At 34.5% G+C, this 60,948-nt stretch overlaps 3 protein-coding genes and 1 pseudogene across 4 annotated transcripts; 2 read left to right on the forward strand and 2 right to left on the reverse strand.

Annotated features, from left to right (window-relative positions):
* The first annotated feature begins 22,399 nt into the window (after nucleotides 1-22,399).
* On the forward strand, nucleotides 22,400-26,810 carry LOC143559150 (increased DNA methylation 3-like). The gene is made up of 3 exons (XM_077047821.1): nucleotides 22,400-22,471; nucleotides 25,075-25,248; nucleotides 26,483-26,810. The coding sequence occupies exons 2-3, from the start codon at nucleotides 25,080-25,082 to the stop codon at nucleotides 26,761-26,763; spliced, it is 450 nt and encodes a 149-aa protein (XP_076903936.1). The 5' UTR covers nucleotides 22,400-22,471; nucleotides 25,075-25,079; the 3' UTR covers nucleotides 26,764-26,810.
* Nucleotides 26,811-27,893: 1,083 nt separating this feature from the next.
* On the reverse strand, nucleotides 27,894-29,486 carry LOC143559151 (cysteine protease XCP1-like; annotated as a pseudogene). Its single transcript, XR_013139889.1, has 4 exons — nucleotides 29,027-29,486; nucleotides 28,642-28,863; nucleotides 28,410-28,550; nucleotides 27,894-28,153 (listed from the first exon to the last, which is right to left on the reverse strand). The product of XR_013139889.1 is annotated as a cysteine protease XCP1-like (transcript).
* An 11,685-nt stretch (nucleotides 29,487-41,171) lies between these two features.
* LOC143559153 (protein CUP-SHAPED COTYLEDON 2-like) lies at nucleotides 41,172-45,372 on the forward strand. Its single transcript, XM_077047822.1, has 3 exons — nucleotides 41,172-41,541; nucleotides 43,745-44,022; nucleotides 44,767-45,372. Exons 1-3 carry the CDS (start codon nucleotides 41,331-41,333, stop codon nucleotides 45,370-45,372), a joined length of 1,095 nt encoding a protein of 364 aa, XP_076903937.1. The 5' UTR covers nucleotides 41,172-41,330.
* Nucleotides 45,373-53,725: 8,353 nt separating this feature from the next.
* LOC143559154 (monosaccharide-sensing protein 2-like) lies at nucleotides 53,726-58,962 on the reverse strand. Its single transcript, XM_077047823.1, has 6 exons — nucleotides 58,888-58,962; nucleotides 58,196-58,296; nucleotides 57,039-57,599; nucleotides 55,476-56,311; nucleotides 54,462-54,649; nucleotides 53,726-54,152 (listed from the first exon to the last, which is right to left on the reverse strand). Exons 2-6 carry the CDS (start codon nucleotides 58,272-58,274, stop codon nucleotides 53,726-53,728), a joined length of 2,091 nt encoding a protein of 696 aa, XP_076903938.1. The 5' UTR covers nucleotides 58,275-58,296; nucleotides 58,888-58,962.
* Nucleotides 58,963-60,948: the final 1,986 nt, after the last annotated feature.

Genomic DNA, 60,948 nt, shown 5'->3' on the forward strand with positions numbered 1-60,948 from the left:
ACGTTGTATTGCAACTGATAACACGTGATATATCAATCACCGATTACACAAAAAACTGAACAACTCCTACATTAACCTAGCCGCAGCTATACGTATATATCATACGACAACTTCGTCTAACATGTTTAGGCGAAGTTGTCACTAACTTCGCTTGTTCAACAAGTTCGCCCATATCAGGCGAACTTGTGAGACAACTTCGCTTAATTCTAAATACAAAACATACTAACTCGATTACAGACACTAGATACTGAACTACTGACATCATGTACCAACAGATTTTTTTTTTTTTTAGCCGTAACCTCAACCTATATAACATTCGACAACTTCGTCTAACATGTTTAGGCGAAGTTGTCACTAACTTCGCTTGAGTTAAGCAAACTTGTGAGGTAGGCGAAGTTGTTAATAACTTCGCTTAACCTTATATCTTCGCCTAAACCCTACAAACAGTAGCGGCAACTTCGCCTGATGAACAATTGTTTTTGCAGGTTTGATTCTGACGTTTTGCGAGGTATGCGAAGGTGTAATGGGTTGTATTTGATGGTGGGAGGTGAGTAAGACACAAAAACTCGGTATATTAACGTAAACTCGTCCCGCGAATAGTCGAACGGAACGATTTCTACACCCGTGTGATAATCCCGAACCACACAATCACGAGAAAATGCTCTGATACCAATTGTAGGTTCCCAGCCGGATCTACACGGAATATCTCGTTCTACGTAGGTGCGGAATCCCTATGTAAGACGATACGAGCGTAGAAGACGAAACACGTTAAACACAATCAAACACACGTTACAATAAACAAAGAACACGTTGTATTGCAACTGATAACACGTGATATATCAATCACCGATTACACAAAAAACTGAACAACTCCTACATTAACCTAGCCGCAGCTATACGCATATATCATACGACAACTTCGCCTAACATGTTTAGGCGAAGTTGTCACTAACTTCGCTTGTTCAACAAGTTCGCCCATATCAGGCGAACTTGTGAGACAACTTCGCTTAATTCTAAATACAAAACATACTAACTCGATTACAGACACTAGATACTGAACTACTGACATCATGTACCAACAGATTTTTTTTTTTTAGCCGTAACCTCAACCTATATAACATTCGACAACTTCGTCTAACATGTTTAGGCGAAGTTGTCACTAACTTCGCTTGAGTTAAGCGAACTTGTGAGGTAGGCGAAGTTGTTAATAACTTCGCTTAACCTTATATCTTCGCCTAAACCCTACAAACAGTAGCGGCAACTTCGCCTGATGAACAATTGTTTTTGCAGGTTTGATTCTGACGTTTTGCGAGGTATGCGAAGGTGTAATGGGTTGTATTTGATGGTGGGAGGTGAGTAAGACACAAAAACTCGGTATATTAACGTAAACTCGTCCCGCGAATAGTCGAACGGAACGATTTCTACACCCGTGTGATAATCCCGAACCACACAATCACGAGCAAATGCTCTGATACCAATTGTAGGTTCCCAGCCGGATCTACACGGAATATCTCGTTCTACGTAGGTGCGGAATCCCTATGTAAGACGATACGAGCGTAGAAGACGAAACACGTTAAACACAATCAAACACACGTTACAATAAACAAAGAACACGTTGTATTGCAACTGATAACACGTGATATATCAATCACCGATTACACAAAAAACTGAACAACTCCTACATTAACATAGCCGCAGCTATACGCATATATCATACGACAACTTCGCCTAACATGTTTAGGCGAAGTTGTCACTAACTTCGCTTGTTCAACAAGTTCGCCCATATCAGGCGAACTTGTGAGACAACTTCGCTTAATTCTAAATACAAAACATACTAACTCGATTACAGACACTAGATACTGAACTACTGACATCATGTACCAACAGACTTTTCATACAATAATAGTTTTAAGCTACACCATGAAAATGATTTTTATAATTTTGAGGAGGCTTCTCGACTTTGCCATAATGACAACACATAAAAATAACACGTTAACCTGTTCAATCTTATGAATATTTTGTTTCACTTAAACATAATTTTGTATAACATGTTTCACACACTACATTTTAATCACCATTAAAGGAAAAGTCAATGCTGACGCAAATGTTCCAAATTTGATAAAGTCAGAAGCATTGATAGGTCTAGAGGTAGCATGTGTCGCAAGTGTTCGTCGTCTTTTCTTAAAGTTTAATAGTTGTGGGAAAAATAGTCAATTAGCCAAATCTCGAATCTTTTTTTATTTTGAAAAATGTCATTAAAAACAAATTCGAAACCTAAATCACATTTAAAAATTCTAACTTTCATTTTTTTGATATTTTCAAGTCAAAACTTTGAACCCGTAACAAAATTTGATGATAAATCTACGTGCATTCTCGACTTTTAAAAATACTCATATGACTCATTTTTGACCTGCAACAAATTTTGAGTTAAATGTAATTAACTTGTACCACACAATCTATTTACCAACTTTTGACCCGTAACAATCAAATTTAAGTCCCACAAAAAACCTGAACAATCATTGATAAAAAAGACCGATAAACTGACTATGATAAACTTTATTATATATGAAAGTGAATGGTATATATTATTACATTTTAACATATATATAGTTTAGTAAATTTAACTAAAAAATAAATAGATAGATTTAAAGCATATATTTATAAATTATAAGAATATTTATTTTTATAAAAATGTATGTTATATATAATAAAATAGAGTTAAAGGAAAGTAAATAATTTAATAATGTTATATATATATAATATAAATAGAGTGTAAAAGGAAAGTGAATAATTATTGATTTATGACATAATTATTAGTTTGGAGGAAAAAAATTATGAGGCTTAACCACAAACTGACACGTGTCCACAGTTATTTTACTTTATTAGAATAGGTAGATGATAAAAAAAGAATTGTAATTTATTCTAAACCATTGGAAAAAAGAATACACGATGAATACATACTTTTATGTTTTAGCTTAAATAAGAGTAGAAACTATAAGGAAAACAAAAATAACCATCTAAGACGACGACTACTGTTGCTGCTGCTGCTACTACTACTAGATAATAACTAACATTGTTAGTCATGCCGACCTGTTTAATGAAGAGGAAACAGAAATACAAAAGTATAGCAAGAAATACCAATACTATCCTTAGCTAATTAATGTGTACTGTAAATATTCTAGGCTTATTGGATTTTAATAATTCCAACTAAAGGCTATTTGCCGATAAGAATCCGAACTAAGTTTAACCCCACTAGTGGTCCCAGTTTAAAAAAAATCTACTCGCAATGGTCCTTCATTAAGAAAAAACTTAATGGCGAAACTGAATTTCAAACTGATTTTTTAGGACTTTTGATTAGAAGAAGGATACAAGTCGATTGATATAAAACTAGCTCGAAACGATGCACTAAATTGTTTGATTGGTGCTTCAATTTGGGTGTTTAAACTTCCAATTAACAAAAAATCAAGTTGTTTGGAGCACCACTTTGATCTAAATTTTACATCAATCGACTCGTATCCTCCTTCCGATAAAAGTCCTAAAAAACAGTTTGAAATTCGAAAAAATTAACGATGTTAAGTTTTTTTTAAAACGGAGGACCATTGAGAGTAGATTTTTTAAAATTTGGGACCACTAGTGGGGATAAACTTAGTTGAGATTATTATCGACCAATAAACCAATATTCTGTTTAATTACAAATGTGCCATTGTTAATTTTATACCATTGATTAAGATCATTTTTCACACTAAAAGATAATATATATATATATAAAAAAGAAACATATTTAAGAACTAGTTATAATAAATAACAGGCCCAATTTCCAAGAATCTATTTAAGACAAGTGGAAAATAAACGATGCATCTAGTGCAGACTGTAACGTGAAACGGTGCATCTGGTGTCGGCTGTAATGTAAAAAGTTAAAACAAATTTCATCGGTTACTCAAGTCGATCACTTGTTCGATCGGCAACACTAAAACGATTGGAAACAGAGTTTGTTCAGCACAATCATCGGTAAGTGATATACTTTACTACTTTAATTTATTACAGTTTATAGAAGTTGTTCCTTAATCGGTTATTATTTAATTTTTAATCGATTAGCTTCTAATATAAGATTCCGTGTGAGATCTATTAAAATTAAGTGTCGTGATTATAAACAACATCATTCGATGTAGTTCGAGAGTATTAACAAATGAATCGATTGTCATGAAAATGTGAAGCGAGTACTGATTAGGAATTTTTTGATGGTTTTGATTAGGCCACGTATTTGAGATCTTTTACCTATATGACTAACTTTTTTTTATGTAAAATATTAAATTTAAGAGTAAATTATGATTTTCATTCTTATTGGCAAGACTGACACTCTCATGGTTAAAAATTAACATTGGGGGTTTTAGTTTTTGTTATTTCATTTAGAAGTGTGCATTTGTGTCGGTTTTAAAATTGTAAACACAAACGAATTTTTGTTAACCTTACAATGATAACATATCGGTTTCGGTTAATTTGTTTTACATATTGGTTCAATTTGTTTATGGGTCTATTAACTATGAACTTCATTTGGTTATTTTTTAAACCCAAAAATCGGTTTTGTGAGTTCGCAGTTTTTGTGTTTTATCGATTCATACGTTGTTATTCCATTTTATACTTAAGTTTCCATGTTTACTATTCCAAAAATCGGTGTCTGTTTAAAAGGGGATTGCAGCGTAGCTTGTTGTCCGCTTACCTACTTCTCTATAGTAATTGGATCTTTTTTATCGGAAATGAAAGTGTTTTAAATTTTGGATTAATATATCTTGTTGATTTCATTTTGCTCATGGTTTGCTACCGCTTATCCACTCTAATGTAGCGGTCCATCTTAATATGACACTAAACACACTTGAAAAGAATTCTTCTATTTTCAGGAAAAAAAATAAGAATCAAGAAAAAAAGTGTTTTTAAACCTGATTACAATGTGTGTTCCGTATTGATCACATATAGATCCCTTTTATGTTATGTACGTATTCATAGTTGTGTGCATGCCATCATAATCATCTAACCAATTTTTTTCGTGTATGTTTATAGCAATGGATGCTGAGAGAGTGCACAAGATAGGACAGGAATTGGGATCGGAAGTGGAATATTTTGTTCGGTTACCAAAACCTTATGTAACACTTTCGGGAATAGAGGCAAATGGAGGAGGTCGTCCACTTGCAAACGTACTTGAACTAACTGCTAGCAAACATTACTACGAAGTTGTAGCCGAGTTGCCTCAAGTTCAGTTTTTTGAAGGTATGTCACATTTTTGTCTAAATTAAATAAAAAGGTTCACAGACATCATAGATCTCTAACAGGATCTGTGATAACATTTTATTAATTTACTCTTGGTCCTAATCCTTTATTACTACATATCCAATTAGTATGGCCAATTTATGTCTTATAATTTTGTAGCAATGACTGCTGAGATTGCATGGGAGATACAAAGATTGGGATTGGGATTGGAATTTATTGTGACACTGTCTGGAGCTGCAGAAAATGCACCAGGCCGTCTTGCAAGTGTAGTTGAGCTAGAGGCTAATAACCGTCACTACAAGGTTCTAGTTGAGTTGCCACAAGTTCGGTTTTGTGAAAGTAAGTCTCACTTTTTGCATATAATTACTATTATGATTAAATTACAAAGGGTATTTTGATAATAACCTACTTTTTATTTAATAAAATGATTTAGGCATTTTATGATTTGAAAGGATAACATATGTGTAGGTCAACTGAATATTGTAGAAGTTATGTTAAGAAAACTTGCTATGTAGTTTTTTGCAGTCAAGAAGCAACTCAAATCTTGTAAAAGATTTTGAGGTTACACAAATATCAGTTTGGTTTCTTTTATCGTTTCGATAAAGACTTGTCAAGAAACAATAAAATCACATAAGGACTCATAATGCCTCATTTTTAAGTAGTTTACAAGGACATCATTTTCATTTTACAACTCTAGATGTTACAAAGCCTTTAATGATAGGGTCATTTTTTGTGCTTTTATAAATTTCCAGCAAGTTCTTTTACATAATCGACATGAATGGAAGTAAACAAATATGCTGGTAGTTTTTGAAGTTGTTTTGATATTTGGACAGCTAATAAGTAACGTGTCGAAGTTGTTATATCCAAAAATGCAACTATCTTAATGAATTTTTTTTATAATTGCATCAGACGAAGTCAAGTGAACAGTAAGTTACGACGGTGAGGTGACAATTGAAGGGCAGGTAACTTCTGCTACAATATTTGATGATAAATGGTTAATTGGTAGCCGAAGAAACCGGATTCAGTTATGCCCAACTGAACCATGGGCCATTTCCGTAAACTTGCCCGCCCAGTGGACCACTGGATCTGTGAAACTTCCTTCATTACAAACAACTATATGGAAATCGTAGTGAGGAAAGCTATTCCGGAGACTGAAACTTCAGCCGATGGTTTAATGTCTTTTCGGCTGATATTGATTCGGGTCTAGATGATGATATCACGCTTGTCTCAGACATGGTCGGTGGATGGCTTGAGTAGTTTCATGGTTTTGGTGAAGTGTGTAATGATGAATAGTATTATAAGTTATCTAGGCATTATAATGTTGTAAGTTATCAGTAATTAGAAGTTTAGAACCCTTTTCGGTTGTGTTTTTTAGTCGAACATTGTTTATGTCTTTGAATTATCGTGTTTTAAGTATGTTATTGTACTAAAGAGATTGCAATCATTAGATTGCTACATGAGCTTATGTGTGTATGTATATGTATATGTATATGTATGTTCCTCTAGCTTAAACATTTTTATGGGTGTATGTATATGTAAACGGTACCCCTATTTTGGGCTCGGTCTTGAATAGCAAGCAGATGAAAGCCTAAACCATAAACGGTACTTTGTTATTTGGGTAGAGAATGTGTGGCTTACTCTAAGGGTGACAATTTTCAACAAAACACGAAAATAATCATGTGTCTAACCCTTTTGATAACCAGGTTGTGCTTGATACATTTAACTAGAAAGGTCGACCTGTTTAACCCACTTATTACAATATATTGGCCAAATTAGCGTGTTTACTATTTGATTACTATCGCTAAACCATTAACCCTTTGACTCGTTTATATAAATTGGTTAAACATGTTGGGGTCGGGATACACAATTTTAAGTCTGTAGGTTAAGGTTGATATTTTATACACAATAAATACTTTGATTATGTTCAAGTTCAACAATCCAACCTTCCACCTGAGACGCATACCATTACCAACCTTCCCTCGGACTTGGTAAAGCAAATCTGGAATGCTAATGTACACCATGATGACTACCTTTTGTTGTTATATTTTTATTTTAATTATGTTAGGTATAATATTGATTTAACTAGCTTTAGAACCCGTGTAATGCACGGGATGCTAAAAAAATACAATTAAATATACACATTAAATGAGTAATTGTTTTTTTAAACCTATATTTATCAAATTAAATGGTTTTATAAGTTGAAATTATATTTTCTAATGGTCAATTCATACGAATAAGTTGTGTATTCTTACACAATTTCTTCATAATCATGAAAACGAAAAAGATGCATCTGGTGATTTTATAAGTTGTAATATTTTTTATGAAATAGTGACTTCTTACAAAAGATGATAAAATGTTTCATTATAAATGACATAAAAAAATAGCATCATATATAAAATTAGGGTTCTCGGTTTTACCCGATACCTAACCCGAGAAAACCCGTAACCGACCCAAACTAATCCAACCCGAAAAACCCAAACCCGGGAAAAGACTAACCCCAACCAAAGTAATTCATGTTGGTTCTTGGGTTTGATTTATGGGTTTCGGTCAACCCGAATAAACTTTTAAGTTTTAAGCCAAATTTACTTTTAGGTATAATAGGCTAAACTTTAGCCACTAAAGTTATCAAAATCTGGCCCTAATCGACTATTGTCATTCCACCTATTATAGATCGAATGCTTATTATTAATTTATAGTTTATGTTTATGACTAATGGTAACCGTAATTGAACAACCAAAACACAATTGACGGAAGACGATTATGGTTGGAGTTTGTTTTACTCTTCTTTTGAATTTTTTTTATCAAGTTATATTACTTTATTATTTGGTCATTTACGCTACGAGCAAAGAAGAATATGTGTTTTCAATTTTAACATCTGTAACATCCCGAAATTTCTAAAGTAATATTTAATATATTATTTTGTCGGGTGAAATAAACGAGTTAGTGGAACGATAATAATAATAGCAAAATATGAAGACTTAGTAGGATAATTAGATGGGATTAGATATGGACCAAAAGGAAATATGGGCCTTCGGTCCATGGGCTTAAGGGAGTATAAATACCCCCTTAAACCCCAATCCTTTCCATTCCATCCATTTATCCATCCTAATCTCTACACACCCCAAAACACACAACCCGAACCAAGATCCAAAGGCAAGGACCCGAGCTCGTTGGTGCTAGATCGTCGTGACGAACCAAAGCAACAAAACCAGCTCGTGTTCGTAGTTCGACTCATTTACGGTACGTTTATATCGAGAACATGTTCGTTTAGGTTTGGATTAGTATAGAAATGATAGATCGGTGTTTGTATGGTAAAAACGAATCCTACAAAGCTAAACTTACTGAAAATGGTTAAGATTTGATGGGTTAATCGATTGATAAAAGAACCCGTAACCTATATGCCTAAATCGCACCCCTTAAACATCGATGTTAGGCCGATTTGATGGTTGGGGTTTGTAGGCGCTGGTCAGACGATTCCGTGGATACCTAAATCGAGTTATTTGGTTAAGAAACGAAGATGATTAAGGACGAACAGTAGCTGCAGCCGACAACTTCGCCTGCAAGCTAAGTTCGCCTGATGAACTTCGCCTGCAAAGCTAAGTTCGCCTGATGACAACTTCGCCTAAAAGCTAAGTTCGCCTGATGACAACTTCGCCTAAAAGCTAAGTTCGCCTGATGACAACTTCGCCTAAAGCTAAGTTCGCCTAAGGTTTAACTTCGCCTAGAGTCAAGTTCGATTAGAAAATAAATTAAAACGATAAGTAAAAGTAATCTAATACTAGGCCACCAGATTAAATCAGGCGAGTATTGATACGTGTAACTTATACAGTCAGCCGAGCTCAGTTAAAGAAGGGATTTACAACTATCGGAGGAAGAAGCAGAGTTCAGGTGAGTTTCTAGCCCCATTCCTTGTTATGTTTTCGGGGCTGTGTGCATACTCGATGTGTTGTTAATACATTTATCCTAAGTGATAAGTGTATGCCATATGTGATATATGTGATGGATATGAATGATTGCTTGTCGGTACGCGAACGATCTTCGGATATTGCGCGTACTGTCAGGTTAAAAAATAAAGGTACGAATATTATATATCGAAGATGTATGAACATTACAAATGAACACTTGTCGGGGCGTGAACGATCTTCGGATATTGCACGTATCGACAAGGGGTATGGTTGTTAAATGAATGATGTAAGGAACGCCTAGAGTGTTCTTATGCTATAATGTAATTATTGTATATGTGAAGTATGTGTATACAGGTACACGAATGGTATGTGAGTTCTACGTTCGACATAGTAAGTTAGGATGGCAAATCCCTCTAGCTTTTGTCGGACATAGACTCGGCTGGTGATGGCGTAGTTAAGGACTGCGGGCCTTATACGTAATGTAGATGATAGATGTAAACGTAGATAGGGACGGTGGGCCTTATACGTGTTACAGATAATAGACGACAACGTAGTTAAGGACTGCGGACCTTATACGTATTATAGATAGGCATCAGCATAGGAAATGACTGTGGACCTTATACGTGCTGTATTTGTGTTGTGGTAGCATAGGGGAGGACTGCGGACCTCGTACGTGCTATGAATTAGGTTGCAACATAGGGAAGGACTGTGGACCTTGTACGTGTTGTGGATGTAGGATGGCATAGGGGAGGACTGCGGACCTCGTACGTGCTATGAATTAGGTTGCAACATAGGGAAGGACTGTGGACCTTGTACGTGTTGTGGATGTAGGATGGTATAGGGAAGGACTGCGGACCTTGCACGTACCATGAATGGTGAACATAGGTAAGGACTGCGGACCTTTTACGTGTTCACGACCTTGAGTACAGGTATAGACGGCGGACTATGAACGCACTCTCGGTAGACTGAGGTTAGTGATTGTAGATATGTATGTATGTATGGTAGTAAGTATGTATGTAGAACAGAAGGGTAACTAGTTAGGTATGGATATGTATCTTCGGATATGTATGTATGTATATGTATTGTATGGCGTCCGATTAACTAGAACTCACTCAGCGTAGCTGACTTTTAGTATGCACGCAGGTGAGTAGAATGAGACAGCTAGCTTGAGCGGGCACATGGTGGGCGAATAGGAGACTGGCATCTGAAGACTCAAGGTGTTTTAATGTAATTGACGTTTATTTTGAAAGACAAGAATGTTTAATTAAGGCAAGTTTTGGATTGCTGTAACGTTTCATGAAAGTTTTTATATTCCGCGAAAGTTTTAATGAACTCTGATTTGTAAGAACTGTGTTTATGAGTAAATCCGACGCTAAAGTAGGGCTACCGGGTTCGGGGCCTTACAACATCGTAGTTTATAAAATAATTTTTGTTTTCTAGGATACTCGAAACCCGATTAACCTATCTCGAAAAACCCGAACTCGAATTACCTATGAGAAATTTAGGTTGAGTTTTGGCCAAGATTTTAAAACTTTGAAGCCCGAAAAACCAGACTCAAAAAACCTTAAACCCGAAAAACAAACCCAAAAACACCCCTATTAATAATATTAGCTAAATAAAACATTTTTTGTATTATAGTTTCAAAAGAGATTGATGACAACCCCATGGATCCATAAAAGTTAAATGAATATGTGAAAATAAATTTGGTATTCAGTCATAATTTATTCTTTTCTTTATCATCTTAGACTTATAAATATCATTTATTAAATTTTTACGACATTCATCTATTACACTCAAAAGTGTATTTAAATTGACTTAATAAAAAAATGTAGATATTACTTCATTAAAGATATAAATATTTTGACTATATTGAAATAACTATTTGCATATGTTTAATCCCTATAATTTAGATAATTAGTTATTTGATTAAAAAATTGTTTGATATGTTTTTATTCCACTGCCATAAATGTGTTCTCATTAAAAATAGAAAATAGTTTGAGCGGGAAATTTAGGCTCGGAATGAATAATGAAGTGATACATGTCCCATTTATTTTCTTTTATTAGAATAGCTAGATACTATTAATGTATTTATGTTTCTCTACTAGATGAATACTTAAAGTAGTTATCGTTTAAACTATTAATTTAGATAATAAAAAATGAAATGTATTAAAGTTAACATAATTAATTTTTACATTCACCGAGGTTCATTTCAGGACACCTAAATAATTCAAGAACTTTAAAACTCTTAATAGCAACCCTTTTTAACTTTTTTATATATTAATATTATTTGAAAGTAGTGTAGTTATTTTTTATATGTAAATTTATTATTACAACTATGAAAATTTGTTTTTGTACATGTCTAAACTGAAGATTAATATATGTAATCACATATTTATATATAATAATTGATAAAACTACTCTCAAATAATATTATATATGTAGAAAATAAATAAGTAAAATAATCGGTTATTAAGATTTTTTAGGTTCTTTAATCAACCAGCATGTAGCATATATATTTTTCTCATGATGTATGGTTTCGCTACGGCAGAGCGCGGGTGAAACCGCTAGTTTATATACATGATTTCGTATAAACGGAATATGTATAATTAAATTTCGTATTATACCTATAATAAATTTTATTATGTAAATTGTATAATTTGTTGTGATATATTGCATTGCTAAGATAGTGGCTCATATAACACATGGGTAGAAAATAATAAATTTGTAAGGTAGATTTAACATTTAAACTTATAATTTATAACCTTGAAATTAATAATTTTTAAACTTATAATGATAAAAAACATAAATTTTATAAATTAAAAACCTGTTAAATTGTAAGTAATGAATTTTTTAAATTATAAGCATTACAAAATAAATATTCATGAAACAGTTATTTTATCATTTGTCAATAACACTAAAAATCTAATGTTGATTACTTTAAACCATAAAATAATATTGAAAATACCATTTAGATGTGCATGTTTATTAAAAACCATTCAAATTAATAAAAAAAAAAAAATTTTTTGGAAAACACCATAGAAACCAAGTTTCAAGTTTGTTTCAATTAAGTCACTCATATTTTGTTTTGTCTCAATTAGGTCACTCAACTTTCAGTTTGTCTCAATTAGGTCACTTAACTTTCAATTTTTGTTTTAAAACGAGCGGGACAACTGCTATATTCTAAGTGATACTTTTACCGATAAAAAATAAAAAAAATGTTGGTTTTAATGAAGTTTTAGTTATCTATGAACATATAATATGAAGGTAAATAGATAGAACATTAATTGAAAGTTGAGTGACCTAATTTAGCTAAAATTGAAAGTTGAGTGATATAATTGAGACACATTGAAAGTTGAGTGACCTAATTAAGACAAAACTGAAAGTTTAGTGACCTAATTCAGACAAAATACAATATGAGTGACTTAATTGAACAAAATTGAAACCTGGTTACTATTCTACAAAGTTGTCCCCCTTTTTTTGTAATAAAATTACATCTCCAAATATCTATATTACTTAAAACATCATACAATGTTTGCAAAACTTAAAAACTAAATGAACCTTTGAAATCGAAAAACCCACTGCTCGAAAACGTTAGCTTGAATTCAATTCCTCTTTATATTAACAAAACTTAAAAATTAACTGGTGACAAACTTTATTTGAAATACAAACAAAAACTTAATACTTGATTTAAAAAACAAATTAACAAGATCATGAATAATATGTACAGAAAATAAAATAAAAAATCATCTAAAAATGTGGAATATTATATCTTTGTTTTAATAATTACCATACAGTATCAGAAATATATCTTGCTATAATGTAAAAGATTGACTTCGAAAATTGTTATATATTTGAAATGTTTTTTTTTGTTGTGTTGTTTTTTTAAATTAAAAAGTTAGTTAATTATCATAATTAAGAATATCAGCTACACATTTTAACTTTGAATTCTAGTAAAAAAAAGTTTAAAATTGTAAACAAAAGATACTATTTTAGGAAAATGAATAATAAAAGTCAATTAAGTGATTTATATAATTTAATTAATAATGAACTAGGTTAGATCCCGTGTTACACACAGACGGAAAATATATAAAACTTCATATATATGTGTGTGTGTGTGGGTGCGCGCGCGCGCGTGTGTGTTATGTGCATTTTAACCAATTGTAAACATCAGATAATCTAACATTCTTATTATTATTATAAGGTATCACGTTGTTACTTTAATTAAAAGAACCCAACATACAAAGACAAATAGAGAAAGATAATAATTTAAAACATAATTCTAAATTATACCACATATTTCTAACTTATACCATAAAACAAAAAAGACATATTAATTAAAACTCCATCATCTACTGAAATCATATGTTGTAAACTATGAAGCGTAAACATGCATATGTTGTAACAAAAGTTGTGTGTTATAAAAACTATTTTTATTGAAAGTATAAAACATTTAAGTACACAACATAAAAAATGCTAAAAATATGAATATAACAATGAGATATAATTATAATTTTTATTAAACCACGTGTTTAATAAAGCAACAATATAATCCAAACTTCGTGACTTAAACCACGTTTCAATCCAAACATCCAGTTCAAACGTTCACAAAAAAATTCCCAAAATCCAAAAAAAAATAAATAACTAAGTCTCAAAATTTAAAAAAAAGAATAACAATAAAAATAATTAATTGTCTTACTACTCAATGAATGATGATTATAACAATTTATTTTGAAACTTTCTTTCAACTTAGGAGTTAATGTTTAAAATTAATGTTCAAATTAACATATGAAAATTATATAAATGGAAAATTGATGAGTTGGAAGCCTGTGTTAACATGCTAATTGAATCACATGTGAAAACCTTGTATTGCTTTAATAGTATAGTAAGATTAGGTGAAAATATTATAAATAGTAATAGATTATGTGGTACCCTATATGGACAAGCTAGTATGGTGCCATGTGATCAATATGTTATAATATCCCACTCTTATCTTATTCTCGATCATCATAATTCATTTCAAATGTCTGTTTCAAGAAATCCATTTCAATCTCCGAAATTCATATCTTTGCCATAAAAGACGTTTTAGAAAGTACACGGTTTTAATTATCCAAGTCAAACATTTAAGATATTATATCATATTATATAATACAATTATTAGTAACTTATTACGTTATGTTATGATATGTTATGATATATGTTGTAGTATATTATATCATATTAATTTAATTATATGATATCATATTACAACACTCTATTATTTTATATTAAAAAATAACATGTTTGTTTATGCTCACAATAGCCGGTCTTGAGCTCATCTCGATTTGAGCTGTATCAAACCAATCTCGAGTTACTAACGGCTTGACTTATTTACACTTCAGCTTCTATATAAATTTATATAAAGTATATTCTATTTTGTGAAAAAAAAAATACCTCAAATTAAAATAAACCTATACTATCTATATAACATGTTATTGTTAGATATATTTTATAAAGTTATTATTTTCTTAAATCAATTTAAAAATAGGTGCAACACATTAATTATTTGCTAAATATAAGAAACCTGGTTCCAAACTTTTAATGCAAAGTTGAAAAACTGAACCTAAAAATGAGGGTATCTTTTTCACAAAAGCATATGTTGACGGTGCATGGTGGAACTCGTGCAATGCTCATCACCTGCTATAAATAACTTCAAACAAGTCTCATTGTTTACACAAATTCACTGCTTGCTTCATCTGCAACGCTAAATCAATCGGTTAACAGAGTCTGCGCGCCACAATCATCAGTAATTTAGCTGCTTTACATAATCGATTATTAAATTCGGTCGTTAATATCAACTTAATTTTATGTGAGATCTATCAAAATTAAGTGTTATGCAATAATTTTTCTGGAAATCAGATCGCGAATTTCGTGCAAATTTGTTCCAGTTGGAAAAAAAAAACAGGCCATCCCTAAGAACTCGAGGGTTTGTGCGAGTTATAAAAATGAGCCTAAAAAATAAACTTATATATATAAAGGAATCAGTAATACTTTGTAATTTATCCGCTTATAGATGTAAAAAAACATCACCCGATGTAATTTAGGGAAATTCGATGACTTATCGCTACAATTTGGAATAATCTGTAATGAATTGCTGTTTACTAACCGAATTTTGTGGTTATGTGTACTTCTGTGTAGGACTATTTTCTCTATGCAAAATATTAAATTTAGTTATGAAGTAATTAAAATAGCCTATGTTAGGTAGGTATAAGTGATATTACTAATTTGTGAACAAGAGATTCAATGTGTGCTCTACATAGATCACATATAAATCCGTTCCATATACGTATACTGATATACATCTGTTTCGTACACATATGATATATGCCGCAAGCAGTAGATCTTGAATCTTGATCTTGTTATGATAGCTTCTTCCATGAAAGTTATATAACAGATGACTTATTTTATGTTTATGTTGTATTGATCTCATATTACCTTATTCTAAAAGAACTTCAGATAAGAATGTGTGTCAAGATAATCACACTGTTAAATTTATAAACTTTCATGGTTCTATTTTATAAATATCGCTTGATACTATGCATTTGCGTGACGTATGCCCTTTAGTAATCGGCTATAATAATATGTAAACATACGCGTGTGAGGATCTTGTATTACCTTATTTTAGAAATATCTAATTCACTTGTAGCAGGATCGTGTGTCAAGATTGTTGTACCGTGAACTTTATAAACTTTCATGCTTTAATTTAAAAAAAAAATCTAGAAACTATGCATCTGCGTGACATATGCCCTTTAGTGTTCGGGTATGTAATAACTAAATGGTATGAAGTATCATGTGGATGTGACAGCAGGATCTGTGTATCCTATTAGTATCTGCCAACATAACCATATAACCAATTTATTTCTTCTAATTTTATAGCAATGGCTGACGAGATTGAGATCGTGCGCACATTGGGATTGGAACCTGAATTTACGGATGCTTTTGTTGCATTACCAAAACCTGATGTGACACTGTATGGAGCTGCAGCATATGCACCAGGTCGTCTTGCAAACGTAGCTGAGCTAGAGGCTAGTAACCATCACTACTGGGTTCTAGTAGAGTTGCCACAAGTTCAGTTTTCTGAAGGTCTGTCTCATTTTTATCTTGTATAGATATATATGATAAAGAAAAGGTTTTTAAGCATCAGGATCACTAATATGATTAACCCGAAACACTGTTTATCCAAGTATTTTGATAATAACATTTATTTGTCATAATAAAAGATTAGTCGTTTCATGGATTAGAAAGGAATAATGTTCGTGTAGGTCGCCCGAGTATTCAAAAAATCATATTAAGAAAATTGGCTTTGGAGATTTTGTGCAGTCAAGAAGCCACCCAAATACTAAAACAAATTTAGAGGTTACACCAGTTACAAGTATCAGTTTGGTTTCGTTTATCCAATTTCGATAAAAGACTTGTCAAGGAAACAATAAAATGACATAATGCCTCATAATCTATTCAAAACAATCATTTAGATGGTTCGTCGAAAGTATTTGAGTAGATTACAAGGGCATCTATGTCATTTACAACTCTAGACGCTACAAAACCGTTGATGATAGGGTCATCAATTTTTACTATAATCGACATGAACGGAAGTGAATTGTTACACAGGTGATCTTTAAAGTTGTTTTGATATTTTGTTGATTTAAGCACAATTTTTGGAATACCTTATGCTTATACAATTTGCATGCATTCTCTCATTAAAACATAAAAGCACTTGTGTTAGATTAACCAGTTTGACCCGTTAGAAATAAAACATAACCCAAATCGACTAACTAATAAGTAACGCGTCAAAGTTGTTATTTCCAAAAATGCACAGCCATCTTAATGAATTTTTTTATGATTGCATCAGACGAAGTCGAGTGGCAAATAAGTTACGACGGCGAGATAACAATTGAAGGGCAGGTGACTCCTGCGACAATATTTGACAATAAACGGTTAATTGGTAGCCGAAGAAACCGGATTCAGTTATGCCCAACTGAACCATGGGCCATTTCCTTCAACTTTCCGGGCCCAGTGGACTATTGGACAACTCAAGTCTTCTTCACTATAAACAACCACATGGAAATCTTAGTGAGGAAAACTGGCCCAGAGGCTGTAACCTCAGCCGATGGTTTACCGCCTTCGGCTGATATTGGTCCGGGCCTGGGTCCAGGACCAGATGATGATATCGTTCCTGTCGCAAACATCGGTGGTAGTAATGAATAATATCATAACTTTATAAGTTACGTAGGTATTATTAGAACCTTTTTCGGATTTTGTTTGTTTGAGTCGAGCATCGTTGTAGTCTTAAATTATCGCGTTTTAATTATATTATTGATAGAGGTTGTGATCATTGAACTGCTACAAGAGCTTGTCACAACTTAAAGTTAGAACTAAATATATGGGTGTCTTTATGTTTATATGTGTCAGTAGCCCCTAAACACCGTAACATAATAAGAAAATAATTAGGTTTTAAGTTGTCATATCTAATAATTAATAAATGTGTCGTGTTTGTCGTGTTAATGCATACCAATTAAAATTAAAGAAACTGAATTAATTCCGATAAAGTAATTATTCATGTGCTCCTTTTTTTTTCCGAACTGTGAACTTTTTAAAAATAAGTTAACCAAAAACTACTGACAAAACACACCCTTCTCCACAAGCCGGAGAGGAGACGTGCCACAAACACTTATATCAAAATGAATTTACACCACTTAGGCCAATACTCTTGCATTTGGACCTATTTTTGAACCATAAAATACCAAGAGATCTTATATCTCCAATTATGTCTACCTTGATCTCTTTACCTTAAAAAAGTCTTTCGTATACCTAGCTTTCCAAATTCTCTAACAATCTATAGTCACGATCCCATGAAAAGCAATCTTCTCGCAATCCACCAAATTCGAGCAGCTAGAATAAAGCTCCAACAAATCTTTAACCGAGAAGGCGAAAATCGTAGGGACTTTACTCCACGAGCTCACAAAACCCCACACATTCGAAGCCACCGAACACCCCGACAAAATATGCTCGACCATCTCAACTTCCGAGTTGCAAAAGCCCCCAAAGCCGAAAAGGAACCTGAGTGTTCCTTCTTCCCATAGCCACTTGGATAGGAAGTTTATCCATCTCCGCCCTCCAAACGTGAATATTACACCGTTTCGAGACCCCAATCGCATCACTTCACAATCGAAACATGTGCTCCGTTTTACATCGGTGTAAATTAAAGTTGAATAAATAATTAAAGAAAAATATACTAAAGCTATACGGCTACACCAAAGGGACTTTTGCTTAATGGTATAAAAAGTTAGATAAAGTTTTGTCTTTATAAACGGTGAGGTTCAAATTCCGTATGTAAAAAAGAAAAGGTTATAGTTCGATCAAAAAGAAAAAACAAAAGGTTACACTAAAATATGGTCTATTAAATTTTTTTGTTATTTATTTTATTAATTTAAATGAACTATACTTTTTTTAATAAAGTATACCTTTATTTTTAGATCAATATCATGGAACCAACATGACTTTTTCTTAGGTCGCGTTCGGCTCGGCTAACAAGTTTCACATCCATATGGTAAACTTTCCACCCCATTTTGGCTGCCATGGCTAACAACAACCTTATAGTCTCTATCCTTGCCACATAAGCAAAAGCTTTCTCAAAGTCAATCCCAATTGTTGTACATAACCCTTAGTAACTAACCTTGCTTTATGCTTTGTAATATTTCCCCAAACATCTAGCTTGTAACCCCACTTTAACCATATTAGGTTACATTTCAAAGGAGGATTAGTGAGTATCCAGGTCTTTATTCTTCTCAATGGCCTAAATTTCTTCATCCATTGCCTGTCTTCGGACCTTCTCTTTCACTGCTTCAAGACATGGGTTCCCCTTTTTGAATAAGAAGTTCAACAAGATTAGCATCATCTTGTCCACTAGTACCATATCTAGCATTACCATCTAGCACATAATCACTTAGCCTAGAAGATAAAACAAAAGTTCTACTATACCTTCTCAATTCAACTTGACCAGAACCACCTACAGTTTAACTTGTTGATGCTTGATCATCTTGAACTGGTTCAACTTCTGGCATCGGTCCATCTTCATTTTCATTATGTACATGAGGTTCCCCTTGCATGGACTGAAAACTATCATATGTGATAAAGAACTAACCCAACTAGGAGTCCCATCATTCATCGCATTCAAATAGTTTGACCAATCCTAGTTCCTAGCCTCTCCAAACTTTGCATCCCTACTAACAACTTTCTTATTGATAGCATCATACATCCTATGTGCCTTGGTACCTTCTTCCACTCCAAGATACACCATTGACACACTACTATCATCAAGCATTTTCAAACCAGACTTCGTTATTTTTGCGTGACTAACACACCAAAAACTCTTAGATGTTTCATGTCGCACCTCAACCTAAGGCGGAAATGTCAGGGTGCGAACCGTTGGTTCACAACTCACAAGGTACTATCATACAATATAAAAAATGATAATATTTAATTAATTTATTTATTTCAAAATTCAAATAAAGTGCACAAGTTTCCAAACACAACAAATATAACTCAAAACAAATAAATAATCCATAACAAAATAATAATGCAAATATTTCTTGATTTTATTGTCTAAGGGCTTTCTATGTGTTCTTCACCTTAGATTCAAATCAACTGGTAACCTGCATATGCGTAGAAAACAAACAGAGATTTGTCAACAACACATATTGAGTAAGATGATCACCAGTTTTGACACTAATATATATATATATAATAAATGATAAATGCGCAAACAAAATAATGTGAATAATAATCAATCAAACCGTAAGCAAATAATGTGTCAGTTGAGTGTTGCCTTGCGAACTGGGCATTGACTACTATGACTAGCATACAAATGTGATTGTCGGTTGACCATCACCATGCGAACGGGCTTTGGCTACTAAGACGACGTATGATCATACTTTAATGTGATTATGATGGACCACTCTGAATGCGATAAAATAAACATTTAAACAAGTAGCAATTAGCATTTAATTGAAATGCACACCATAATTATGTTTGCGGGTTTGTGTATATATATGATATAAAATATGAATTAGATACGCATATGTCCCCAAAACGTTTAAAAATAATAAAATAAAAGGGAATAATATCTCACCTTATTTCTTAGGCCAGTGTGCGAGAAATACGAATAAAAACACGATTAAACGAACGAACCGTCCTTTAATGTGCTGACTGAGATAAACTGAATAGACCTGAAACTTAGAGATAATAAACTATGATTAAAACCGAGAACATAGCCGCTGGAATCGATCCAAACGGATATCTAGAACTCCGGTTATGAGATATTTAACGTTTAAGCGAGCTAGTACTGACCAGAATCTGAACAGCGGGTCGGAAGTCGGGTTTTGATCAGTAGCCTTAAAATCTCGAAAAAAAATAAAAGTCTTCTAGACCGAAAGTCTGTTCCAACCAGAAATGATAGAAATCGATTGGTCAAAGTTGTGGACCAATATGCCTTTAAACGGTCGGAGTCAAATTGACACGTCAATTCCCCTCAGTCTCAGAAATTGATTGAGGTTTATTGACCAATGAGTAATAATGAACAATTTACAGTAAACAACTTACTCGAAATGTACATGAATCGATAGAAACACAAAGTCAAAGGTTGATATTATGGCAAAGTCAAACACCAAGGCTTGTATCTTCGAGTAATATGGCAAAAACGGAGAAGAACTTGAGGGTGTAAGAAGGGTGACAGCTGAGAGAGGTATTATTAGGGTTTTGGAAAGAACTTGGCAGGTGATTTATGCCTTGTTTATATAGAATATGTAAGCATAAGTTAATTTTAGTTAAAAAGCTACCAAATATCGTTTTAATGACTAAATCAACTGAAAACTCATCAAAATTCGTTCTTGTTGAATGGGTTAATGAATGTGAGCATGTACCAAGTCTAGGTTAGTTTTCTTGGGACTTAAAACAAGTGATTTGGTCCAAAAATAACCTATTTTGCACTAAAAATGAACTAGAAAACAAAATAACGAAAGAGATCTGTGCAGGTGTGTGGCCGTGCCACACGACGAAATAATTAATGGATAATAAACAAGTAGAGTTCGAGATCAAACCATAGTAAAAGAGTCTGAAATAAGTCAAAGTCAAGCTTCCCATTCACAAACCACCCTGACCCAAACTTTATTATAAAATTAATTTCTCTCCCTTTCACATACCAAACCCAAACTTTTCACACTCATTAACAACTCAAATTTCACTATTTTTTATTAAATAAGTATAATTTATAATTATTTTTTTATTAATAATTGTTGTTTTTATTAAAAGTGTATATCAGTAATGATTAATATTTATTTTATTATAAAAATATATTTTTTTTCAATCTTGTGTTTTTTAATAAAATTTATACCTGTGTGTTTACAAAAAAAATAAACAAGTCTATGTTTTTAGATTTTTTTAAAAACTTATTTATTAAAAGTTATTAATAAAAAACATATTTAGTGTGAAAATTAATTAATATGAAAAGAAAAGGAAAAATAAATTAATGTGAACCACTACTTGAGTGATATGTGGCCATGTTGGTGGTGGGCAAACTAGTTTGTGGGGGCAAACCGTTTGGCCTGGTTTGGTGAAACCAATTTCTATCTCTTTTATCTACCTAACCCAATCAAACCAAACTTTTCACATTCATTGACAATTAAAAATATAATTTATAATTGTTATCGTTTTATTAAAAGTGTCTAGAAATATATAAAAAAATCTTTATTAAAAATAAACAATATATATTTAAATTTTTTTTTAAAATTTTATATTCATCAAACATACTTAATAATGTAGATAAGCAAAATTACAACCATAGCATGAAATATAAAATTACACTTACAAATGATACAAATTACATAACTTTTTTCCCAAAAAATGTACGAACCCATATTAAAATATTATATTGAAGTAATTCTGTTTTTTATAAAATTTATATCAGACTGTTCACAATTAAAAGTTAAGCACAACTATATATTTATATTTTTTTAAAGTAAAACTTTTACAAGTTATTAGCGAAAATAAAATTATTAGTGAAATTAAATCTTAGAAAGAAATAAAGAAAAGTAATAAGAACAAATAAAATACCGACATGTGGCTTTGTATAATAATAAGACTGGTCTAAGCTCTTATAAGTGAAATTAAAACGAGTCGGCTATTTAAAAACCAAAACCCCACAACATTAATTAACTCAGCTCCGTCGCTAACAGTCTCCGAGAACCAGTGAGCTTCCGATTACCGACCCCAGGGTAAGCTTCCGATTAATCGGACTGTTTCGTACGTTACGAGTTCATGTGTTGTATAACTGCAGGTGGATTCTGTATAGATCTGAAGCTACTGCATTATTTTGTTGCTTTAAATTGGTTAATTCATGTTGTATGTATTTAAGGCTGCTGTTAGATATGCGTTATGTTTTATTATATATTTGCTAGATTTATTTACTCATTTTTAGTCAGTTTCAGTTTCAGTTCCCTCCTGTATTTGTGCTTGTTTGTTAGTGTTAGGGTTTCCGTGGCATCACTCCGATAGTAAAATCGGCTTCTCAGCTACAAACCGACCTCGGCTCGGGCTCAGACTCGTTTAGTATTTATTAATTACTTTACTTATATATATATCGGCTTCTCGGCTACGAACCGACCTCGGCTTGGGCTCAGACTTGTTTAGTATTTATTAATTGATTTACTTATATATATATATATATATTATAGATATGATGTATTTGTGCTTGTTTATTAGTGTTAGGTTTTCCGGGACACCACTCCAGTAGTCAAATCGGCTTCTCAGCTACGAACCGACCTCGGCTCGGGCTCAGACTCAGACTCGTTTAGGATTATACTAATTATTTTACTTATATATATACTTAATTTTGTGGATATATTTATTATAGATATGATGTATTTGTGCTTGTTTATTAATGTTAGGGTTTCGGGGCACCACTCCAGTAGTCAAATCGGCTTCTCGGCTATGAACTGGCCTCGGCTCGGGTTCAGACTCGTTTAGTATTTATTAATTATTTTACTTATATATATGTATATATGCTTATTTTTTGTTGATATGTTTGTTATAGATATGATGTATAATAATATAATGTATATTATATACTTATTTTTGGCATATTTAATGTATAAATAATAGGCTCGCGAGTTGGCCTGTAAATGAACCGAACATTCGGCAAACTGTTCGTGAACCGTTTGACGGGAAGTTCGTTTATTTAATGAACGAACTAACATGAACAAAAAGTTTGTTTTTGTTTAATTAAACAAACGGACACGAACATATGTTTCGTTCGTGTGCGTTCGTATATGTTCGTTTATTCATGCTCGTTTATGTTTCTTTGTGTTCATTTATGTTTGTTTGTGTTCATTTAAGTATGTTATGTTCAATTATGTTTGTTTATCTTTGTTCAATTATGTTAATTTATGATCGTGAACTGCCTGTTTAGAATTTAAATAAACGAGCACAAACATGTTTTTTACACAAATGAACACGAACACCAAATATTTGTTCCTTTAAGTGTTCTTGTTCATTTAAAGTTAAATGAACGAACACGAACATACCCTTGTTCATGTTTGTTCGGTTCGTTTGCAGGCCTACTCACGAGCCAGCTCAGGCTCGTTTACTGACTAATTAGTTAGATACAAAACTAACTAGATGTTTGTTATTTCTTCGAAGTTTATAATGAATGTGTAGGTGAAAATAAGGCTACTGAAAGCAGTGATTTTGATTTGTAAAGTATGTGAACTACACCTTTATAGGCTTTCCGGTATGTTCTGAATTTGGTAAAAGGCATGTTTCTTTGGTTGTTGTTGTAAAGAAGATACCAGAAATGTTTGAGAGAAGTAAAAGTTTGCTCTATGTTATTCTCCAGTGATATGGATTGATCTTGTGAACTTGGTTTTAAACAGCGTGAGGCGCACTGAGGCGACAGGGTCCCAAGGCGAGGCAAAAAGCACTAAGCTTTTTGTATGCGAGGCACACAATATTATATATAAGTTTAAATATATATTTTTATAGCTTTATAAAATAAGCTTTATATATGATTTAATATATAAACTGCATGCATGTACAGTACAGCTTAAAAAGCTCGTGATACAACATCTGAATGCATAAAAAACTGCAAGCGCACAAAAGGCTCGTTCTTTAGGGCTTTTTTTGGGTGCGCCTCAGCACTTTTTTTGTGCTTTTTTGTACAAACTGCACCTTAAGTTGTCCGAAGCCCGCACGTTTGCACCTAGGCACTCCTCAGGCGCGCTTTTTTAAACCAAGCCTGTGACACTTTACAGTAAAAAGTGAATGTACAGAAATAATCGGATAGTCGGATTGAAAAAGTTGATAACTGAGGATTGAGAACCTAGGACACATGAATGATATCAGTGAGACAAGAATGGTGGTTATGGTACAGAATGACTTGTTATCATTTGAATCATTTTACTTGACATTTTGTTACTAGACAACCATGATAGGATTATCATGTGTGCTAATTGCTATTAGCCTATTACTTTGGACTATAGAGATTGTTGTTAGAGCTGATATTTTCTCAATAGTTATTATGAAAAGAAAAATAAAATCCGCTGAAGGTTTGTTTAAGCCGTGTATACCATGGATTTAAGGTAGTTATAAGTTTTGTTATATTTTGTCATACATGTTAATTTTCTGCCCTGTTATGTACTCTTCTGGACATCACACGCCATATTTAATCAAATCAACAATGTTACAAAAATGAAGCGGTACTTTGTTAATTTTAGGTGTGTGTATATGTGAGCATGCAAGCAAACATGCATTCGTGCACAAAACAAATCCTTCATCGAACTATTAATGCAGCCCTCATGATATCCTTTTGTTATTTTCTCAGAAAGTATGACTGTGGCCGATGGAACAAAGTCAATGCAGTCAAAGCAACCAGTTGTTTTGAGTGGTACAGCTTTGAATGCGAAACACGCACCACCACTTGGCCTAGTTGACGTAGGTGAAAGTAAACAAGCTTACATTTTTCGGGTTTCCCTGCCTGGTGTCTGTAAACCTCAGTGTAAGTACTCATTTGCCATTTTGTTTCTACACTAATATTAATATGAGTATAAGACATTCAACTGTGAAACCTTCAAATTAATAAATTACTACCAGTGACTTAATTTGTTTATTATAGTTTATGTTTACATTTTTGGGTTGTCAATACGAGATTCTTTGCTTAAACCTTGATAAACTCCTATTCAAGAACAGTTATATGTGACATTTTAGTAATGGACATTTTACTCTCTCAAAACAGTTATCTGATACATATCGAGCAGTCCAATCATGTTTAATTTGAATGTTAATGTTTAAAATGGCTTATAAACCAAGGTTAATCAAACGAAAATGAATTTATATTGATCTGGTTTTGTTGCAGGCCAAAACCAAAAATGTATTACTTACATTATGTAAATAACTAACTTGCATAGTATTTTTTGTTTTATATTTTTATATTAAAAGAATAGTTTGAAAAAGATCAAGTCAGGCTTAGTAAAAAGAAGATTACATGTTTAAAACCTTCACAACATTTATTAAACGGGATCTTTTTAAACTTTGAATGAATTTTGAGTTACAATGTGATGAAATATTTGAGCTTTCTGTTTATAGAAATACTCAAATTTTATAAATTTTCGAGTGTGAAATGAAGTTGCAGGAGCAGTAAAAAGTTTACTAGTAGTTGACAATCCAAATTGTAAAAGACTTTTAATATAAATGGGTTGGACAGCGTCACTGTATGTGCTTTGATGCCTATAATTGGTTGCTAAAATTTTATTTGACCCTTATACCCTTGAACATTAGGCATTTATGACTGTTGGTTTTTTAGCTGTGTAAAGTTATAATTAAGCTAACTTTGCTACAGAAGTTTAGTTTTGTAACCTTCACACTCGTGTGTGTATACGTCATCAATATCTTGACCCATTTACTTATAAATAGGTTGATTAGGGTTGTGTTTATCTCAAATAGATCAAATAAAAAAAGTTAGCTAAAGGTTTATGGGTCAAGATGGGTCGTGCCGGCCGAACGGTTGAAAGTTCTCCAAAGTCTGTTTGTAAGGCATACGGGTATACAACTGAGCCCGACCCGGTTTTTTTCGACCCATACTAAAACCCATTACCCAATCTGCTTTACCCGTTAACTAACCCATTTCTCTTGTACACCTAAAGTTTTGAATCTACTTGAGTCTTGTTACAGGTATTTTACTATTTTAAATTCCAAAAGGTAATATTAATTGTTATAATATTATATCATGACAGGCAATCTAAAGGTTGATGTGAGCGTTGACGGGCAGGTCGAAATCACTGGTAGTATCCAAGACAGTGAATTTATGACCAATCACAACAAATACAAGCCCAAAGTCCAACAACTAGCCCCATCCGGAAACTTCTGTGTCTCCTTCAACTTACCGGGCCGGGTTGACCCGAGGTTGGTCTCACCCACTTTCCGGAAGACCGGCATGCTGGAAGTCGTGGTGATGAAGCACATCATACCGATCAAACAGTCCAGTGCCCCGGGTACTCCTGCTCTTGCTTCCTAGTTTGTTGTTATTGTTTGATTAGGGGTCGTTTTGAGTCAGCTCGGTTTTAAAAACCCCGGTTCTAGTTTTAGATGTTGTATTTTTATGTTATCATTCTTATGGCTATTGCTACTCTGCACTAGTTTTACTTGGGTTTGCTTTTTGTAAGTGTAACTTTTGATGTTATGGTTTTATGGTAGCGGTGAATGCGTGGTTTTTAGTACGGGTTTATGGACAGAGTATGTGATCAGGGGTGCAAACGAGCTGGGTCGAGCTCAAGCTCCCCTAACTGCAATCTTGGCTCGTTTAGCTTAACAGAGCTCGAACTGGGCTCGGCTCGGCTTGTAGGAAACTTTATTTATTAGGTATATTAAATATATGCTTATATTTATATATAACTGTAGTTATAAATTTGTATGTATTAAGTAGTTGTTTATATCATGATATATTATTTAGTTTTGTAATATATATGTAGTATAATAAATTTAAATTTTATTATGTCTATAAATAATAGACTAGTTTACGATGGCGAGCTTGGTCGAGCTCTTTACGGTAGAGGTCCACAAACCGGGTATTCTCAGGAACCGGTTCTGGGTATAGTCAACAAAAGTCAAAACCGGATCTGGGTAGGAACCGGTTCCAGGTATAGTCGGGTATTTGACCGGTTCTATCGGGTTTCGGGTAGGGTAGGGTAGGGTAGGGTAGGGTCGGGTTTTGACCAGGTATTGGCTGAACCGGTTCCACCTGGTCCGAGTACAGTTTTCGGGGAACCCCAAAGCCAGGTCCATACCCGCAGGCCGCAGGTAGGGTAGGGTCGGGTCCAGTTCTGGGTAGGAACCGCCGGGTCCGGACCGGTTTTTTATGCACCTCTACTATACGGTATGGAGTTCAAGTTCATTTATTAAACGAGCTTAAAGCTTGGCTTGAATTGAGCTTTTAACAAGCCAGTCTCGAGTAGTTCACAAGCTGCTCAACTCATTTACATCTCGGTATATGAACTAATAACACATAACGGGTCGAAGTAATGGTAAATTTAGTCATTCCATAGGTAAGGTAAAGCACAACACAAGAACTTAATAAACCAAGAAGCAGAAAATGGATATATTTTAGAAAATAGAAAATACATGTCACAGTGAATGGTCCATACTACTGTTGAAATAACTTTAGGACCATTGAGTGAAGATTCAGGAACATTTTACTTTTGTTTTGTAGGGTAAGAAGCCATCATATAAAGGCCACACATCCCATGGGCCTTCCCTGTTTTTCTCTTCATCCTTATGTACCCTTTCTCGCCCCATTTTGGTCCCAACGAGTTCCTCACTATGACGTAGTCTAGACCCTTGGTTGTTCCATACCCGACAGCCGCTACTCCATGATCCAACTCGGTCCCACAATGCCCGTCGAACACGCCCTAATCAACATCACATTTTCAAAGTCAGTAAATCTTTAAACCGATGGTGACATCACACAAGTTGAGTAAACGGGTCAAAACGGGCTTTTATTCGATACGGGTTGAACTGAGACGGCTTTAACCGTAAAAACTTTTTAAATTTGATGTTGGACGAGTTTGACCCCTATTTTAGCTAAGGTTTTTATATTCGACGCGTTTTGAGATAAAACACAACCCAAATCAGCCAGTTCATGAATGTGGGTAGTTGCAGACTTACCCCACTTTGGAACTGGAAGTCACGGCCTGAGGATTCAATGGCAACACTAATGGGCTGGTTTGCAAGCGCCTTCAAGAAACTATCTTCATTGTTTCGTGGTACATCATGATACCCGCTTATTGTCACCTTTTCAGATACGTCCTATAACAATACAAAATCATTTAGAATCACCGAGTCTCGGTACGTTTTAGATTTGTATACAATATTTAAGATTTAAGATTAAAAGGTTTACCTTCTTCTCATCACAAGTGCCTTCACTCATGATATAAGGATACTCTTCTTCTTTATGAAGTCCACCACTTTTCATAATGTATGCAAATGCATAATCCATGAGACCGCCATTGCACCCGTTGTTAAAGGTCGTATCACAGTCGACTAGTTCTTGTTCGGATAACACTGTTAGGTTTCCAGTTACAATTTGGTTTAGCCACCGTTGAGAATGCCCAACAACTTCCTGTAAACAATTAAATATCATTCAAGAAACACGTAAAAAAGGTCATTTTTAATACACACCGGTTTGTATTGACTCGCAAAAGTTGTGATGTAAATCGAGTTATATAAAGGAAATGAGTTCGAAAATAGCACTTCTAACGTAAAAACTAGCATTTACTCCTTACCGCATTGACCTTGGTCTTTGACCGGAGCAACCGCGCCTTTCTTTCTCCAATCAACCGATTTCGGCAAATCCACAAAATCTCTATAACTAAATTCTTCAGCGGGCACGTCTTTCCTCTCCGCGAGCTCACTTTTCAACCCCAAGAACTTGTTCTTGAACTCTTCATGGCTCAAGTCAGCAAACTCGTTAAGCCCGAGCCAATAGTTGCTAACTTTCTTGTTAGTATCATCAATGTGCTTCAAATTGTCCATAAAGATCTCAAACCTATGTAACTTTTCATCTAAACTCTCATAGATTTTGCTATGTTTAGCGATCCACGATTCGAAAAGGTGAACAACCTTATGAATGGACGATAAATCCTCCGGGGCGTACCCGAGGATTGAAAACTCGTGGGCTAAAGCCGAGTATGCCAAAACCGACACGAATGCAAAGAAAAGTGATGTGTTTTTGATGAATGCCATTAATTGTTGATTGTTGATGTTGTGGAATGTATGGAGTGTGGTTTATATAGAGTTTTGTTTGGTTCAAAGGCATGGTGTGTGTTGCTTTCAAGTTAAGATGTTTGAAATTTTATATATGTTTAAGTTTGGTTCTTTTTGGCAATCTTTTGATCCAAGCATGTCTCCTTGACAACACTTAGAAGCATCAGTCAATGTAGTTCTCAAAGAGACTTTTATAATAACGACTTGATCTGTTTAACCTGTTTAATAAAAAGATTGTGATTCTTTAGTTTACGTCATGTGATCATAGGGAGTTGTATTCACAATAAATTATTTCCTCATCTCTTTTATAGTATCGGTACAGTACCGGTACCGTGATGAATCGAATATTGCTCCAACAATTTTGGTACGACGGCGATTCCGACCAAACAATATCACAATCATTACTCATATTTGTTTTTATGGTTTTCGATCGATGTTAGCACGTCCCGACATTCTTATGGACATATCACGACTTTATTTATTGGGTTTACTCTTTCGGCAATAGATTTTTTATTTTGTCTCGTAAGCTATGGAGAGTACTGGTACCATGACGAATCGAAATGATATTATTCCAGCAATATTGGTGCCACGGTGATTCTGACCGAAAAACATCATAAGTGTTAATAATATTCTTTTTTATGGTTTTCGATCGAATCGATGTTAACACACGCCAACATCTTTTGGAGCATATCAAGACTTTATTATGAGGTTTACTCTTTCGGTTGATGTACAGAGTGTGGTAACGTACCAATGCCATAATCATGTACTTGTGTGTTAGAATTTTTTTTTCTATTAACATTAGCTTAAACTAATGTAATACACGACACCATATCACCGGTTTCATGTGTGAATGTGTGTGTTATTCACAAACAGAACGGAAAAGAATACTCGTATGGTAAAAAAAATAGATGCATGAGGCCGTGAATACAAATATGCACACAGCTATAAACTCGTATATAAGTTAGACCTACACATGGTCAAACAAACATATTCGAGGTGTTATGAATGCATGTGAATGAACAAAGGGGTGAAATTTTCATTCTAACATTATTTTGAAATTTAATTTGGTACCAAGTCAGAGACGTCATTCTAATCAAACACACTTAATGTCGATTGATTTAAACGTCGCCTCTTAAGAAAAATAAAAGGGAAAATTCCCAAAATAGCCCATTTTAGTAGAAGTCCCAAAATAGCCCTTTTTTTCCTCAAAATCTTTTATAATTTGGACTATCAAGACGCATTGGGAAAAGATAAAAATAAAGACGAGATTTCGAAAGAAAGTCAGGTAAAAGACGAGATTTGGGGAAATAATGTCGGTAAAGTCTAAATTATTTATAATCTTAGAGCAAAAGTTCAAATTTTTTAGAAACTTTTTTACTCAAAAAAACTGTCTTGAGAGACTTTTTTTTATGTTTCCTACCTTTCCCGTCCAAATTTTCAAATTCTTGGAAAATTATATTTTTTACTATTATACCCCTGAACCACCATCTCCACCTTGAACCACCACCATCGCCGATGCTGTCGGCCCCACCCCATCACCACCACCGTCACTACCAACCTTCGTCGATCGACGGAGATAGCTTCGTCTCTACTCTTAGGAGGATCTACGGAAATAATATCTGCATATTAATTTTGCTCGAAATAATGTCGGTAGTGACGGTGGTGGTGATGGCGTGGGGCCGACGGCGTCGGCGATGGTGGTGGTTCAAGGTGGTGGTGGTGGTGGTGGTTCAAGGAGGAGATGGTGGTTCAGGGGTATAATTGCAAAAAATATAATTTTCCAATAATTTGAAAATTTGGACGAAAAAGGTAGGAAACATAAAAAAACAGTCTCTCAAGACGGTTTTTTTGAGTAAAAAAGTTTCTGAAAATTTGAACTTTTGCTCCAAGACTACAAATAATTTGGACTTTACCGACATTATTTCCTCAAATCTCGTCTTTTACCTGACTTTCTTTCGAAATCTCGTCTTTATTTTTATTTTTTCCCAATGCGTCTTGACAGTCGAAATTATAAAAGATTTTGAGGAAAAAAAGGCTATTTTTAGGACTTCTCTCATTAAAAGGGGCTATTTTGAGAATTTTCCCAAAATAAAAATATGAGAGATGCATTGATATGGGTAAATGTTTGTATATTTATTTTTATCCCCAAGCGTACGATCACATCACAACGGGTATCATCCCCAAATAGTCGCCACATACAAATTTCTACATGTATATTACAACCTGAAGTCTCTTCTTTCAGCGCGTGGTGGTGCTGTACCCACTCAGCTTCACATACCCGCAAAGGAGACCCGTGGAATGCGTCATTTAATAAAAGGCAAGATGGAAATAATAATCCTAAATTTTGTGTATTTACCGATAATAATCTCAACTTTAAAAATCAATATCAGCGGTCCCAACTTTCAATTATTTTTGTCTTAATGGTCTCCGCTAAAAAACACTTAACGTCGTTAGGTTTTTTCTAAGTTTCAAGCCGATGTTTTAGGGCTTCTTATCAGAAGAATGATACGAGTCGACTAATGTAAAACTTATCTCGAAACGGTGATCCAAACACGAAACATTGTTTCAATTCGGGTGTTTGAATTTTCAAATAACAAAAATCAAGTCATTTGAATCACCGCTTATAAATAAGATTTACATCAATCGACTCGTATCATTCTTACGATCAAAAACCCTAAAACTTTTGAAACTTAAAAAAAAACTTAACGACGTTAGATGTTTTTTAACGGGGTACCATTGAGACAAAATAATAGCTGAAAGGTTGGACCAATGTTAGTGATTTTTAAAGTTACAATTATCGACTAATATATGAAAGGTGGAATTATTTATTTTTAAGTAGGTTAGCTACCCGTGTAGCACACGGGTTATAATAAATAAATTTATTTAAATAATAACACAATGTGAAATACAAAAAATATGTTCAACAAATATAAATGTATATTATATGGTTTAATAAATTATACATTACACAATATAGAAATAAAAAGTTATTAGAAAATTCATAAATTTCTAAATATTTCTTTGTACACAATATTTATAGTTTTATTTGTAACTTTACTTTCTATACTAAAACTTAATAAATTGTCTAAAAACAAACCAACCATCTATATTGATTGGCCTTGGCTTTTTTTAGTATTAATTGCGAAACAAAAATAAAGTTGAAATTTCATTTTTTGTAAAATTAATTATTTTATCTAAAGGTGTCGAAATTTTTTTTTTTAGAATAAAAGTGTGAGTTCCAATATTACTTCTGGATATGATTTCGACTTCTATAGCACGATTATCATATTGTATTTTCATATGCAGTTTAGCTTCATTGCATAGACCAATTTTCTAGTTAATGTTTTAAGCAACATTACTTCATTACTGTCTTTTATAACTAATCTATGACTTGACAAGCTTAGATTTTAAGGCCATTTAAAAACTGGAAACAAATACTTTCTTGTAACGCATAATTTTATGTCTGATAGATCCCATATGAAGAATAGTAACATTTTTCATCTCCTGGAAACATGGATAGTAGACTTTTGTTAATTTTCTTGAACGACCTTATTTTTTTATGCAAGGACAACTCATTCACTAAACAAATATATATTTTTGAAATCTTCAATGATAAAGTCAATTTGTCATCTGATTAACATCATACTAATGTCTAACATTTGTATTCCAAAACATGTAGTATATATTTATATTTTTTTGTGGATTTTTAAGATGATGAACTTAACATAAATGATGGGTTGATTAAATGGTCAACTAAAAAAAAGAATTTGTAAACGGCTACTTTTTTAAACCAACCCGTGGGCCAAAACTCATTCTAATCATAAACTGTTTTAATCTGAACCATGTTTGATACTTTAAAGAAACCCGCTCGTTTAAATTAACATAAACACTGAGAATACAATAATAGTGAATTTGTCTTTTAAGGGTTTGAAAGAAAAAAAAACTTATAATTTAGTTAATAGTCATATATATTTAATAAATTAAAGTTTATTAAAATTTTAAATTTAAGTTAACCTTGCCTCTTCAACCAATAATATCATTTCTTATAAAACCTTAATATTAATTAACTAATCTATACTATATAATAAATAAAGTTTTTTAAATACCACATGGCATCACCAAAGTGTTTCTTACAAAATTTTCCCTCATCTCTCTCATATTAAATAAATTATTTCTTATTAATAGTTTTGCATTTTATTTTTTTTCTTTTTAATATTTTGTTTTCTCTTTTTAATAATTCTTTCCTGACTTAAAAACTTAAATACCAACATAAATATGTTATTTTGTTTATCTAAATATATTGTATTAGTTATTAATATTAGGTTTTATAAGTAACTAATTTTTACATTGATTGTGAATAATGATTGTAAAAATTAAGGTTTTAAATATATTATATTAGTTAATTATAAAACCTAATGTTAATAACTAATACAATATATTTAGATAAACAAAATAACATATTTATGTTGGTATTTAATTTTTTAAGTCAGGAAATAATTATTAAAAAGAGAAAACAAAATATTAAAAAGAAAAAAAATAAAATGCAAAACTATTAATAAGAAAGAATGTATTTAATATGAGAGAGAGAAGGGAAAATTTTGTAAGAAACACTTTGATGATACCATATAACATTTAAAAAACTTTATTTATTATATATTATAGATTTGCCTCTAATAAAATTTAATGATAAAAAAAAAACTACAAAACAATATTTTGTAATAGATATGGTGCCACGGAGAGATCCATAGTAATTGTGGTCACTATCTTTTACTTGAGTGAGTAAGCAAACAGAACTAGCTAGATGGCTAGACCAGCCTTATGTCACCCCCTATATATCCAATTAATTGCCCCCTCTTTTTCACCCAAATTCCCCACACGTGTGATCAACTTCCCCCCCCCCCTATATCATTATTTGGAGTTTTTTTTAACTTTTTTTAGTTGGTCGATTTAAAAAAAAATGGGGGGGGGTTGTTTTTTTTAACTTTTTTTAGTTGGTCGATTTAAAAAAAATTGAGGGGGTGGGGGTGAGGGTGTTTATTAATCTGTGAAAATTGGCGCCATCTTCAAATTATTTGAAATCGGGTAGTTGTTTCAGGTTGTATCACCCGATAGAAGGTATGAGAGAGAAAGCTTCAGAGGTTAGTGGAGAAAAGAGACAGTGTTTGTGGGTGGCCGTCGGTGACCACGGGTTTTGACGGGTAGTCGGTGGTTTGCTGAGATGACACTTGGGTTGTTGGGTTTTCATGGCAAGCACCCCCCACTTCCCTAAGGTTTCAAATAGGTTTTAAATATATTTCATCTAAGCCTATAAGACAAATCCATACCCCATAAAAAAACCCTTACCTTAATGTTATGCCTTTACAAGATCTTATCTTCAATCAAGTTTGAAAGATAAAAGACGGGTTTACGTACTACGGACACCAACCCCCCCCCCTCCCCCCATATATATGCTATATAGGGCTATACAAAGAGCTATACCTCGCCTCTATACGCCCCGATTATACGGGGGGCTATACCGGCTTATAGGGTCCCGTATAGCCAAAAATCCGTAAAAAATCGATCAAATGTATGTATATATATATATATATATACATATATATATATATATTTTAACCAATCGGTGTTTGATATAATTTACTATAAAACGATTACAATAAAGTGGCAGGCAAACGGGCAACAAGCTGCGCCGCAACCCCCTTTTGAATAGCAAAGCCAATCCTGCTAAAAACGAAGCTTTGGGACCTAGAAGCTGAAGAGGTTCCGTGTACGACGCGCTGAACCCTACTCAAAAATTTCACAGCCTCTGGAGCCAGAAAACCAAATGTATCAAAGACAAATGGTAGAAAGACATGTTGATTATCTAAACAAGCTTTCTCGTGTTTAACAACTTTGTCCGATTCAGCCTTCAACGCAGCCTGACCCACAACAAACCCACGGTCCCTGAGCCCAACAAGAGGAGACACTCCTGTAAGATCCACACAGGCGTGTTTCCCCCCTGCCCACCCGAACACAAGAATATCAGCTGGTCGTAAAGTAGACCTCCTTTCAATAGGATCCGTGAGAAAGTTAACAGGGGCCTCCTTTTTAGCAGAAATCCCTGCCCGTTTAAGAACATCACACAGAACATCCCTAACCAGATCATGTCTGTATTTAAAGCCAGGCAATTCTTTGCAATGCACCGCATGGTCACCAAAAGAATCCAAACAGACCTTGCGACAAATTGGGCAAGGCTCATCCGTCGGGAATATAGGGATCATTAACCGGTACTTAAGGATAGCCCGATACTCCAAACCCGACATACGTTGGCCTAATCCTTCAATGGGGATAGCCGTTAGAAAATCCTGAGCCCGAGGAGCCCGAAGGCATTCAAACACCGACTTTTGGCGAGGGGATAGATCAAACTTCACTTCTAAACTCTTGACGATTCCACTAAATAAGGCATTCGCCACAACATGTTGGGCTTTAGGGGGGGCGGTGTCCTTATTAGAGAACCCGCTAAGATCAAAATCTGGAAGTGCAGTACGTAAACGATCCATCGCACACCCATAATCAGAGTCCAACCCATAAATATCACAACCCCGAAGAATATGGTCTTGCAAACACCACGACTGTGCTCTCGAAGCCACAAAAGCATATGTAGATACATCCTCGGCCGAACAGAGACCCAACCCCCCATAACGGATCGGAAGTGACGCCAACCTCCATTGGAGATCCCCAAAGAACGGACCTCCACAAACCACGATGTCCTCAATCGCCCTTCGAAGACCATTGTCAAATATAGAAACAGCTTCCCCCACATACATAGGTTGACATGTTCTCAAACCGAACAAAAGCTTGGCGACTCCCATACATGAGCGAAGCAAAAGAAGCTCGCATTGAGGATCCCGAAGTCTTGGGAGACAGCTCATCAGTTCCACAGCGCTAGATGCCCTTTTCATAGCCAAACTGCTGATAAACCCCGCATCCTGGCTTACAGCACCACCAAGGAGTTTCACGCCAAGCACCGGCCTTCCAATCCCGCAAGGGAACAACCTCTCCTGTGCCTTCACCCCATTGCATGTTGGCCAAAATAACTCTGTTTTCTTAACGTTTAATTCAAGACCCAGACGAGGCCCCTCAGACCTGATAATATCTAATGCTTTGGCTACCTCTCTAGTATCCCCGATAATCGTGCCATCATCCAAGTACCAAGCACGAAAGAGAAGCTTGCACCGATCTCTGATTTGGTGAACAAGTGGGTGCAAAGCTAAGGCAAAAAGGAGAGGCCCAAGAGGGTCCCCCTGTTGAACCCAGTGGTGGATTTAATGAAAGTATCACCCACATATAACCTAGCCGACTGCCCATATAAAAAATCCACCCAAAGAGAAATGGAAGGACATCGACTCCGAACCTCATGTAGAAGGGTCGTCCTATCTACTGAGTTGAAGGCATTGGAGAAATCAACAGTAAGCATAGCCAATGACCCATCCGAATGAAACTGATTTAGAAACCTGTTCGCGCTATGAAGCACGGCCTCTGCCCCACTGGGGACTCCCACCCCAAATTGAAAGTCACCGAGGTATTTAACCATCTCCTTCCCGACACCCCTCATAGCCACCTTAGAGACCACCCGCCTCCAAATGGCCCCAACGGCAATAGGTCTAATCCCATTGTCCGGTTTAAGCAACGGCGTAAGTGGGGCAGACGCAACAAACTCTGCCAACACCTTAGGACACCTTCCCCCCAAAAATAAATTAACCACCGCAGAGATAGCCTTGAGCAAACCATCCGCAATCGGAGACCCCTCTCCGCACAACGCATCTAAAATGTGTTGGGCTCGCAAACCGTCCCGCCCACACGAAGTTCCTTTAGGGAAAGACTTAATGCACCCAAGCACACTATCAACGTCCACGACAAGGGGAGACTCAGAAAGCAAGGAAGCAGGCATAATCGGAGGTGCCATGATGGGATGCTTAGACAACAAAGCGTTCAAAGTATCCTTACCGAAAGGTGCAACCCCTGAAGAGCATAATACCTTAACCGCAGCAGTGAAATGCCCGTCCGCAACTTTTCGCAAACATTGTTTAACATTGGCGCCCAACCCGGCGTTGTCAGACTCGGGTACAAACGCATCACCACCCGGGGCATCTCCTAGGGGTTGGTTAAAAAGCGATATAAGGAGCTCAAAGAAACCGTCACGGTCACCCCAAGCGGATAGCGACCGTTGAATAATTCGGCATTGCTCAGACTTTCTATTGCCAGACCTGCGTTGCTGACGATTAGAAGGTATGAAAACTCGTAAGGTGCAACGTGGTAACAACAACAGTTTCACCCACGCCTCAACAGACTTTGGCATAGCCGCCACCTTACCCAGAGCACCCACTAAGGCTTGGGAAAAAGCCATACGACAACTATGAGGAATGTTTTTAACAGTCGTAATAGGAAGAGTGAAGACACGCTCAAGGAGAGCTACATCCACCTCCACCCTTCCCACCGCGACAACTTCCCTCCCAACATGTGGCTTGGCAATCCCCACTATATATTCCTCCACATCTCCCGTGACACACTTGTACCAGACCGACCCGTCATCATGATGGCACCCCCGACGGAGAGCATGTGACTCCATACACGCTCCACACATCCACCTATGCGAGACCTTTAAAGCCTCACCAACCGAAATAAACAAATCCAAATTTGTCGAGATCCGCCTCCCGTAAGGTCTCTTTCTTGTCATCCGATGACAAATGAAGCCGCTTAATATGTGCGGCCAATCGAACCCCCAGTGATTTATATGATATCATGATTAAATAAAATAATAAGTTTTTTTTTTCTTCAAGAGCGATTTCATTCCAACAAAAACACCACACTCACTGATCACCCCATACAACAAAGATCATTCCAACATAAACGAAGTAGTTAGTGAATAATATTTTACTGTAAGAAGAAGTTATATAACAAAATAAGTATATTACGTCAATGAGCAGGAGCTGGTAATAGAGTTGTAAGAAAGAGACTTGATATTTCACGTGACCCAAGTTTGATTCATGCCCTATCATTTAGTTTCGCGTCATCAGGTGATAATGGGAGAGTAGACGAGTGGGTGACGGGCCTAGCGTCGTTCACTAGTTGGATCCTTGAACTTAACGGGTTTACCTCACCGTACTGTTGTGCCTTCGGGCGAGTGTTCATGGGCTTTTTGCTTTAGGTGAAGACCTTTCCAAATCGAAAGACGAGTATATTCTGATATTTTAAAACTAGCCCATAGCCTATTTGGAGTATTCGTTTACCGTTAAAATAAAAAAGTATATTAAAAATATTTTATTGCAAAAACTAATAATTAAATAAAAGTTGTTAGGAGTCCATTGTAGTAACCATCTGGGCTAGCTCAGATGGCCAGAGACATGATAGGATGACCCGGGTGTCTCGGGTTCGAGCCTTGATGTCGACCGTATTTTCTTTAATGCATAAAAACCTGTCGTGTCTTCGGACGGGGTGAGCAAGAGTTTTACCGGGAACACCAGATGGTCCCCAAGGTCCAGCGTGGACCCATTGACAACATGTCTGCTACCAAGGGGTGATGGGACGTACACTGCGACGTCGCATACGACTTGACTGTTAATTTGCTATTAAAAAAAAAGGAGTAGTGACAGCCTAAGTAAAAAGTCTAGAAACCTAGTTTCTGCAACTCTACTTCTGATCCTCAATTTTTTCTCTCACACGCACGCATAAACTCCGTACCCCTCATCTTTTACATTATTCCATTTTATACCCTCAGCCTTAAATGCTCCATCCATTATATGAGCATAAATAAGACTTTTAGATTCATACGTTAGTTGAATAAAATAAATGATAAAGAACTGAATATTAAATAAATTATTAATCTAATTTTAAATTGATTAAGATTGTATAGACTTTCTATTATTTTTATTAGAAGAGTGGAGGTAGACCTAGACTCATCTAGGATAAACGAATTAGACATGGTTTGTTAAATTTACATCTTTAAAACATGGTTTATAATAGGAGTTCGTATAGATGTAAGATTAGGGTTAATGATTTTTAAGGGAGAGTACACTTTAAGAACTTTGCTTCTTGCGTTTTCCTACAGCTGTGTTTGTATTGTTTTATGATATGGTAATAATTATTATATTTACGCTTACTTGACAATCTATGTTAGTGGTAGCTTTCTATATATTATTGCTATTATGTTTTACATGCAGGTTTTGCCATAAAGCCGAGGGTCTTATTGGAAGCAAACTTTTTTTTGGATAGAGGTATAATTTGTTTATATTCTATCATTCTCAGACCCTATCAACAACCTATTGGGCATGGACAACGATGATGATGATGATTTTTAGTAGTTTAAAAACATTTTCTAAATTGTAGTTATGTTTTACAATATTTGAAGCTATATTAATTTGAAAACCCACCACCACCACTCCACCCGTCAAAAACAACCACCACTCCAATCGTCGGCAAAAACCCACCACCACCACTCCACCCGCTGGTTTTATGTCAAAAGACCAAATTGACTTGAAATTCATCTGAGAAAATGAATTTCAAAAAACAAAAAATTCAACTTTTTGGAAATCTCACGTAAACGATAAAAACAACATAAAAGGTATCTAGGGAGATGGTTTTAGAGGAGATTTTCAACCTAAACTGATCTGGACCAATTAACTTAAAGGGAAAAGCAACTTGGTAGGTGGGTTATGAGACACTTGGCAATTTATTAGTGGGTAATGAAATCCATCGGATGGATTCCCAATGCGTCGGCTCCGTTAGATTTGATGGGACTATTAATGGAAGTTGAAATTTTCAATGATTATTTTCAAAATTTCTCTTCTGTTTTAAGCTATTTTCAAAATTTTACCTAAAATCAATACCTACACCAGTGGCTTAAAACTCCATTATTTCAATGTAACTTTTGATGTTTATCTAACCACCATCCATGATATATTTTGCTTTTCCTTAAACATTCAAATTTAAGACATTTTTTTTCCATGTATTAGTATATGAAAATGATATAAAAAAATATTATTAATGAAATATGGGTGTCCATAATTCTAGCTGAGTTAAATTTGAGGCAAGGGTTTGAAACACATGTGGCAAGAATTTTATGAGAATCTCTTAGGATTCAAGTTTGACTCCAATTATGTTAATAAGGTAAAACACAAGTGTTCTAAGATTTGAACTTAATAAAATAAATTGTATGCAGTGATAAGCCTTTCGAAATCTCTCAAAAATCAGATGCACTAAAGTTGTTTAAAAAAGTCATGGGGTTTGCATTTAGTTTATTTTAACCAATCACTAAGCATTTTAAGCCTATTTCCTAAAAATATGTGAGAAAAAATTATAAATTATATGGTTTGGTTATAATTGGAAGTGAGTAGAGAACAGAGAAAATACTACACATAAAAGCTAAATTTGGGGTTCACTGTTCACATCGTATAATATTTTAATATTTTCTGAAAGTGGTTTTGAGTTATGTAAAAAGAAATAATAATAATAAAAGTGTAAAAGTGTATTATTTAATAAAAAAAACTAAAATTTTAATATAATTATATAATATATACGAATATAATGTAAAAAATTGAATGTGATTAATCTATTTATACATCCACAAAAAAACTTGTATAATATACATAAATTGATTTGACACATTCACTCATGGTCATCACTCATCTCTTTTGGTTTTGTATTTTGTCCTTTTACCCATCATGGGACACCTTTTCAGGTGTTGTCGATTAGGGCTATATAGCCCTCTCTTATATACCTACAATTTCATCATCCCAAATTCCCTGCTTCCTTCATTATTCTTACTTCACTCATAATATAACAATAACAATGCTTAATATAGAAGAGCTACTGTGTGAACTTGGTGGTGCTGGAAGAGATTCTGATCAACATGGTGGTTTGCCACCAGGGTTTAGGTTTCATCCCACAGATGAAGAGCTTGTTACATTCTATCTTGCTTCTAAGGTTTTTGATTCTGGTTTTTGTGGTGTTCATATTGCTGAAGTTGATCTTAACCGCTGTGAACCATGGGAGTTACCAGGTATATATATTCTTTCTAAAATGTTGATACACACAGTTTAAGGGATAATAATTTCACCTTCAAATACACATAGTTTAAGGGATAGTTTCACCTTTAAACACAAAGTTTAATTAAGCCTTGTAGGGATGTATATTTTCATCACTTTCAAACACACACTTTAAGAGAGAAACTTTCACCTTCAAACACAAAGTTTTAGGGATACTTTCACCTTGAAATATGCACAGTTTTAGGGATATATACACACAGTTTTTGGGATACTTTCACCTTCAAACACACACACTTTAAGGGAAACTTTCACTTTCAAACATAGTTTAATTTAGGGAATTCAAAAGTGGGTAGCGGTGCAGATTGTTGCTCGTTTGCTTTCTGTTTCGATGAAATAAAAAAATTTGTAATATCAGAAATGAAGATTATAATGCTACTTCCCAATGTCAAAAAAAGAATTTAGGGATATATACTTCCACCTTCAAGCACACACTGTTTTAGGGATACTTTCACCTTCAAAAACACACACTAAGGACACCTTTTGTGGTAAATACACTTAAGAACTGATGCATTGTATTTGAGGATAGTTTCACCTTCAAACACACATTTTAATTAGGTTAAAACTGATACACACTTAGGCAATGTGTAATGGGGCGGGAAAAGAGGCGATTTTGGGCGACAAAGGAGAGGACATCGCCCCTGGCAATAAGAGGGGCGAAAGGGGGATGGGTTTTTGTTGCATGTGTATGTTGTGTGTATGTTAAAATAATAAAAAGAGAGCTTCGACACCACTACACCTCTTAAATGAATATTGCCCATCTGCTGACGTGGTGAAAATCGCCCTCATTTTGTAACCCTCCACTACACATAGCCCTAGAGAAATTTCACCTTCAAAGGGTGACAAAAACACACTTTAGGGGCACTTTCTCCTTAAAACACACACTTAAGAACTCTCACTTGCATGCAAACACTAAATTAATCATCAAGCACACGCTTTAATTAAGGACACTTCACCATCAAACACACACTTGAGGGACATTTTGGTACTTTACACATTCAAACACAAAATTTTAGGGCACTCCTCTAAAATAAATACTTCACAACTCTCATTGACATGCACTCACTAATCAACCTAAAGTTAGTTCACCATCAAACACAAAAGAAAAAATAAATACATAATTGGTAATCTTATAAACACAAACACACAATTTTTTCCTCAAACATACACCTTAATGCTTAGTTTTATTATATATTATAAAATACACTTATAAAAAAAATATTATTTGCATTATTTTATTATAAATTATACACTACATTTGTCTTCAAGGCACAATCTTGATACATGCATAGAGGGTAAGGGTACAAGCACTAAATGCACATAGATCTATCTAAATTCATTTCTGACATCAAAATTGTATTCTTTCTTCATACTTACACTAAAATGGTTATGATGTAATGTGATGTGCTTCTTAGTCTACCAGTTGTACCATATGCAAATAGAGTTGTAATCAAGTACCATGCATTCATGGCATTTCTTTGGTCACTAAAAACGAAAAGACATTGATTGATAAATAATTGTAGTACGGTACAAACTAATAATGCAAACTGAATCAGAATAAGTTGAGGTTTTCATTTAATGTACAATTATTTATGCATTATGTACAATCATATTAATGCTCTATTAATATATATGTCCAACCCTTTGTAGAACCAATTTGATTTCCATGATATATTTTAAGAATAAAAATGTAAAGAAAAATATATTAGTCTAAAAAGTAAATTTAAGGTTTTATATTTTTTAGAAAAACCAAACTTCAATTATTTTTTTTAAGAAAAACAGACGATTTTGTTTTGATTTTTCGTGTAATATAAACCCAAAAAACCGAACCAAATGCATACGTTTTCTTTTTTGTAGCTTAAATAAGTTAATAAATATGTTACCTAAATACTTTAGCTTAAATGAATAATAATTAATTAGTTATTACTTATTAATTAACAGAAACCCAAAATATTTTCGGTTTGGACCCAAAATTTAAGAAAAACCAAAAAAACAGAAATTAAACGGTTTTAAAAAATTCAAAAACCAAAGTGTCTGATTTTTGTTCAGTTTTAGCCCAAAACTAACCCAACATGAATTATACGTATAACTTTTTATGCATATGGTACACGGAAAACCACTGTGTTGCTAATACTATGACTTTATGGTTTGTATAAATAGAAGCGGCAAAAATGGGTGAAAGAGAGTGGTATTTCTACAGCTTGCGGGATCGAAAATACCCGACCGGGTTGCGAACAAACCGAGCCACCGGAGCGGGTTACTGGAAGGCAACGGGCAAGGACCGGGAAGTATACAGTAGCGGGTCGGGTCGGACCCTTTTGGGTATGAAAAAAACCCTAGTGTTTTACAAGGGTCGGGCCCCACATGGTGAAAAGACCAAATGGGTCATGCATGAGTACCGCCTTGATGGAGACTTCTCTTATCGGCACACGTGTAAGGTACAACTACTATATGCATATGCTCTGACTGGTTTAACTGTACAACCTTTTTATGCATATGCTTTGTCGTTTTGTTTGGGTTGACTTTTAATGCTCTTCAATCAAAATTGATTGACTTCTGGCTTTAACTAGTTTGTCATTATAATTTGATTATGTAAATTTTAAATAATAATAATAATAATAATAATAATAATAATATAGTTTTATTAATTTTATGTGAATCTGAATTCTTGATTTTGGTTTAATATGTGATAGATTAATTTTTTAGATGAACCGACAAACATGTTTAGCCAAACGGGTTGTTTTTAGATTTGACGTTACGAGTTCGTTGAGTGACCTGTTTAATTTTGCAACTTTTAGAAATTACAAAATATCTTATATTGACTGAAATATTTTATGTCACTTTTAAAGGTAAAAATGAAATCAGCGTTTAGATTTTATAGTTTAAACATAGTTATTTTATATACGTTATTATTTTGTTTGTTTGAGATTCATGATTTATAGTACTAATAATTGCAAAAGAAAATTTTCAAGTTTAAACAAGTGTGTATTTATCAATATGTGAAAAATTCGTGTTATGTTCATATTCATATGTGTGACAGATAAATATAGTTTTATGTATTTTTATTATTATATTGGTAACATCTTTGAAAATGACAAATAAATATTATTAAAAACTTTTATACCCGTTGTTTTATCTTGTTTTATGTTAGTATTGGTATGCATAATACAATTGTTTTGTAGGATGAATGGGTGATTTGTAGAATATTTCATAAACTAGGGCAAAAGAAATCAAATGGTGGACAAAACTACCCTCACTTTGAGCACCACCAATCAACGCTTGAACCATCTCCCTCAACTCCCAAACCCATTGAAATTACCAAAAGGCCCTTCCATGACGACACAACCGCCATGTTGCACCATCATAATCCGCCGGTGCCACCCCTCCAAAACCAATATTTATTTAGTGACAACCATCAAGAAATCCATAATCTAGACATCAAATCACTTCTAAACCTACCTACATTTCCAACCCTAAATCATACCCCTAACCAAACCATGGTTAAACCTCTATTCCCAAATCAACCCCCTACCCCTCCTATCCATGTTGCCAAAATGTGCAAAACCGAGGCTCATTTTAGCACTCAAGAACTCCCCGATGCTAACCTACGCCAGTGGGAGACTGATTACATCCCCCCTACTCCATTGTTTGTATTTGAGCAACCAACGTTCGGGGGATTGACTCACTTTTTCAATGGTGGCGGTGCAAGATTAGAAGCGGGGAGTAGCAATGTGGTGGGCACATTAGACGAGGTCGGGTTTAATAATTCGATGCTACCAACTATATGATATGATTATAGTACTTTTTATATATGTAAATAAATGCTATAAAACCTATGATAAAGGTTATATAATTTGTGCTTCGGTTGGGTTTCCTTGATTTGAATAAAAATGATAACCTTTATTCTCAAATCAACCCCCTAACCGCACCCCTACCCATGTCGCTAAAATGTGCAAAATCGATGCTCGTTTTAGCACTCAAGAATTCCATGATGCTGGCTTGAACAAGTGGGAGACAGATTACCCCCCCCCCCCCCCCCCCCTTTTCCTTCCACCTCCACTTCGTTGTTCACATTTGAGCAAACAGAGTTTAGGGGATGGGTCACTATGGGTCACTTTTTCAATGGTGACAGTGCAAGACTAGAAACAGGATGCCCAAGTGATTGTAGGCTCGTAGCAATGCAGTGGGGGTGTTGGATGAAGTCGGGTTTAATTATTTATTGGTTGATAATAATCCCAATATATGATACAACCATATGGGACATAGTACTTTAAATAGGTAAATAAATTCTACAAAAGCTGTGATAAAAGTTATATAATTTTTTGTGTTTGGATTGAGTTTTCTTGATTTGGATAAAAATGGAATGAGGGAAATGTGAATATAAATGTGTCCAATCCAAAAGGGCTAAAAGTGGCAAAAAGGGAAATGATGTCGTTTGTATGTGCAAGATTACATACATTTAATGAGTTGAGTGGATGGGTTGGATTTGATTAAAGATTGGAAGCTTTTGACGTCAACTCACCATCAATAGTGACGTATGTCAATCTTCAACTTGGGTTTTCACCATCATACAATGTGGATACAATGCAAGCACAATCAATTATTTTATGTAACTAAATCAGAAACTTATTATTGAAAAAAAAATTTATAATAGGATGTCAATTTGTTCAACCAATATGTTAAGACATGTTTTTGTTATTACAACAAGAAGATAATTTATTTAATAAAATTGTTTAACGTACATTAGGTATGCGAAAGACGTTCCATGATAAAAAAAACCAAAAACATTCAAGCCAAATTTTCAACCCTAAGACGTTCAAGGTTAAACCATAAAACATTCAGGCAAAAAACCTAAAACGTGCAGGCTTAGATCATGATACATTCAAGGTTATAACCCATCACTCAAAACTCAAAAGTGATTGATTGAAACTTTCAAATTGACAATTAATTGGATCAATTTCAAGATTAATTAATCAATTAGGTTCAGCAATTTCAGTTTCAATTGGTCAATGTGATCAACTGACCTGTGAACGACTGATGGTCGTGACAAAAGAAGATGATGCTCATGAAGGTAGACGATTGTTGTGACGGTGGACGAAATAGTTGGACGGTGACGGATTGCTGAATAGTGATGGTGGACGAAATAGATGGGAGCAGCGGTGGACGAAGATTGCTAGGTCGCTAATTGAAATCAACAAGGATACAAATCGTGTACGTCTTGTACGGTTAGAATTATTGTATCGGATCCTTTTTCATTTAATAAAAACATATTTTAAATTATTTTTTGAGAGAACTTCGGTTTTGATCCCTGTGGTTTCTTAAAATTATCAATTTTGGTCAAATAGTTTATTTTAGGCTTTTATGGTACAATAGTTTCAATTAACTATCAGTTTTAGTCCAATCCACTAACATCATCCACCAACCGTTAGTTAATACAGCTTTGAGGGTTTTTTTTATGTTTTTCACAAACTTTTAATTCATATGAATATTTCTTTTTCTACTAAATATAAGTTTTATACTTTTTGTTATTTTCTAACTATTATGGTTTATTATATTTACTTATATATAAATATATACTTTTTTTCAACAAGAGCCTTTATGAAAATGTATATTTATTTATTTATATTTGAATACTTTATTTTTAACTTTTATGCAAAATATTTATTTTTTAAGTTCCATTTTAATTATACACTTCTATAACTATAAATGATTTAGTAAAATTAACTTTTCTGCTTTTATTTCTCGGTGGTAAAAAGAGCATATATTGATTTTATATTGTTTTTTTTTTACTTTTTAATTGACGTAGGGTTGTTGAAAATATGTTTATTAATTTTTTAGTTCTTGGTTTCTAAATTTTTTCAAACATGAAGTTTTTGTACTCTATATTTCATATAATGGTGCATAATTTAACTTAAAATCATACTTCAAAATAAAACAAAATACAATGTTTTTAGAATCGACATACTATTACAGCTATAAAAGGTTTAAAAAAATAAAAGTATGTAAATATAAATAAATATACACTTGCATAAAAGCGTCAGTTTTTAAAAAAATATTTTTTTTAAATAAAAAGTGTGTATATATTTATATATAAACAAAAAGTATAAAACTCAATAGAAAACCCAAAAATTCTTATGATTAAAAGTTTGTGAAAAATTGCTTATTTACGTTCTTAGTTTGGTTAAATTGCTTATTGAGTTCTCTAGCCCGAAATCCGGTCTTCAACCTCAAAAGACAGTTTGAAATATAAAATTAAGCTTGACAAAACAAACGAGAGGACAGACCAGGTGTCGGTCCGTTGGATCAAACCATTATTTAGTAAAATGAGTACATGTAAAGAAACGTTTAAAAAAAAAAAACTCACCTTGGTTCAATTCAAAAACAATTGTTTTAAAAAAGTATTAGTTTGATTCAGGTTTAAATTTGGTTATTCTAATAACTTTGGTTTGGATCTAAACGATTTATGACCAAATGTACTCCGGTTGCATTGTTTTTTTTTTCCCCGTAAAAATGTATCAAAACTGGTTCATGCTATAACTTTTTATGATGACTGGTGGAGGCGGGGAAACGGTGATAACAGAGGTTGGGGTGCTAGTGGTGCGTTGGCGACGATAGTGCCAGCAACTACGTGTGCTAACCTACTTAGACCATGTCTATATATATCAAGATTTTTTAAGAGTTGTTAGTTTTGGCCGATGATATAATTAGAGTAGAACCAAATTAACTCCGTTTTCTAATCTGGATCGCCTCTAACAAGCAAAACACAATTTTCTGCCCTAGCTGGTTCATGCCAACAAGGGGGCATGTGCAATCAATTTGGGTCAGTTTTGAGCTAAAAACCAAAATTTCAGTTTTGATAACAGTTCGGTTTTGTTATTGGTTTGGGTCCAGTTTAATTTCCTTTTTCAGTTCACAATTAGGACATGTTTATTAAATACTCGAAAGAAAAGACTTCACTTCTCGTTTATTAGAAAATTCAAGAAACGCACAAAAACACATCACTGGATCGGCTCAACCCAACCCGTTTGGTCCATGCATAAAAACTACCCGTTTTCACCCCTACGCAGTAACCAAAAGAACAATAGAAGAAGATATAAGGTTTAGGACCTGGCTGCATTGGTCAATATTTTATGACAATCAATTAAGTTTATATTAAAAACAGAAACAAATAACCTAAAGTAGCAACGCTACGTTTCCAAATGGCAAATACGGCTAACCATTAGAATTATTGCGGTCCATCCTTCTGCAACACACATTTCTACAATTTCCAAGCAAACGCAAGCTGCGAAATAAGAACAGTTATTTAGCCAACTAAGTAATGTAAAGATTATAAATTTTAGAATATGAAACATAAAGTGACAAGTCATTAAGGCCATAACCACTATGTGAAGCTAATGACGCCACCTAAGTATAAAAGACACACATGTCAGCTGTCACAAGTTAAGGTATACGAAAGTGCTCATTACATAATGAGTTTTTAAGTAAAAAACCTTGAGAACCGCATAAACACTTGCGTCTTTCTAACTCCATTATATATGTCAGGCAATACATACAAGTGTATTATGAGATGAAAATGCATATAGCCTTGAATTGATGAAAATGCATCATCTCATCATACTTCGTCAATGTGCTTCGTATGTGAAAAATTTTAGCTTTTTCGACATAAAAAGTAACATCATCATCAATTTATAAAAGGCACTGTTCAATCTGTTATTGAGTTCAATAAAATGCCTAAAAATCCAAAATCAAATTAAACAATATAAAAGTTTAAAAATCTACTAATTCAGGACACAGTCACACAGATCCATTATGAATAACAAGACTCATCTGCTCTTAAAAATTCAATTCTTCGCTTAAATCGCACAATCTGATTTACACATACTCAGCAATCAAATAATCACAAGCTGAACATATGTAGTCTTTAATACCAGATTAAGTACAAACAAATAAGCCTTAAAACATTTATATCCATCTGCTTTTGCAATTCAGTTCATATCTCATCAAAAAATGATCTAATTCAAACAAACATAATATCTTCAAATCAAATAATCACAATTCAAACAGACGCAGTCACTCAATCAACTTTAGTACTCAAATCAACAAAATATCTGATTCAACAAGGCATACAATCTTCAAGTCAAATAGTCAAACTTTGAACATATGCAATCCATACACAATTACTAACAAAAAAACCCTATGACGTTTTTACAGATTCAAGAGAATATAATCAAAAATAGCAACTAACCTATATAGATCTCTCTATTAAGAATCAGATTTCTGGTTATAAACAAAATCTGAAGGAGACTAAACGAGCGAAGCAACCACGACTGCCAAAAGCACACCGATGACGCACACAGCAGCCAGTTTTTTTCACTAGCAGCTCATCGTCTCTCATTATCACAATTCACAAATCAAATAATAGGGGTGTAAACAAGCCAAGCCGCTCGTTAACTACTCGAGATCGGCTCACAAAAAGCTCTAAAAGAGCCGAGCTAAAAGGAGCTCGAGCCTAAAAATTAGCTTGTTTAGCCCAAAGCCTGAGCTTCACTTATCGAGCTCAAGTTGCGGCTCGAGAACCTAATATTTATTTTAAAAATTTAATGTATATTTTTATATATAAATTGATTAATAAATAATAAACGAGAGAAGCTCGAGCTTAAAAAAATACTCACGATCCGAGCTCAAGCATTAGAAATCGAGCCCAAAACAAAGCCAGGCTTGAGCTCTCTGTAAGTTAAATGAGCCGAGCTCAAAACTAGTCACACTCAGGCTCGGCTCGCATTAATCAATCTGTAATTCAAATACATAATCAATAACACAAAACATTGCAACTTAACCACTCAATTAACAAACAGCCTAACTAACTAACTAACCCTAGACCGTTATAACAGATCCAACAGAACAATACACGCAACAATAACAACTAACTTATGCAGATCTGTCTATTTAGACTCAGATTTCTTGTTGTAAACAAAATTAGAGAAGAGTAGATGAGCGAAGCAACCATGGCTGCAGGAAGCACCACGAACTAACTAACTAAACCTAGGCCGTTGTAACAGCTTTTACACCAGCGACTCACCATCTCCTGTATCACAAATCAAATAGCAGGAGTGTAAACGAGCCAAACTGCTCACGAACTACTCGAGATTCACTCACAAAAATCCCGAAACAAGCCACGCTTAAATGAGCTCGAGCTTCTCTTATCAAGCTCGAGTTGGCATGTGAGCCTAATATTTATACAATTTTTATTTAAAATATTTAGTGTAAATTTATATAATCATTATTATTTTGTATATAATTACGATAAAAAATAACTAAATAATATATTTTGTTATGTATAAAATTATAATTATATAAAATAAATGAGCTAAGCTCGAGCTTGAGAAACTACTTGTGAGTCATGATCTGAGCTCGAGCATTAGAAATCAAGCCCAAAACGAGCCAAGCTCGAGCTCTCTGTAAGTTAAACAAGCCTAGCTCGAGTCCAGTCACACTCGGGCTCGGCAAACTTTGAACATATGCAATCCATATGAATCAATCCTTAACTCACATACATAAGCAACACCACAAATCATCTCAATTAACAAACTAACAAACTACCTAACCCTAGGCAGTTATAACAGATCCAACAGAATAGCAATAAACACAACAACAGCAATAATAATAATAATAATAATAATAATAACAAACCTATACAGATCTGTCTATTTAGACTCCGATTTCTTGTTATGCACGAAATCTGGAGGCGAATAGATGAGCGAAGCCACCATGGCTGCCGGAAGCACACCGAAGACTGACACGGCGGCCAGTTTTTTGACCAGCGGTTCACCGTCTCGTGTTATCACGGAGAATAAGCCCTTAGTGTACCCCATGGTTTGGTTTGATTTGATATGATTATGATAAATGATTTGAATGGTTAGTGGTGTAATTGCAAACCCTAATGTGTAGTCTGTGTTTGATTTAAGATTGAGGAAAGATGGATTTGTTTTTATTAAAAAAATGTTTCTATTTAGTTGTTTTATTAAATTTTTATTTTTACTTTTTTGGACAAAGATAAGTATTAGCATGGTTGCAAAGATCTCGACCCAGTTGTCGATTAGTTCTTGATTAATCGTTAGTTGTTACTTCATTAATTTTGGGCTAATCGGCCTATTAAACGGTCAATTGTCAAATCCGGCCAAAATCGAGATTTCCGACAAGATTCTGACCAAAATCAACGGTTTCCGGCGATATTACATCAAAACCAGCGATTTCTGGCGACATTTAAGCCAATTTCTGGCCAAAATGTGTTTATGTATGTATAAAACTGAAAACTACATATAAAAATGTGTGTCTGTGTATATAAAATTAAAAATTATACATTAAAGTCTTATCCAATTGATCCTGATTAATCTCGATTAATCGCTACGCCCCACCCTACCATCCGACTAGCGACTAAAGATTTTTACAACAATGAGTATTAGGGTATGTGGAGTGGAGCCGGCTAGCGGAGCATAGAGAGTTATAAACCAGTTTAAAACTCAAAATCAGTTTTGGTTGGTCAACAAAAGCCAAAATCTGTTTATGAATGGTTTTGGTTTGGGTTGAAATTGGTTTCTTGACTAGGTTATGATCGTTTTGATTAAGGTTTCGATCGGTTTCGGTTAGGATTTTGACTGGTTTTGGTTCGGTTAACCAATTTGGAACCTGTTTTGGTGGAGAAAATTACAGACCGGTTGCGAACCCATGGTTTCAGTTGGTTCCAAACCGGTTTCTACATAATCGGTTTCAAACATGTTATGTCTCGGTTCGATTTTTGAGTCGTCCGGTTAACAGGTTTATTTGTCCACCTCTAGTGGAGCGTGGTATAAAACCGTAGGTACAGGTGGGAACATCGTCCATTTGTTTTTCCCGAGTCACTTTTCGCCGGTTTGCAGAGGTACAAGCTGGTTTTCCACAAATGTTAGGCAAGTCAAAAACAAAACTGGAGAAATCAGGATAATTCCGTGGGCTTTTTATCCAAGAAACAATGCCCCCCCCCCCCTTTTCCGGGGGAAGTAGGAGTCAGGATGACTCTGTTTGCTCTTATTATGTTTAAGTAGCTATTATTACATGGTATATCAATGAATTTATAAAACATCTAAACATGTCTAGACAACATAAAAATAAGTACACGGTTAACTAAACATGCCTAAATGATAAATTAGCTTTAATAATATATAATAAGTTTTAAGATAAGAATTAAACACGTTATGATTGTGTATGTTGTTGATGGCTTGTATATATATGGAACTCCTAGGAGCTTAATAAAGCATTTGAATGCTAGAAAATATGATTTCATAAACTTGAATATTACATGACAATTGTCATAAAGCTATATACTCTTTTAACCAAATTGAAATGTTCTGCCATCCCTATTTCTCATGTTTTATGTGTCTCATAATTTGATCAATTATAACCTTGGTTTTAAAAAGCGAAAGGCGAAAAAAAGCGATGGGGCTTAAAATAGAAGCGCCAGGCGCAAAAGTAAGCGTTTTTTGTATGCGATGCAAACATATTTATATAACTATTATATATGTATATATCATGGGTTTTTAGCATCTCGGCCCATAATGTAGCTATATTTAAACATTAAATATGATTTAATATATAACTACCTAAACATATTATATAACATTTAGATGCTTAAAAACCACTTGCATACGAAAGGCGAACGCCTCAACTTCGCTTTAGGTCGCTTTTTGCCTAAAAATCTCGCCTCAAACTCGTCCTTTAAACACTGCTCGTCTTGACTAGCCTAAAGCGAAAAGGCCCTCGCCTCATGCGTGCTTTTTTAAACCAAGATTATAACTGGGCTAGATGAGAAAAGCCTTCAATTCTAAATGGGCCAAACCTATATGGCCCATAATTCATATTTTTTCACTACACAAATATTCATCTTGCAAATACTCAAAACCAATGTTCTTATATATGCCTCTAATCTAATAGTCCTAATCATTTCCAGCTCACGGGCCACAAGCCCGGGCCTACATATCTATCTACTTACACGCCAAGCACGAGCTACATTGAACTCAAACACGCCCTAAACACAATAATTTAAACCGGTTTAATGATGTTCTATCTTATGTTATATTACACAAATATTGCATTTTTTTGGTTCACTCATTCTTGGCACGAGCGCCACGTGAAAAACTCGGTGATCACTTCAAGTGGCATCCCTTTTGTTTCCGGAACCTTTAAGAACACGAACACCCATGAAAAAACGCACACGATAGCATAAATCCCGAAAACGCCCTCCAGCCCGATAGAAGAAAGCATCACGGGCAATGTGTATGTCACAATGATATCACATATCCAAAAGACTAGTGCGCATATGGCAATGCAGATCCCACGGACCCGTGTTGGGAAGATTTCCGAGCATAAAATGTTTGGGATCGGGCCGTAAGCCATGACAAAGCAGCAAAAGTAGACGACCACACATGTCGTTGAGATAACCGCGTGAATTACGGACCCTATGTTGATTATGTTACTGATAACGAGGGTCACGAGAGACGCGATTAGTACGGGAATTGTAGTCAGCAAAAGAGCCCTGAAATGAAAGAGTTAGTAACACGGTGAGGGGCATTTTCGTCTTTTCACATTGTGCTAAGTATATATGTAGATAGTAATACAGGCCAGTATATGGGTAATTTCAACCCGTTGACCCATAACAGATTAGTTTGGGTAATGTTTTACGAGGGGCATTTTTGTCTTTTCACATCGTGCTAGGTCTGAATATCCATGAACCACACTAAAAACAACCGTTTTGACCCTAACCCGTTTGATCAGTTACCCGGCCCGCATGGCCCGTTTGACCACCTTTGATTATATGCTAATGTAAAAAACAAGTTTAAATTACCTTCGACCTGTGATATCCATGAACCACATGGCAATAGCAATACATGGAAGCATTAGAAGAGTAGTGAATGCACTGATAAGAAAAGAAGCAGAATCTGAGCCAAGGCCAAGGCTCGATAAAAGAACACTCACACCCGCTTGCTCGAGGATTTGAGGCGTGTAGTACATAACCCCGTTTATTCCTGAAAACTACATTTAAATCAAAAACAACATTTTCATTAATTTGTTCAAAAAAATTTACCAAAATTGATTTTTTTCAAGAAATGCAAATATCTCATAAGTAGCTTTATTAAGAAAAGCAAGATTATTATCATGATACATTTTCTAATCATACTGAGCATATTAATTAGTTTAAATAATGGATCGAAAAAGTGCCCGAGGGTGCACACAAGTCGTCTGCTCATGAGAAGCAGAGCTCTAGCCTTTATAAGCTTGTTTATTAAATGAGCCCGAGCCAGAGCTTCACATACTAAGCACGAGTAGGCTTGCGAGTCTAAATGAGCCTATTATTAATATTATTTTTATTTAATATATATTTACATGATTAAATAATTATAATATATAAATATATATTAAAGTAACTAAATAATATATATTGTATTCTATAAAAAAGTTATAATTATTTATGTATAAAAAAATAAATAATAAACACGTCGCGCTTGAGCCGCACTCAAGGAGCTTTATAAGTAGAACTTTAAATGAGTCAAGCTCGGGCTCGTCTCGTTTACACACCTAAACCCGAGTTGACCCGTTTGGCATGTACTAAAATTACATCCAAATGGGTTAGCCAAATGGTTTTACTAAAAGTAAACAGTCAAACAAATCAACCAAATTGAAACTAATTTATAGTGTTTCTATGCATAAAACCACAAAAACCATTTTATTAAATCAAATTTTAGCTTATCCCAACAATATTTAGCAAATTAATGTATTATTAGATTTAAAAATGCATAAAAATACGTAACGGGCCGGGCCAACCCGACCCATCCTGTTTTGACCCGTACTAAAAACTTACCTGCTGAAGCATTTGGATTGAAACCCCAACGAATAATGCACGCGAAACTCCGGGCTCAAGAAGCGCAGACCACATTGGCGTTTTTGAAGTGATTTCCGACGGGTGAACCATCGTGGGCCCCACAAGAACTTGAGTCATGAGCTCTTTCGAGTACAGGCTAGGTTGACTCACTAGAGCCGAAGCTTGAACATTACCACCACTACCCAGAACCGAAACTAGCGACCCGCGACCTGACCCGTTAGGCCCACCGGGTTCTTGATGCAAGTACATTCTCTTAAACCCGCCTTCGTTTTCCCCGTCCTCGCCTTCTTTTCCCGACCATTTCCACGCCAACTGCCACCCACCACCGATCCCCACACCGCCATGCGGGGCCACCAAACCACTAGTCGCTTGGCGGGAAATCAACGGGATGTGTAAATTCTCATCCGATTCATTTCCCTCGTCCGTTCCATACCCTTCATTTCCATTTTGCACACTCTCTTCATCCCATTGGTCATCTTTCGCTTGCGGGCCCGTGATACTAAACATGCTGCCCCAGTTTGGGAATAACATGCTTCTCATGCTTCCTGACTCGAGTTGTTTTTCGTGAACACTGCCAAAGAGGGTAACAAGCGGGTCCATTAATTGGATACTCGAGTTAACCATGGTTTCTTGACGGGATACAAGACTACGCATGCTTTGACCTTTAACCGGTTTTGCTATATATGAGAGACCCCTTTCGGGCCCGTATAGCCCATCTTGGTCTTTGGTATCTGCATTGTCTAAACCAATCATGAACTCTTCAATCAATGCGTCACCTCCAACCGCTAAACCTTCTACTAGTAATGCCATTTCTCCTGTTGAATCAAGTTGTTATAGTTTACAAATAATAGCTGGAAACTTACCAATGAAAACGGGCTGGACCGGGCTGGCCAAAAACATTTTTTTACAAAATTTTAAGCGGGAAAACAATTAAAATCTTGTTTCGGTCATATATATACTTTGATAAAACAAGTTATAGGAAGTTTTGTACTTTAGAAGTAAACTTTGTGTGGAGATAATAGCTTTGACCCGTCATTTTGGCCCATTAACGATTAAGTATGACCCGAATGGCCCATTCATAAGTAAATGGGTCGAAATTGCCACCTGTATATGGAGGAGGCATGGAACAGCCTAGTATAACTTAGGGGTGTCAGTGGTGTTAGGTTGCGGGCTAATACGACCCATATTTATGTTCGTGGCAAATAATCAACCCTAACCCGCAAAAGTAAATTCGTGTAACCAGAACACGACCCATTTAACCCATTTAGTTAAACGTGCCTTACAGGTTGGCGGGTTATAATCAAGTTGTAAACTCGTTAATCGGGTTGTGAAAAAACGGTTCAAACAGGTTAGTGGGTCAACTTGTTTAATTTACCAGATTGGTGGGCGACGTATTTAACTAAATGGGTCATGTCAACCCGAACACGACCCGTTAAATTACACAGGTCAACCAGAACACGACCCGTTTTTCAAACGGGTTAAATATGCCAACCCAAAACTCGTTTCTCGTTTCGCCTCCCAGAACAGGCTAGATAAAAATACCTGAAACATCTTCCGTGCCACGCAATCTTTGCAAGACCCGTTTCGCCTCCCTCATTTTCCCTTTACTCACAAGCCACCTCGGGGACTCGGGCAAACAAAAAATCGTTAATATAAAATAAACAAAAGATGGAATAGACACAACACCCAACATTAACCTCCAACTTGTCGAAGCCATTAACGACAGCCCGAAAACCATACAATATGCCAAAAACATTCCACCCGAGCCCGTGAACTGTGGGAGTGTATTTAACAGCCCCCTAACTTCAGGAGGCGCGGTTTCGGATATATAAATAGGAGTTAAAGTGACTGCTAAACCAACTCCAAATCCATCTATTAATCTTGCTAGTAGAAGAACATATACATTAGGTGACCAAAGCATTATTAATCCACCAATGAAGTAAAAGAAAGATGAGAGGATTAACATGGGCCGCCGGCCCACTGAGTCGGATATGGGCCCGGAGCAAGTTGTGATCAGGGTCGCCCCGATTAGTGACATGGCAACAACTAGGCCTTCTATTGTACTTCCAAGAGTAAGCTCCTTCTTTATGTATACAACAGCTCCTATACACATACACATTGTAATATTATAGAGGCGTCATTTTCTGACACAACACGAAAACATAATATAGACCAAACACGGGATTTGCGGGTTCGGTTTAGTTTAAAACTTTAAACAGGTTCGGGTTAGTTTCTGGTCGAACACGTGAACGAGCTTAGCTAAACGGGTTGACTTGTTTAACATTCTTATTTTTATACATTAAAAAACATATGTTTTGTGTTATAACTTAAATTGATTGGGCTTTTTATACCAAGATTAAAAGATAAAATATAGTTTTACACATTTGTATTTCTGTTGTAAATATGTAACTTAAAGTATTAAGAATTTAATATGCACAAAATAATAATAATAATAATAATAATAGCAAGTATACATATATATAAAACAAATTATTTTTTGAGTTAAGCGGGCCGTGTTCAGTTCAACTCGTGTTGTGTTTGGGCTAACGTGTCTAACACAATTTCCTGGTTCGTGTTAAAGTTTCTTGCCCGTGTCAGGTTCGACCAGTTAACCAGCGAGCACGACCCAAATAACACCCCCAACGGGGTCGGTTTAGGTTTATCACTACAATAATAAAGAGAAAGAAGTGTAGTAGTACCAGCAATTGTAGCATTATCCCAACCTTGTAAAAGATTACCAATTGTAGCAATAATAGCAACCAATGCAGCACCATTCATCTTGTCAAACAAGGCCCAATTCCTTCAACTCAAAACTCTTAATCATAACTTAAAAACCTCGTTTGTAAAAATAAGATTTTTGGTAATAATAAGCCTTCTCCATATTAACCCCCCCCCCCCTCCTCCTAGACTGTTTACGAGCGTAGCAAGGGTGGGTTTGAGCTCGAAATTAAATGAGGCAGCTCAGCTAGGCTCGAGTCCGATTTTGAAGTTAAATGAGCCTAAGATCGAGCCAACGAGCTGAGCTTGGGTCGAGTTTCGCTAAAATGAGCCAACTCAACTCAGGTCATTTCAAATCAAATTTTTGTAGCTGGTTTTATTCAAGTTTTTATCGTGCAAGTCACAAGTAGCGAGGTTTTTGAACAGAAAAAAGATTAAAAAATATTTAGATTAAAAAACAAATATGCCCATTTCACTTACATACTCACAAAATAAAAAATCTTGAAAAAAAAACATATTTTTTTGCAACCCATTTTGATTTCAAAAGAAAGATTTCAATAAAGTACAAAGGTTCAAAATCCAGCAAGATTGAAAGTATTTGCTTACTACATCATGATGATCATCACATGCATACACACATACTGTATCTATATTTAGAAGAAGCAGAAAATACCTGAAAGCAAAGAGATGGGCCAAGAATTTTTAATGGAATCTTGGAGAGTATGCTAAAAGTTACAATCTTTCTTTATAAATGTTTTAAGTTAGGAAAAAGTTGCTTTTTAATCACACCAACCGTTCACTACCCAAAATAAAAATACACTAAAATTCTCTAAATTTCTTCAAAATCGACACTTTAAAATTTCTTCAATTTGATTTGTGGGTAACTTTTTTTTTAAGTGAAATTGATCATTTTATAATTTAACTAGGTTATAACCGGTATACAATATTATTGGATAATAAAAACAATATTATTAATAAATCTATAAATGTTTTTATAATAACGATATAGTTCATATTATACGAATTAAATAATGAAAGAAATGTTCAATTTTTAATAATATAAACAAACCTGGTTTTTTTAAGAAAGATTAAAAAACGTTTTATGAAAAGAACTATAGAAATCATTATTATTTGATAAAATGAGTGACCGTAAAAAAAAAGTAAAAAGAATTATGAAAATTACAAAAAAATAATAATAATAATAATAATAATAATAATAATAATAAGAATAAGAAGAAGAAGCGAGTATGCACCAGATGGTGACGTGACAAAAAATAAAAAATATATATTATACTTACATATATTATAAAATATATATCATACTTACATATAAATAATATACGTATTTAGTCCTAAGTTTACTCAAGCTTGTCATCTTCAAGTTCATTTAAACACAACTTCATTTAAACTTTTAATGTGTTGACAGTTTACAAGCATTTTAACTCGTTCATCATGGTCTCATGCGGGTTCAATTGTTCAACCTAAAAAAAACTTAAAAAAGATCCCTTGACAATGATTGATGTTCTTGTGGTTCATTAAACCCTTAATGTGCATACTTTTTCTTTTATGTTTATTACAAGTTTGAAAGATAACAAATGGTGAAAGAATGTGACCCACGCAACACACAATTGAGGGTGTCTTTGTCACAATTATTGAATCACCATCATTTGATATTTTGATTTATTTTAGGTTTAGTGAATCATATAATCTAAAAGTAGGAAAAAGTAAATATTTGCTTGAAATATACATTAAACACTTAAATGGTATTAATATGTGCTTAATTAGAAAAAGGGAAAAAAAATCAAGTAGCATTTATTTTGAAGTGAATGTCTATGCTTGAGAAATATGTTAAGTTGATGCAAAATTAGGGTTGCTAAAGGTTTGTGTTCACGGGCTAGCGAGTTAAATCCGATACTAACTCAAAAATAGTGTCACACTCGTGAACCAAATAGAACACATATGAATAAATGGATGAACATGATACGTTGTGTAACCTTAAAAGGGTAGATGTACATAAAGGTGCACTGCCCGGTTTAAAACTCAAAACCGGTTTGCTTTAAAACTCAAAACCGGTTTAGATTAAAATCGGTTCGGTTTGGTCAACAAAGTCAAACCGGTTTATGATCAGTTTCAGTTCAAGTTGAAACCGGTTTCTTGCCATGTTATGATCGGTTTCGGTTCGGGTTTGACCGGTTTTGGCCGGTTTCGGTCGGTTAACCAGTTTGGAACCGGTTTTGGTGGAGAAAATTACAAAGCGGTTCCGAACTTACGGTTTTAATCGGTTCCAAACCGGTTTCTACATTATCAGTTTCAAACTGGTTCGATTTCGGTTCAGTTTTCGGGTCGGTTCTGTTAACCGACTTATTTGCCCACCTCTAGATATACATGTATTCATAATATATATTATATTTATTTCAATATCGTAACGACAAATAAACTTTTAAATTTTTGATCACTTGTTCTAATACGTGACATTTTTATAATTTTATCTCATATATTTTTTAGTTAATTACACATATTATCCCCGTACTAAAGTCAGATCACGATTTGATCCCAACTTTTCAAAATTACATCCATAGTGCACGTTGTTCGCTCCGTAGTAACATGTTTGGTTTTTAATAGTGTTACGATATGTAAACTTTATCAACTTTTCATAATGGTAAAACCTTAAAACGATCTCTACATAAATAATTGTATGTGATTAAATATAATTAATATTTTTAAAATAAAAATG

This window comes from Bidens hawaiensis, unplaced genomic scaffold (genome assembly GCF_021521415.1).
Source record: "Bidens hawaiensis isolate Kalapana, Puna unplaced genomic scaffold, B.hawaiensis_p1.1 tig00019721_1, whole genome shotgun sequence".
NCBI lineage: Eukaryota > Viridiplantae > Streptophyta > Magnoliopsida > Asterales > Asteraceae > Bidens > Bidens hawaiensis.

What these genes read in the sequence shown, in the direction of transcription:
- LOC143559150 (XM_077047821.1), top strand. Translation starts at nt 25,080, where the DNA reads ATGACTGTGGCCGATGGAACAAAGTCAATGCAGTCAAAGCAACCAGTT. An exon ending in TGGTGTCTGTAAACCTCAGT is followed by an intron (nt 25,249 to 26,482) that starts GTAAGTACTCAT and finishes ATATCATGACAG; the next exon opens with GCAATCTAAAGGTTGATGTG.
- LOC143559153 (XM_077047822.1), top strand. Translation starts at nt 41,331, where the DNA reads ATGCTTAATATAGAAGAGCTACTGTGTGAACTTGGTGGTGCTGGAAGA. An exon ending in TGAACCATGGGAGTTACCAG is followed by an intron (nt 41,542 to 43,744) that starts GTATATATATTC and finishes TTGTATAAATAG; the next exon opens with AAGCGGCAAAAATGGGTGAA. An exon ending in CTTATCGGCACACGTGTAAG is followed by an intron (nt 44,023 to 44,766) that starts GTACAACTACTA and finishes ATTGTTTTGTAG; the next exon opens with GATGAATGGGTGATTTGTAG.
- LOC143559154 (XM_077047823.1), bottom strand. Translation starts at nt 58,274, where the DNA reads ATGAATGGTGCTGCATTGGTTGCTATTATTGCTACAATTGGTAATCTT. An exon ending in GGATAATGCTACAATTGCTG is followed by an intron (nt 57,600 to 58,195) that starts GTACTACTACAC and finishes GTATGTGTATAG; the next exon opens with GAGCTGTTGTATACATAAAG. An exon ending in TGGCACGGAAGATGTTTCAG is followed by an intron (nt 56,312 to 57,038) that starts GTATTTTTATCT and finishes TTGATTCAACAG; the next exon opens with GAGAAATGGCATTACTAGTA.